This window comes from Salmo salar, chromosome 29 (genome assembly GCF_965601325.2).
Source record: "Salmo salar chromosome 29, fSalSal1, whole genome shotgun sequence".
Taxonomy (NCBI): domain Eukaryota; kingdom Metazoa; phylum Chordata; class Actinopteri; order Salmoniformes; family Salmonidae; genus Salmo; species Salmo salar.
Window position 1 is genome coordinate 39,729,578 of NC_138319.1, and position 72,089 is coordinate 39,801,666.

The 72,089-nt window shown below is 43.0% G+C and overlaps 2 protein-coding genes across 3 annotated transcripts; both read right to left on the reverse strand.

Moving 5' to 3' along the window:
- Nucleotides 1-17,914: 17,914 nt before the first annotated feature.
- On the reverse strand, nt 17,915-52,620 carry LOC106591739 (putative ubiquitin-conjugating enzyme E2 W-B). Of its 2 annotated transcripts, none has more exons than XM_045710733.2 (6): nt 52,440-52,620; nt 51,418-51,509; nt 33,356-33,458; nt 25,042-25,197; nt 22,112-22,187; nt 17,915-21,673 (listed from the first exon to the last, which is right to left on the reverse strand). In XM_045710733.2, exons 1-6 carry the CDS (start codon nt 52,470-52,472, stop codon nt 21,660-21,662), a joined length of 474 nt encoding a protein of 157 aa, XP_045566689.1. In that variant the 5' UTR covers nt 52,473-52,620; the 3' UTR covers nt 17,915-21,659. The 2 variants fall into 2 exon arrangements, with proteins under 2 accessions (XP_045566689.1, XP_045566690.1); XM_045710734.2 differs by lacking the exon at nt 52,440-52,620 and adding an exon at nt 51,719-52,183.
- Nucleotides 52,621-59,865: 7,245 nt separating this feature from the next.
- Nucleotides 59,866-62,964, reverse strand: LOC106590672 (elongin-C). Its single transcript, XM_014181829.3, has 4 exons — nt 62,664-62,964; nt 62,187-62,221; nt 61,130-61,273; nt 59,866-60,355 (listed from the first exon to the last, which is right to left on the reverse strand). Exons 2-4 carry the CDS (start codon nt 62,188-62,190, stop codon nt 60,165-60,167), a joined length of 339 nt encoding a protein of 112 aa, XP_014037304.1. The 5' UTR covers nt 62,191-62,221; nt 62,664-62,964; the 3' UTR covers nt 59,866-60,164.
- Between the last annotated feature and the right edge of the window lie 9,125 nt (nt 62,965-72,089).

Here is a 72,089-nt window from a genome sequence, read left to right on the forward strand (position 1 = left end):
AGAAATCTTCATCCAAATCGGGGTTAGGAATCGCTGTTCTGATGTCCAGAAGATCTTTTCGATAATAGGAGACAAGCTCTTAACCAAAATATTTTTTTTTATAAGTTAGTCAAAACTTCCAATTATTTCCAAGACGTCATAAATAAAACTTCAACTTCCTTGCCAGTTTCTGTTTGAGTTCTAAACTCATCTTTAGGTTCTAGACTCAACTTTAGGTTCTAGACTCATCTTTAGCTTCTAGACTGAGTTACATACTCGGAGTTCTGTACTCCAGTGGTTCTTATTATGATCTTCCATTCAACAAGAGTTTCCCATCATATAACATTCCTTCCATGCTTCCTCCACAGCTTGACTGACAGAAAGAGAGGAGAGTGGAGTGAGAAGAGAACAACGGAACAGAAAGAGAGAAAGACAGAAAAAGATTTTAATTCTGATTCAAAACACCATTATTAATTTTTTTGGGGGTGGGGGATGTTGATGTCATTATCTCACTTCGCTTTAGCAACTGTGGCCTTGTCATTCACGCTAATAAAGCTTATCTAAAGGTGAATTGATCTGAAAATCCCCTTGGAGAGAGTTATCTAGCTGGAAGTGAGAAGGGAAGAGTAGCAGCGGTGTGTCCTCCGTGTCTTAATAAGGTAAAATGGCCTGTACCCTCTCTGCATTCCAGCACTCGGGGAGAGATCATTAATCCAGAACCTCTGGCGCTTTTATGGAGGTTTTGAAATGCTGGAGAAGACTCTGCTGAAGGAGAAGAAGGGGAGTTGACGGAGATGGAGTGCAGGGAGACCTCACAAGGGCCAAGCTTACATCTGTTTAGAAAACACTCGCTTATGTCCTGACGTTAAGAATGCCCCGACCGACACATCTGGGTCACACACACACACACACACAAAACTGTTATATATATATATATACACACACACACACACACACACACCACACACACACACACACACACACACACCTGTTACATATATACAGTACGAGTCAAAAGTTTGGACACACCTACTCATTCAAGGGCTTTTCTTTATTTTTACTGTTTTATACATTGCAGAAAACATCAAAACTATGAAATAACACATATGGAATCATGTGGTAACCAAAAAAGTGTTACATCCAAATATATTTTTCTTCGACGTCGCCACCCTTTGATGTCAGCTTTTTGTTAAGTGTGTTATTTTATAGTTTTGATTTTTTTAAATAATGAAATCAATAGGTGTGTCCAAACTATCGACTGGTACTGTACACACACGCACACGCACAACTTATACACACACACACACACACACACACACACACACACACACACCACTACTGTTATACACACACACACACACACACAAAACATCACACACACTACTGTTATACACACACACACCGTGCTATGTGAGAAAATATCAAAATCTATTGTGTAGCCGAGGGGAACGAGATGCCCCCATCCACGATCACTTCATGGAGGAGATGTTGAAGGAGCAGTTGGACTTACTTCTATATCCACAGAGCTCACCCAGTCCTTACTTCTACATCCACAGAGCTCACTCAGTCCTTACTTCCAGATCCACAGAGCTCACCCAGTCCTTACCTCCAGATCCACAGAGCTCACCCAGTCCTTACCTCCAGATCCACAGAACTCACCCAGTCCTTACCTCCAGATCCACAGAGCTCACCCAGTCCTTACCTCCAGATCCACAGAGCTCACCCAGTCCTTACCTCCAGATCCACAGAGCTCACTCAGTCCTTACTTCTATATCCACAGAACTCACCCAGTCCTTACCTCCAGATCCACAGAGCTCACCCAGTCCTTACCTCCAGATCCACAGAACTCACTCAGTCCTTACTTCTATATCCACAGAGCTCACTCAGTCCTTACTTCTATATCCACAGAACTCACCCAGTCCTTACCTCCAGATCCACAGAGCTCACCCAGTCCTTACCTCCAGATCCACAGAGCTCACCCAGTCCTTACCTCCAGATCCACAGAACTCACCCAGTCCTTACCTCCAGATCCACAGAGCTCACCCAGTCCTTACCTCCAGATCCACAGAACTCACCCAGTCCTTACCTCCAGATCCACAGAACTCACCCAGTCCTTACCTCCAGATCCACAGAGCTCACCCAGTCCTTACCTCCAGATCCACAGAACTCACCCAGTCCTTACCTCCAGATCCACAGAGCTCACCCAGTCCTTACCTCCAGATCCACAGAGCTCACTCAGTCCTTACTTCTATATCCACAGAACTCACCCAGTCCTTACCTCCAGATCCACAGAGCTCACCCAGTCCTTACCTCCAGATCCACAGAACTCACTCAGTCCTTACTTCTATATCCACAGAGCTCACTCAGTCCTTACTTCTATATCCACAGAACTCACCCAGTCCTTACCTCCAGATCCACAGAGCTCACCCAGTCCTTACCTCCAGATCCACAGAGCTCACCCAGTCCTTACCTCCAGATCCACAGAACTCACCCAGTCCTTACCTCCAGATCCACAGAGCTCACCCAGTCCTTACCTCCAGATCCACAGAACTCACCCAGTCCTTACCTCCAGATCCACAGAACTCACCCAGTCCTTACCTCCAGATCCACAGAACTCACCCAGTCCTTACCTCCAGATCCAGAGCTCACCCAGTCCTTACCTCCAGATCCACAGAGCTCACCCAGTCCTTACCTCCAGATCCACAGAGCTCACTCAGTCCTTACTTCTATATCCACAGAACTCACCCAGTCCTTACCTCCAGATCCACAGAGCTCACCCAGTCCTTACCTCCAGATCCACAGAACTCACCCAGTCCTTACTTCTATATCCACAGAACTCACCCAGTCCTTACCTCCAGATCCACAGAGCTCACCCAGTCCTTACCTCCAGATCCACAGAGCTCACCCAGTCCTTACCTCCAGATCCACAGAGCTCACCCAGTCCTTACCTCCAGATCCACAGAACTCACCCAGTCCTTATCCTCCAGATCCACAGAACTCACCCAGTCCTTATCCTCCAGATCCACAGAACTCACCCAGTCCTTATCCTCCAGATCCACAGAACTCACCCAGTCCTTATCCTCCAGATCCACAGAACTCACCCAGTCCTTATCCTCCAGATCCACAGAACTCACCCAGTCCTTATCCTCCAGATCCACAGAACTCACCCAGTCCTTATCCTCCAGATCCACAGAACTCACCCAGTCCTTGGCTCCATTCCCCTGGGTAGTGCCCATCCAAGATCTACTTTGAGCTAGAGAATGAAGGAGGTTTTTTTTTTTCCAGGCAGAAGAAAAAAAGTCAACCTGGACCACGACTGTGCACCTAACATTCTCAGAAAAAAAAAATAATAATAATAGTAATACAGCAAAGAAAATCCTGAAAGAAAACAAGATACATCTCCAGACTTCGGACCAGAGTGTAGGAGGCAACGAAGGAGACTCCGAGTCACAGTCATTAAAACCACCCAGAACAGATCCGGCGGCTAACGTTGGCGTACAAGTGGTGGACAAAGAGGATGGGAGCGAGGACGAGAAATTGTTCTCAGACCCGGGTTTGATTTTTTAAAGAGAAACTATAACCGTTCACACGTGAGTCAATACAAGAAGATTGGACTGCTAGCGAGCAAGAGCTAGCAATGCTAACAGCGAGCTGATTGGATGCTGGCTACCTAGCGGTCACGTCCTGACCAGTATAAAGGGTTATTGGTTGTTGTAGTTTGGTCCGGACGTGGCAGGGGGTGTTTGTTTTATGTGGTTCGGGGTTTGTTGGGATATGTACTTATGTAAGAGGGGTGTTTGTTTTATGTGTTCCGTGGTTTTTGGGTATTCTATGTTTTGTATTTCTATGTTTTTCTATGTTGTGTAATTCTTTGTTGGCCTGGTATGGCTCTCAATCAGGAACAGCTGTACATCGTTGTTGCTGATTGGGAGTCATACTTAGGTAGCCCTTTTTTCACCTGTGTTTTGTGGGAAGTTGTTTTTTTTTGCATTGCTGTGTGTTTAGCCTGCAATACTGTGCGTTCGTTCGTTCGTTTTCTTATTTAAGTGTTCAATAAAAGTTTAATATGAGCACTGAAACCCGCTGCGCCTTGGTCTACTACATACGACGACCGTTACACTAGCCTAAAACTGATGATAGACAATGGTGTGTTTACGAGTCATGTATCTAACCTGTCTGGGAACGTGGGACGCCCTAGTCAACAGCCAGTGGAATACCTAAAAAATGCTATAACTTCAATTTCTCAAACATATGACTATTTTACACCATTTTATAGATACACCTCTCCTGAATCGAACCACGTTGTCCGATTTCAAAAAGGCTTTACAGCAAAAGCAAAACATTAGACTCACGCTGTGTTACATAGGCAAAGTGTTGAAGGTGATTCCACAAATCAGATTTCCACTTCCTGCATGGAATCTTCTCAGGTTTTGGCCTGCCATATGAGTTCTGTTATACTCACAGACACCATTCAAACAGTTTTAGAAACTTTAGAGTGTTCCAAACCTACTAATAATATGCATATTCTAGTTACTGGGCAGGAGTAGTAACCAGATTAAATCGGGTACGTTTTTTATCCGGCCGTGCAAATACTGCCCCCTATCCCCAACAGGCTAAAGGAAATATTGTATTTTTTACTCCATACTGTCACACCCTGACCTGAGAGAGTTGTTTTTCTCTGTTTGGTTAGGTCAGGGTGTGACATGGGGTGGGCATTCTATGTGTTGTATGTCTATGTTGTTTTTGTATTTCTTTGTTTTGGGCCGAGTATGGTTCCTAATCAGAGGCAGCTGTCTATCGTTGTCTCTGATTAGGAACCATACTTAGGCAGCCTGTTCCCCACCTGTGTTTGTGGGTTATTGTTATTTCTGTGTGTGTTACGCCACAGTTAAGTTACGTTTCTTGCTGTTTACCTGTTTATTGTTTTGGTTTCGGTTTCCTTCAATAAAGATGTGGAATTACCGGCACGCTGCGCCTTGGCTCATATATGACAGGGAATTTGAAGATTCAGAACGTGACACATACATTCTCCCTGACAACCAAAAGTACTCGTTACATTTCGAATGCTTAGCAGGACAGGAAACTGTCAAATTCATTTACATTTAAGTAATTTAGCAGACGCTCTTATCCAGAGCGACTTACAAATTGGTGGATTCACCTTATGATATCCAGTGGAACAACCACTTTACAATAGTGCATCTAAATCTTTAGGGGGGGGGGGGGGGTTAGAAGGATTACTTTATCCTATCCCAGGTATTCCTTAAAGAGGTGGGGTTTCAGGTGTCTCCGGAAGGTGGTGATTGACCCAAGCATTTATCAAGAAGACACGAGGTCATCCCTACTGCCTCTGGCCTGGGCGACTCACTAAACACAAATGCCTATTTTTTAAATAATGTCTGAGTGTTGGAGTGTGCCTCTGGCTATGCATACATTTTAAAAACAAGAAAATTGTGCCATCTGCTTTTCTTCATATAGGGAATTTTAAATGATTTCTACATTTACTTTTAATACTTAAGTATATTTAAAACCAAATACTTTTAGACTTTTACTCAAGTCGTATTTTACTGGGTGACTTTTACTTTTAGTTGAGTAAGGTTTTTATTAAAGTATCTTTACTTTTACTCAACTATGACCTTTGGGTATTTTTTCCACCACTGGCTGCTAGCTGCCTGGTTAGCCCAACACTGATCTGAACCACTGTCTACGAGTCTCTAACTAACTAAATCCGGGAATTTGACAAGGGAATAACTACTGAAACAAGGTATGAATGAGACAGATTCTACTGTTATTTTGTGGCGTTTATACTTTGCAGTTACGAATGAATGCCTAGTATAATGGTAAGTCAAGTCGGGGCGATGTAGCTAGCTGTTAGACGGACCTGAGTGATATTTGTTTTGGTAACGTTGTTGTCGTCAACACAGAGGGTCCTCCCTACCCGGCTGGGAAGATAGGCTTTCCCGCCGAGCAGTACTCATCCGGCTCACTTAAGGTCCTAGCAGAGACCTCGCTATTGGAAGGTCACAAATGCTTTTTATCTATTTTAATACCTGTTTAACTTTTGATTACTATATGGCTGCCATTCACTGTCTTCTGGCTGCCATTCACTGTCTTCTGGCTGTCATTCACTGCTATCTGTCTGCCATTCACTGCTATCTGTCTGTCATTCACTGCTATCTGTCTGCCATTCACTGCTATCTGTCTGCCATTCACTGTCTTCTGGCTGCCATTCACTGCTATCTGTCTGCCATTCACTGTCTTCTGGCTGCCATTCACTGCTATCTGTCTGCCATTCACTGCTATCTGTCTGCCATTCACTGTCTTCTGGCTGCCATTCACAGTCATCTGTCTGCCATTCACTGTCATCTGTCTGCCATTGACCTATCTGACTACAGCAAAAGGGATGTTTTTGAAACAAAATGGGTTTAGTAGAAGGATGACCAAGAAAATACTAATCGTTGATAATAATGACACACAATAGTCAAATATAAGAATAGCCTCTTGTACTGTTAATGGGGTACTCAACCCAACAAAAACAAGTCAAATAATAACCACAATGAAAAAGACCAATGCACAAATAGAGTTTCATCAAGAGACTCACTAAATCAGAACATGCTTAAATGAAAAAAAAGGAGCTTCAAATACTTGCTTTCATCCTGTTACAAATCGCGGCGTAGGAGAGGAGAGGCCACACTTCAGGCCAGGTTCGCTGTTAACACCTGTCTGAATTAAGAGATAAGGAGTGAAGACTGATCCGGACGTTAACTGAAACACAGGGAATCCTAATATGTAAAGGTGACATGAATGTACGTTTAAACACAAAACTTGACTGCGCGGGAACGAGCACAACGCCAACGCCAAAACCCATTTTGTAGGAAAATCAACACGTTAATGAAAGAGATTGAGAATAATTGATTTGAGAGATTCCCCACCAGTCTTGACTATACTCACTTTTTCTTCCCCGCATTAATTTTACTCTAGGATTTACTATTTCTTTACCTTCAGTAAAGATCAGACCAGAATTGAGAAATATGATATATAGGAACAATTGATCTTTCTGATCACTGTGATTTATATGTCCCTGTTGTAACGTCTGTCTTTGGAAGAAGAGGACCAAGGCGCAGTGTGGTGAGTGCTCATCATTTAATATATATTCTGAGAACACAATATACAAAGCGAAAATGACAGCCAAACAATTCTGTCAGGTCTACAGAACACCGAACAGAAATGAACCACCCACAAAACCCCAAAGGAAAAACAGGCTGCCTAAGTATGGCTCCCAATCAGAGACAACGATGTACAGCTGTCCCTGATTGAGAGCCATACCAGGCCAAAACAAAGAAATACAAAAACATAGAAAAAAGGACATAGAATGCCCCAAAACCCCAAAACACACAGAAAAACACCCCCTGCCACACCCTGACCAAACTACAATAACAAATAACCCCTTTTACTGGTCAGGACGTGAGACCTGTGTTTGAATAATAGACCGAGATCGACTCTCTGGAGGTTGAACTCAAGTATTCTGAATAACCCACAGACGAAAGAACAAATTAAACTTGAAATCAAAGCCTATCTGGAACAGAATGACGATGGTGAGGTGTCGCCGTCTCTGCTCTGGGATGCAAAGCGAGGGTGAAATTATCGCCTCTATATCTCATTTAAAGAAGTTTAGACAAGAAAAAAAAAACATAATAAATTGCAATCTCAGTTAGAACAATAACAAAGGGATCATAAGAACACTAAATCCCAATGTGAAACAAGAAATTAAAAAATAATGAAATGGATGGAATGTATTCACAAAAAAATAAAAAATACAGAAGCAGCTTCTATTCCTCAAACAAGGGTACTATGAACGCCCGATGAAGACCTAAGGGTGGAAACGTAACAATATAATCCCCTTGGAGCATGAACAGTAGTATACGGCTTTTTCCTTGTATTATTCAATACTGGTTCACCTTTATCTCCAGCAACAACAAAACTCTCTGGATGTGTGTGTGTGTTCTCCAGCTTTTGTACTGTCTATCAAAACTGTTATAGCCTATAAATTGAGAAAACAACAAGCAAATACGAAAATACTTCAACATAATGTAGTAGAGATACAACAGAGAAAACCTACACTCCCAACCACACTTACAATGACTTACAGATAGAAACACCATTGAGCTGAATTTATCCACCATCCCTGAAGAACAGAATGACATGTTAGTCTCTGAAATGACCACAGAGGAATTAAATACAGATATTACTAGACAAAATAGCATACAAATCACTGGGTACGGACAGTTTCACCTCTGAATGGTAGAAATCAATTTAGAGAGCAGATTATCCCAAGTTTACTTGCAGCCTATAATTGGTCCTTTCAGAAAGGTAAGATCACTTCCTCATCAAGAGAGGACATCATTTCAGAACGGTGAGATTCCTTCCTTGCAGAGAGAGGACATCATTTCAGAAAGGTGAGATTCCTTCCTTGTAGAGAGAGGACATCATTTCAGAAAGGTGAGATTCCTTCCTTGTAGAGAGAGGACATCATTTCAGAAAGGTGAGATTTCGTCCTTGCAGAGAGAGGACATCATTTCAGAAAGGTGAGATTCCTTCCTTGTAGAGAGCGGACATAATTTCAGAACGGTGAAATCCACTTCTTGTGGACAGAGGACATCATTTCAGTTACACAGAAATAATGGAAATATATATTTCTATATTGGCCACAATCTAGTCTAATCTCGGTCCTACATTTTGATGACAAACTTTATACATTTATTCTAGCCAGCAGAACAGTAAAGACCTTACCAGAGCTCATTCACTTAGACCAGCCAGGGTTAATCAGACAAAAGGCAGCATCAGGATAGTATAGATGAACACCTCTCATTACGAGACAAATCTAACAGAATAAGGTAGAATCCATTCTACTGGGCCTGGACGCCGAGAAGGTCTTCGATGCTGTCAGATGGGTCTCTCTCTGTGTAGGTTCTTCCAAAAGGCCCAACCCACTGCTGGTGTGCTTTCCAAACAGCTCTATTTTCATGTCATGTGACCACGGCACCACCTGGAGTTTGCTAAATGGCATTATCACTTGAAACCGGTGCTTTGGTAATGTGACATGAAAATAGAGGTCTTTGGCAATGCACACCAGCAGTGGGTTGGGCCTTTTTGAAATAACAATGTACGTGCAGAAAAATTTAGCCTGACAACCATAAATTATTTTCTTTTCACGTTTCAGGTAAGACCCAAATGCAGACTGTGTCGAAGTAACAATGTTTATTACAACAACAGGGGCAGGCAAATGACAGGTCAAGGCAGGCAGGGATTTCGATAATCCAGAGTAGTGGGGCAAAGGTAAAGGATGGCAGGCAGGCTCAGGGTCAGGTCAGGCAGAGATCCACCCCTGGTCCTGCTGCTCTACCGGCCCACGCCAGCAGTGACAGTTGGAACAACAAGCTAGGGACTATCTGAACATGACTATATAGCGATTTAATAGTTATGATTTACCTTTGAACAGGGCCAGACCCCAGTTACAGTAGGCAACCTGCCTAAATGATTACCGCCCCGTGGCACTCACGTCGGTAGCCATGAGGTGCTTTGAAAGGCTGGTCATGGCTCACATCAACACCATTATCCCAGACACCCTAGACCCACTGGAAAACAATAAAAGAGAACTGATGGATATATAGAACAGACCACACAACAATTCCTGACAATTGTTTTCTTTTTACACCGAAAATGTAATTTACACACACAATAAGTAAACCTGAATATTGCACCTTACCAAGGAGTTGTATACGCCAGGTAGGTACGTACATATCCCAACCAGAAGCCATGGATTACAGGCAACATCCGCATCGAGCAAAAGGCTAGAGCTGCCGCTTTCAAGGAGCGGGAGACTAATCCGGACCCTTATAAGAAATCCCGCTATGCCCTCAGATGAACCATCAAACAAGCAAAGCGTCAATACAGTATTATTGATGCTCATCGGATGTGGCAGGGCTTGAAAACTATTACGGTCTACAAAGGGAAACCTAGACGCGAGCTGCCCAGTGACACGAGCCTACCAGATGAGCTAAATGCCTTTTATGCTCGCTTCGAGGCAAGCAACACTGAAGCATGCACAAGAGCACCAGCTGTTCTGGATGACTGTGTGATAACGCTCTCGGTAGCCAACGTGAACAAAACCTTTAAACAGGTCAACATTGACAAAGCCGCAGGGCCAGACGGATTACCAGGACGTGTACTCAAAGCATGCGCGGACCAACTGGCAAGCGTCTTCACTGACATTTTCAACCTCTCCCTGACCGAGTCTGTAAAACCTACATGTTTCAAGCAGACCACCATAGTCCCTGTGCCCAAGGAAGCGAAGGTAACCTGCCTAAATGATTACCGCCCTGTGGCACTCACGTCTGTAGCCATGAAGTGCTTTGAAAGGCTGGTCATGGCTTATATCAACACCATTATCCCGGACACCCTAGACCCACTCCAATTCGCATACCGCCCCAACAGATCCACAGATGACGCAATCTGATTCGAACTCCACACTGCCCTTTCTCACCTGGACAAAAGGAACACCTATGTGAGAATGCTATTCATTGACTACAGCTCAGCAGCGTTCAACACCATAGTGCCCACGAAGCTCATCACTAAGCTAAGGACTCTGGGACTAAACACCTCCCTCTGCAACTGGATCATGGACGTCCTGACGGGCCGCCCCCAGGTGGTAAGAGTAGGCAACAACACGTCTGCCATGCTGATCCTTAACACTGGGGCCCCTCAGGGGTGTGTACTTAGTCCCCACCTGTATTCCCTGTTCACCCACGACTGCGTGGCCAAACACGACTCCAACACCATCATTAAGTTTCCTGACAACATAACAGCAGTAGGCCTGATCACCGACAACGATGAGACGGCCTATAGGGAGGAGGTCAGAGAACTGGCAGTGTGGTGCCAGGACAACAACCTCTGCCTCAACGTGATCAAGACAAAGGAGCTGATTGTGGACTACAGGAAAAGGTGGGCCGAACAGGCCCCCATTAACATCGACGGGGCTGAAGTGGAGGGGGTAGAGAGTTTCAAGTTCCTTGGTGTCCACATCACCAACGAACTATCGTTGTCCAAACAGTCGTGAAGAGGGCACGACAAAACCTTTTCCCCCTCAGGAGACTGAAAAGATTTGGCATTAGTCCACAGATCCTCAAAAGGTTCTACAGCTGCACCATCGAGAGCATCCTGACCAGTTGCATCACCACCTGGTATGGCAACAGCTCGGCATCTGACCGTAAGGCGCCACAGAGGGTAGTGCAAACGGCCCAGTACATCACTTCCACTTCCAGGACCTAAATAATAGGCGGTGTCAGAAAAAAGTCCATAAAATTGTCAGATTCCAAAGTCTCCCAAGTCATAGAATGTTTTCTCTGCTACCTCACGGCAAGCGGTACCGGAGCGCCAAGTGTAGGACCAAAAGGCTCCTCAACAGCTTCTACCCCCAAGCCATAAGACTGCTGAACAAGTCATAAAATCACCATCGGACAATTTACATTGACCTTTTGTACACTGCTGCTACTCACTGTTTATTATCTATGCATAGTCACTTCACCCCCACCTTCATGTACAGATTACCTCAACTAGCCTGTACCCCTGCACACTGACTCGGTACCGGTGCTCCCTGAATATAGCCTCGTTATTGTTATTGTTATTGTGTTACTTTTTATTACTACTTTTTATTTTATTCTACTCGGTAAATAGGTTCTTCTTGTTCAACAGCACTGTTGGTTAAGGGCTTGTAAGTAAAGCATTTCACGGTAAAGTCTACACTTCTTTGTATTCGGCGCATGTGACAAATAAAGTTCGATTTGATAAAAGCTTTGTGATTTTTTTTGTTGACACCTGTTTCTCCAGTGAAAATGGTTCAGTCTTGCCAGTAGATACCGCCCGATAAAGACAATTTAAAGCCAACTTATGCTTGATCCGTAAATGTGATCAGAGGCTCAGCATAGAGGGTGTGACACAATCGCAGAGCCTCCAGAGGCACGCAAAGCCGAAACTGGGCTAGTACCACGTTATTGTGCACCTCCAAAATGTTGTAACAATGCAGAGGGCTGCATAAAGCTCTGCATTGACATGATTGGTTGACGGTAGATAGGGGAGATCCTGAATAAACACAAACTCACTTCCTTGTCAACTTCCTTCACAAAAGCTCTGCACTGCTCCATGAAGTTCAAGTAGTATGAATGCCCTGACTTCTTCAGAGGCCGTATCAGTAAATGCTGCATTGGATTGACCACGTAGCACCTTTTATTCTTGAGCTGAAAATCTGGTTGAAGGTGCCATATTTTTATTTTATTTAACTAGGAAAGTCAGTTAAGAGCAAATTCTTATTTTACAATGACGGCCTAGGAACAGTGGGTTAACTGCCTTGTTCAGAGGCAGAACGACAGATTTGTGCCTTGTCAGCTCGGGGATTCGATCTAGCAACTTTTCGGTTACTGGCCCAACACTCTAACCACTAGGCTACGCTGCCGCCCCATATGGAGGTTATGACGCAACTGCGGAGCCTCCGCAGAGGACAAATTGAGCTCCGTGCCGCATCTCTGTGCGCTGCCCAAATTTTGTAACAATGCGGAGGGCTCCGTATAGCTCCATTTAGCTGTGCATTGACGTGATTGGTTGACGGTAGGTGGGGGGCCGTATTGCCTCTACAGTAAATGCAATAACAGCCTTTAAACAAGTGTAAAGGGCTCTGCATGGTCAATCTGTATCTCTAAAGAAGCCAGGGCAATTATACTTCTTCCACGTCGCTGAGCAGAGCAGAGCTGTTGTCAAGGAAGTGAGTTTGTGTTTATACTGGACCTCCCGCCCCCCCACCTATCGTCAACCAATCACGCCAATGCGGAACTATATGGATCCCTGAGAATTGTTACACAACTTGGGAGGCACATAGAGCACAGAGCTCAATTTGGCCTCGGTTTCGTCACGCCCTCTATCCGGAGTCTCCGATCACATTTTTCGGATCAAGAATAAATTGGCTCTAACACCGAGCTGTAGTAACATTAACAGCATTGAACCACTTATACTGATAGCCATGCTAGATTCACCTTTATGTGAGTGCTAGCAAGCATGCTAGGTACCGCTAGGTATCAACAGCCAATCCAGTAGGGTCTGGAAGCTATACTGAGCTTGGATTGGTTGAACACGACACAATGTCACAAAGTATTTGAATGAAGCAAATTCCAACATTAGTCCGTTGTCCATCAGAACCCCAGCCACTTTGCTACCATTCATTAAAAAGGAATGGGCTTCCGTTGTTTCAACGCCAACCAACATACTCTATCGCCCTTTTGTGTAAGACACCGTGTAGCCGGCGCGAGATATGGGTCGGAAAACTTACCTCCACTCAGGGATGGGGTATGCCACTCTACTCAATTTGACCTTTATCCACACTGCTCCATCGAGAAGATTCAATTATTGCTAGATTTCCCGGAAAACTGCTCTTTTCGTTGTCATGCTAGTTAGCAATAGCCACAGCGCAAGCCATTATGGAATGGCCATAGAGATAGATAGAGGACTCATCTTTGTAGCTGTGCCATTATAGTGTATGTGACAGCGTGGGCAGTGCCATTGAGGCTATCTCCATTTTGAAGTAGTCCATTTCTTCTTCACAATTGGCTGATCCCTCCTGATGACCAGATTGGCCATGGAGGGTCACCTGGAGGGATCAGGAGGGTCACCTGGAGGGATCACCCAATGAATTTCTAAGTCCCATCCAGTTGACCACATTAAAATGGAGGAAGCCCCATGACCCTGCCAATGCAAATACTGCCTTTTGGCCACTAGAGGCCAATATTCTTCTGTGTAGGAATGGAACATTATGTTGAACAACACAGGAGCTGATTGGCTGACACTGCCATTACAAAATAGCTAGCTAGCAGGACAAAAAAAGGCAGTTTTCCTGGGAAAACTAACAGTATTTCAATCTTGTAAATGTATTCGTGTGGATAAAGGTATCATTTGGAGCACACTGGCATATCCCATACCTGCATTAAGGTACGCTTTCCCGACCCATATCTTGCACAGGCTCCACAGTGACTATTGTAAGCATGATTGCACTCCAACCCCAGTGCAGCTCAGCGTTAACAAGCATAAAGGAAGGGTCGGCATCTTCTGGCAAGGTTCAGTCTTGCTTCCAGAGTAGTCTCTTTAGACAGCGAGCTGCCAGGGTCTGGTTTCGAAGACTAGTAGGTACACAGGACCAGCTGAGCAGAGACCTTCAACACAATCAATGTAGTCATCAAGTTTAATGAAATTATACATTTATAAAAATCGGTAGCAAAATACCAGCTGAGTGATTGATTATAATATTAAAGTGTTTTGGACTTATGATAATGTAAGCATTTATTTGAAATGATAAATTAAATGAGTTGTAGCTAGTGATGGAGCGAGAATGTTTACGTTACAAGTAAACTTGGAAATGTAAGATTTCACCATTTGGATTAAGTCAGTCACTACCCCAAAACCTTGAAGGACTCGATGCACTCATGTGTTGTTGACTTGGGTATTATGATCATAAAGACATTTTCTCCTTGGAAATTGAGGGCTTGAGAAGCAGCTAAATATTTAACTGGAGGCTGTCCTGGTCCAACTGACCTTTTCAACAAATAGAATTAAGCAATAATGCCCGAGGGGGTGTGGTACATGGCCAATATACCACGGCTAAGGGCTGTTCATATGCACGGCGCAGCACGGAGTGCCTGGATACAGGAGTGAGCTGTGGTATATTGGCCTTATACCACAAACCCCAGAGGTGCCTAAATGCTATTATAAACTGGTTACCAACGTAAATAGAACAGTAAAAATAAATGTTTTGTCATACCAGTGATATATACGGCTGTCAGCCAATCAGCATTCAGGGCTCGAACAACCCAGTTTACAATATACATCACATACACAATGCCACTACTAGTATTAGTAATATAATATACTAATAACCTGTAATATATCATCTCCCTGCCACTACTAGTATTAGTAATATAATATACTATTAACCTGTTATGGCTAGGGGGCAGTATTTTCACGGCTGGATAAAAAACGTACCCGATTTAATCTGGTTACTACTCCTGCCCAGTAACTAGAATATGCATATAATTATTGGCTTTGGATAGAAAACACTCCAAAGTTTCTAAAACTGTTTGAATGGTGTCTGTGAGTATAACAGAACTCAAATGGCAGGTCAAAACCTGAGAGATTCTTTTACAGGAAGTGGCCTGTCTGACCATTTCTTGAACTTCTTTGCCATCTCTATCTTTTACAAAGGATCTCTGCTCTAACGTGACACTTCCTACGTCTTCCATGGGCTCTCAGAGCCCGGGAAAAACCTGAATGTCGTCATCCCAGCCCCAGGCTGAAACACATTATCGCCTTTCTCAAGTGGCCGATCAAGGGACTGTGGGCTTAGGCGCGTGCCCTGGCCGCCCCCGTCTTAGTGATTTTTCCTCTGTTTGCCGAAAAGGAGATTCCCGGTCGGAATATTATCGCTTTTTTACGAGATAAATTGCATAAAAATTGATTTTAAACAGCGGTTGACATGCTTCGAAGTACGGTAATGGAATATTTAGAATTTTTTTGTCACGAATTGCGCCACGCGCACGACCCTTATTTACCCTTTCAGATAGTGTCTGGGACGCACGAACAAAACGCCGCTATTCGGATATAACGATGGATTATTTTGGACCAAACCAACATTTGTTATTGAAGTAGCAGTCCTGGGAGTGCATTCTGACGAAGACAACAAAAGGTAATCAAACTTTTATAATAGTAAATCTGATATTGGTGAGTGCTAAACTTGCCGGGTGTCTAAATAGCTAGCCCTGTGATGCCGGGCTATCTACTTAGAATATTGCAAAATGTGCTTTCACCAAAAAGCTATTTTAAAATCGGACTAATCGAGTGCATAGAGGAGTTCTGTATCTATAATTCTTAAAATAATTGTTATGCTTTTTGTGAACGTTTATCGTGAGTAATTTAGTAAATTGTTAGCAAATTCCCCGGAAGTTTGCGGGGGGTATGCTAGTTCTGAACGTCACATGCTAATGTAAAAAGCTGTTTTTTGATATAAATATGAACTTGATTGAACAAAACATGCATGTATTGTATAACATAATGTCCTAGGTGTGTCATCTGATGAAGATCATCAAAGGTTAGTGCTGCATTTAGCTGTCTTCTGGGTTTTTGTGACATTATATGCTAGCTTAAAATGGGTGTCTGATTATTTCTGGCTTGGTACTCTGCTGACATAATCTAATGTTTTGCTTTCGCTGTAAAGCCTTTTTGAAATCGGACAGTGTGGTTAGATAAAGGAGAGTCTTGTCTTTAAAATGCTGTGAAATAGTCATGTTTGAAAAATTGAAGTTTTTGTATTTTTGAGGAATTTGTAATTCGCGCCACGCCCATCATTGGATATTGGAGCAGGTGTTCCGCTAGCGGAACGTCTAGATGTATTGTAATATATCACCCTGCCACTACTAGTATTAGTAATATAATATACTATTAACCTGTAATAGATCACCCTGCCACTACTAGTATTAGTAATATAATAATATACTATTAACCTGTAATATATCATCACCCTGCCACTACTAGTATTAGTAATATAATATACTATTAACCTGTAATATATCATCACCCTGCCACTACTAGTATTAGTAATATAATATACTATTAACCTGTAATAGATCATCACCCTGCCACTACTAGAAATAATTGTAATAAAACACAGGCAATATATACATGTAACCCCCAAATACATAGGGTGCCATTTGGGATGCAACCTTCCTCCTACATATTGTACTAAGTTTGAGCAGACTCAGCCCCATAGGCTCTGGCGAAAAGTAGTGCACTCTTCAGGGATTAGGGTGACATTTATGGGTGTTTTCACACAATTTTTGTGAACTCAATGCGGCGGTTCCCTTAATTGTTTTTGCGAACACGATAAAGGAACTAGGACCCCTTCATGTTACTCTGACCACTGCAACACCGGTTCCCCTGGGTATAACCCCTCACATTGGTGCCACAAAAAAAAGAGACATGTTTTTTTGGGGATATTGATTAGCGATTGTCAAGGATGCACAGAAATGCCAAAATATGTGGTTTTATACTGACACGATGCTCAGATTAATAGTTTGCAATATGTTGATCTATAGGTTGAGAGAGCTTCATAAAACTGTTTATTGATTGTGTGGTTTGAATAGTGTGAGAAGAGAACAACATATTTGGTGAGAATTCACAACATAAGGTAAATAATCAAGGGCCTTTCTATCCGGAAGCCTTGCGACATTCCAACTCTTAACATTCCCCCCATTGAAGTTGGCATTTAAAAATGGTTAAGGTAAGGGTTAATATTTAGGGACGTCCCAAGGATCCCCAATAGCACTAACCCTAAAATTAAGACTAGCCCTTAAAAAGGGGCAGTAGCCTACCTGGGGTGTACAATTTTCACTTACAGCATTATTTAATCTGCAGTTATTTTACTAATTATTCTGTTACCAATAATATTTACATGTTAATATCATCTTCTGATTATAATATTTTAACTAAATACAATCTATTAGCTTCTAAAATGTAAGTAGGTATAGCTAGCTGTCCAATAACATGATCTGATGGAATGGCTTGTCCTGCGCACTGTAAACAACCCACAGTGCATTGAGTGAATTTTGGAAAAAGATCTTAGTTCCTTTTTAAACATAGCCATGTGAATGCAGAGATGCCTCGGACCATAAAATAGGTGTTGAGAGTTGAGTCCTCATCCAAAAGGCAAGGGCAGTGTGAATACAAAGCAAACAGTTCTTTCACTTTTTTTTTGGGGGGGGGGGGGTTCACTTTAAAAAAGGACAATATTTGAAACCACCCTAAGACACAATCGACTCCATTTAAATCAGCAATATGTGCGAGACAAGGATGAATTAAAAATTAATCTCTGCTTTTTATTATAGATTATTGAAATGAACAAGCTCCTCTGACATGGAGCTTGTTCATCCCGGAGAAAGAAAGAAAGAAAAAAATATTCTCAAAATATATTATAAATATAATACACCAAGCTTCATTAGTGCTGATCACTCACACAACAATCTGTAGGCCAAGGAATCCAAACCACATTAAAAAAAAAGGACAAATACAAGGAGAGAAAATGAGAGGGAGAAATCCAAACTCTTGTTTTACATATCCACTCATTGCTTTTAAAATATCCACTAATTTGTGGATACGGGCTTTTTGTCCCTGCATTAATACCATACCGTGACAGACAAAAATCAACCCAGTCCAGCAGCACAAACCTCTTCTACAGTGTCATTAAAAAAAATAAAAAAATAATCATTGGTTAAATAGTCTTTATATTCTAATATGGTTCCTAGATACCAGTGTGTCATGGTCATATAACCAGTCACTTCAGAAGGTTGATATTGTGAAGAAATAACTCCTCTATAGACTCAAAAGGAAAGGACAAGAAAATACAACACTAACAAAGCCAGCATGGGAAGGATTTCTGAATGAATTGCGACAGGAGACAGAACAGAACTATAGGAATAGAGTGATTGACGTCAGGAAACGACGAGAGCTGCTGCAACACACAGGCTGAATCCACAAAATGTAGTGCACTATGTAGGGAATAGGGTGCCATAGGGCTCTGGTCAAAAGTATTGCACTATATAGGGAATAGGGTGCCATAGGGCTCTGGTCTAAAGTAGTGCACTACATAGGGAATAGGGTGCCATAGGGCTCTGGTCAAAAAGTATTGCACTATATAGGGAATAGGGTGCCATAGGGCTCTGGTCTAAAGTAGTGCACTACATAGGGAATAGGGTGCCATAGGGCTCTGGTCAAAAGTATTGCACTACATAGGGAATAGGGTGCCATAGGGTTCTGGTCAAAAGTATTGCACTACATAGGGAATAGGGTGCCATAGGGCTCTGGTCTAAAGTAGTGCACTACATAGGGAATAGGGTACCACAGCAGCTGATTCCCTCCCATTGTAACCAATAATAACATAAGGTGTTATGTACATAGCAGAGGAGGCTGCTGGGAGCAACTATAGGAGGACAGGGTCATCGCTTGGTGTGTTTTATATCGTTTTAATTTAATCCATCCCAGCCTCCTATCGCTCCTCCCACCAACTTCCTGTGGTAGAGAGTTACACTGCAGGTGCATTTACACAGGCAGACCAGTTCTGGTTTTTTTACCACTAATTGTTATTTTGACCAATCAGATCAGATCCTTTGCCACTAAATGGTATTTTGACCAATCAGATCAGATCCTTTGCCACTAAATGGTATTTTGACCAATCAGATCAGATCCTTTGCCACTAAATGGTATTTTGACCAATCAGATCAGATCCTTTGCCACTAATTGTTATTTTGACCAATCAGATGTTGTGTGGATAATTGGGCTTGCCTGTATAAATGCAACCTATGAGTGTTGCGTGATAGTGATGAGAAATAGCTAGGTGATTCCCTACAGTTCAACTGCCAACCCTTCCGATCAACAGTAGTTGTGTTGATGAGAAACTACATCTAAAAAGGTATAAGGGTTCAATTCAGGATGTACACTGAAATGACAATTCTAAATTCCAATTCCATTCAATGCTGTTCAATTAGGATTTTTTTCAAATTTGGTTTACTTTCTGAATTGACTGGAATGAGAAATGGAATTGACCACAACCCTGAATCTAACCAACTGTAGAGTGCTATTTATCAGAAACACTAAAGAGGAAAATAATTAAAAAACGCTCCTATTATATAGTCACACAGCTACAACATGAGGAAAATAACTCCATTCCTTACTTCATCGCAATCTCCACGATTTCTAAAGACTTACAATATATATATATATACACACACACACACACACACACAATAGTTGCAGACATGTTATAGATTTCACAACATAACAAGTCTCTTTTGGTGAAAATATAGTTAAATTGCAAAATATCTTATAGGATTTTTTATTCTTCTGCAGAGGTGTTCTTGTATTGAAAAACAAACAAACACCTGAGTCAATCTATGACCAGGGAATCAGTCTCATCTTAACAACAGTAATCACATTATTCATGTCACTGTTACGACCACTAGGAGATTTTAAATTAAACAAGACATTGAAAACGTACAACCCCAAAATCATCCTTCCCCTTTAAAAAATAATAAAAGTGTCAGCTAGCTGGAAAACAAAACAACAAGACAAACATGGTAAAAATACATTTTTTTTCTTTTAGATAAAAGCAACTAAATCTCATCAAGACAAAATAAAAATGGACGACAACACAGACATTGGTTACATGGATGTAATGTTGTCTTACATCTCTGGGTTTTACAGAATGGACCTGCAAACACCAGTACATGAGTTCAGACCATATTATTGTGAAGAGGTACGTAAAGGCTGCGTTTACACACGCAGCCCAATTATGGGCAAAATATCCCATCCGATTGGTCAAAAGACCAATTAGTGGCAAAATATCCCATCCGATTGGTCAAAAGACCAATTATGGGCAAAATATCCCATCCGATTGGTCGAAAGACCAATTATGGGCAAAATATCCCATCCGATTGGTCGAAAGACCAATTATGGGCAAAATATCCCATCCGATTGGTTAAAAGACCAATTAGTGGCAAAACATCTGATCCGATTGGTCAAAAGACCAATTAGTGGCAAAATAAAACCAAAAACAGGTCAGAATTGGTCTGCCTGTGTAAACGCAGCCGAAAGAGTTATAACCATCATTCTTCTGTCAACCAGGTCAGTACCAATACTCTAGTCCAGCGTTTCCCAAATTCTGTCCTGCCCCCCCCCCTCCCCCCAAGGGGTGCACGTTTTGGTTATTGCCCCTTGATCAAAGCTTAATGATCAGTTGGATGATTTCAATCATCTGTGGTAGTGTTAGTGGGGGTGCAGGACCGAGTTTGGGAAACGCTGCTATAGTCAAAATAGACCAGACAACTACTGAAATCAAGTCAGTCCTTGAAAAGATGGAAGGCGAAGAGGAAGAGAACTGCACTACTCTTGATTAAACAGTGAAATCTAAAAGCAACTTCTAAACCCCTTCTATCAGCTGCAGAGAAGTGGTGTTTGTTTTGTGGTTTTACAGTAGAAGTTAACTGCACGTTTGGAATAATAACATTGAACTGTTGTAGCTCTACATATTGTCACAGTGCATTGAATATATCAGTCCAAAAATAATAAAAAGATGAAGCTCGGGGGTTAAGATGCTCAGATCCCTTCCAGATATCTTTGTTAGGGCCCAACCATGCATCCACTGTCGTATTGCACAGCACATAATGACAACCTTTTAAAATGTACCCAAACAAACACAAAAGGAAACAAGAATCATCTTAAAACAATAACGAAACCATTTCTCTCGCTGGCTACATAATGACCTTTTTTTGTTGTTGCAAAAACAATCCATTGTTGGTACACATGACGTTTCTTTATTATTATTATTATTATTATTATTTTTATTTTATTTTTTTTGTATATTACAACCCGGCTAAAAACATGCACCCAACTGCCCTCTGGGAAATGCAGTTCAAACAGAGTCTCCGGCGCATCACGGTGTCCATTGTTCAAGTCAAAAGGGCAGAGTTCAGTGACTGTATGATTCAAAAGTGCTTTATGCGGTTCAGTAGGGCTTCTTTCTTCTCAAACTATTACAACATGTATTAGCACGTATCATCTGGGGAAGAAAACACACTTTCACTATCAAATACACTGACATGATGACATGGATGTTGACCGTGCTTACGTACCGATTCATTCCATAATCTAGTCTGGATTTATGTACTTCCTCATTACCATCAACTAGACAGGATAACCATTCTAACGTCTGAGTGATGATGGAATGGTTTAACACTTTACAGGTGCTTATCTACAGGGGCGGCAGGGGCTACAGGGGCGGCAGGTAGCCTAGTGGTTACAGCGTTGGGCCAGTAACCTTTCGGTTACTAGATTGAATCCCTGATCTAACAAGGTAAAAAAAAATCTGTCGTTCTGCCCCTGAACAAGGCAGTTAAACCCACTGTTACCCCGGAAGGTCGTCATTGTAAATAAGAATTTGTTCTTAACTGATTTGCCAGGGTCAAATAAAATAAGAGGACGTAAGCCAACTACTCACCGTGATACCACCATTTTGTTTTCTTTGGGTTTTTGTTACACGTTCTTACGTAAAAGGAGTTATCGGGTGGCCGTCTCTGCAGGGAAACAGAGAGAGACAACCATCAGGGGAAGTGCTGGTATAAACACAGCATGTTGAGGCAACATCATTCAGAGTAGGGTAAATTAGAACTGGGGTTACTTTTGCATTTCCCTCACAAATGGTTAAGGTTAGGATTGGCGAAAGGGGAAGCTGAACCTAGATCTGTACAGGGGTGAAACTTTACCACAGAGCAAATCATTCTTTGCCCTACTATTAGAATTATTTTCGTCCACTGAGTTCAGATAGTGAACAACAGATGTGATGACTGTTTAACAACAGCAGGGGACTCTAGTGAGTTCAGATAGTGAACAGCAGCTGTGATGAATATTTAACAACAGCAGGGGGCTCCAGTGAGTTCAGATAGTGAACAACAGATGTGATGCATGTTTAACAACAGCAGGGGACTCTAGTGAGTTCAGACAGTAGTTCTCTCTCTATGGTAGATCTCTCTCTATATTCAGCTAGTAACGGTAGTTCTCTCTCTATATTCAGCTAGTAACGGTAGTTCTCTCTCTCTATATTCAGCTAGTAACGGTAGTTCTCTCTCTCTATTCAGCTAGTAACGGTAGTTCTCTCCCTCTATATTCAGCTAGTAACGGTAGTTCTCTCCCTCTATATTCAGCTAGTAACGGTAGTTCTCTCTCTATATATTCAGCTAGTAACGGTAGTTCTCTCTCTATATTCAGCTAGTAACGGTAGTTCTCTCTCTATATTCAGCTAGTAACGGTAGTTCTCTCTCTCTATATTCAGCTAGTAACGGTAGTTCTCTCTCTATATTCAGCTAGTAACGGTAGTTCTCTCTATATATTCAGCTAGTAACGGTAGTTCTCTCTATATATTCAGCTAGTAACGGTAGTTCTCTCTATATATTCAGCTAGTAACGGTAGTTCTCTCTATATATTCAGCTAGTAACGGTAGTTCTCTCTCTCTATATTCAGCTAGTAACGGTAGTTCTCTCTCTCTATATTCAGCTAGTAACGGTAGTTCTCTCTCTCTATATTCAGCTAGTAACGGTAGTTCTCTCTCTCTATATTCAGCTAGTAACGGTAGTTCTCTCTCTATATTCAGCTAGTAACGGTAGTTCTCTCTCTCTATATTCAGCTAGTAACGGTAGTTCTCTCTCCATATTCAGCTAGTAACGGTAGTCCTCTCTCCATATTCAGCTAGTAACGGTAGTTCTCTCCCTCTATATTCAGCTAGTAACGGTAGTTCTCTCTCTCTCTATATTCAGCTAGTAACGGTAGTTCTCTCTCTCTATATTCAGCTAGTAACGGTAGTTCTCTCTCTCTATATTCAGCTAGTAACGGTAGTTCTCTCTCTCTATATTCAGCTAGTAACGGTAGTTCTCTCTCTCTATATTCAGCTAGTAACGGTAGTTCTCTCTCTCTATATTCAGCTAGTAACGGTAGTCCTCTCTCTATATTCAGCTAGTAACGGTAGTCCTCTCTCTATATTCAGCTAGTAACGGTAGTCCTCTCTATTCAGCTAGTAACGGTAGTTCTCCCTCTATATTCAGCTAGTAACGGTAGTTCTCCCTCTATATTCAGCTAGTAACGGTAGTTCTCTCTCTATATTCAGCTAGTAACGGTAGTTCTCTCTCTCTATATTCAGCTAGTAATGGTAGTTCTCTCTCTCTCTATATATATTCAGCTAGTAACGGTAGTTCTCTCTCTCTCTCTATATATATTCAGCTAGTAACGGTAGTTCTCTCTATATTCAGCTAGTAATAGGATATATTTGGTTATTAATTTAGCAATGTAAGATAACTTTATTCTTTAGAATATAATTGCATTTAACTTGCATTAATTTGTTTCTAAAGTAGGACTGTCATTTGAATATTGTTGTTCCCCATCTCAAAATAGGACACTGCCCCTTTAAGAAAAACTTTCCAAAAGAGATATTGACATGTCTACAGTAGTTTAGCCAAGAGGAATGCTAGGAGTCTTTTTGCAGTCTGTCAACCGTAGCCACCAGCTAGCATATTGACATGTCTACAGTAGGCTAGCCAAGAGGATTGCTAGGAGCCACTAGCTAGCATATTGACATGTCTACAGTAGGCTAGCCAAGAGGAATGCTAGGAGCCACTAGCTAGCATATTGACATGTCTACAGTAGGCTAGCCAAGAGGAATGCTAGGAGCCACTAGCTAGCATATTGACATGTCTACAGTAGGCTAGCCAAGAGGAATGCTAGGAGCCACTAGCTAGCATATTGACATGTCTACAGTAGGCTAGCCAAGAGGAACGCTAGGAGCCACTAGCTAGCATATTGACATGTCTACAGTAGGCTAGCCAAGAGGAACGCTAGGAGCCACTAGCTAGCATATTGACATGTCTACAGTAGGCTAGCCAAGAGGAACGCTAGGGGCCACTAGCTAGCATATTGACATGTCTACAGTAGGCTAGCCAAGAGGAACGCTAGGAGCCACTAGCTAGCATATTGACATGTCTACAGTAGGCTAGCCAAGAGGAATGCTAGGAGCCACTAGCTAGCATATTGACATGTCTACAGTAGGCTAGCCAAGAGGAATGCTAGGAGCCACTAGCTAGCATATTGACATGTCTACAGTAGGCTAGCCAAGAGGAACGCTAGGAGCCACTAGCTAGCATATTGACATGTCTACAGTAGTTTAGCCAAGACGAATGCTAGGAGCCACTAGCTAGCATATTGACATGTCTACAGTAGAATGCACATCTCTCTCCTCCACTGTACGGACAGGGATTGGCTCGCTCACAGCGAAAGGCATACATTTTCATATGGTTTATTTATGGTCAATTGCCCATTACAGTTTGAATAAATAAAAAATAAAAAATTAAATTAAAAGTCACCTTATCAATCCATGGGTCTTACCTTTTCTTTGCAGCTGGACAGCATGCTGATAATGCTGAGACAGACTGATTGCACTGAGAGGGCTGGCGACCAGTCTTCAGTTAGAATGGATAGACAGATGTGACCGTTGCTATAAACGTGAGGATGTACAGGTATATTCTCTCCCGTGAACATTACCTTGAAATGGGAAAAAAATAAAAATAAAGATTAGACACATCAATGTTTATAGTTTTAGAGAGATCTATCGACTAACATCTGTACAACGGCCTGTTATGTTTTGACCTCAATTTTTTTTTTGGAAGGGGGGTAGAGAGCTGAATTAGGAGAGTAGTCAGCCGGAATGGGTTTAGATTTTCACATTAATAGCAGAAAATAATGAGCCTTGGACTGTAAGCTTGGGCTTAGCTCTATACAGCAACATGAGGCTGGGGGATTAGGAGAAGAGTGCCTCACATGAGGGGAGGAATGACAGGAAAGGGGAGAGAGAGAGAGAGAGAGAGGGGAGAGAGAGAGAAAGAGAGAGAGGGGGAAAGAGAGAGAGAGAGAGGGGGAAAGAGAGAGGGAGAGAGAGCTGCACACTTCATTAGGGAGGATAACTACGGTGGAAGGGAAGACATGACAGCTCTCTCTCTAAACTCACCAGCAACCAGAGGAGAGCAGAGGACTCTACAGTGTTGCTGTACATAGCGTGCATTAAGGGAGAACTTTGCCAACATCTTGTTTAAGTACAGTGATGGGCAAATCTCTAGTCCTTCTCAAAAATACTTATTTTAAGAGCCACCCATACACACACTTTGATACATCCACTCACAACACCCAAACAATTACAAACACACCCAATTCACCCACGCACATACTTAAAAAACAGTAGTTATCTATGGTGTTGTTGTGCTGGGGTATGAGGTGGTAGTTAACTGGTGTGTTGTTGTGCTGGGGTATGAGGTGGTAGTTAACTGGTGTGTTGTTGTGCTGGGGTATGAGGTGGTAGATAACTGTGGTGTGTTGTGCTGGGGTATGAGGTGGTAGTTAACTGGTGTGTTGTTGTGCTGGGGTATGAGGTGGTAGATAACTGTGGTGTGTTGTGCTGGGGTATGAGGTGGTAGTTAACTGTGGTGTGTTGTTGTGCTGGGGTATGAGGTGGTAGTTAACTGGTGTGTTGTTGTGCTGGGGTATGAGGTGGTAGATAACTGTGGTGTGTTGTGCTGGGGTATGAGGTGGTAGTTAACTGTGGTGTGTTGTTGTGCTGGGGTATGAGGTGGTAGTTAACTGGTGTGTTGTTGTGCTGGGGTATGAGGTGGTAGTTAACTGTGGTGGTGTTGTTGTGCTGGGGTATGAGGTGGTAGTTATCTGGTGTGTTGCTGTGCTGGGGTATGAGGTGGTAGTTAACTGTGGTGTGTTGTGCTGGGGTATGAGGTGGTAGTTAACTGTGGTGTGTTGTTGTGCTGGGGTATGAGGTGGTAGTTAACTGGTGTGTTGTTGTGCTGGGGTATGAGGTGGTAGTTAACTGTGGTGTGTTGTTGTGCTGGGGTATGAGGTGGTAGTTAACTGTGGTGTGTTGTTGTGCTGGGGTATGAGGTGGTAGTTAACTGTGGTGTGTTGTTGTGCTGGGGTATGAGGTGGTAGTTAACTGTGGTGTGTTGTTGTGCTGGGGTATGAGGTGGTAGTTAACTGTGGTGTGTTGTTGTGCTGGGGTATAAGGTGGTAGTTAACTGGTGTGTTGCTGTGCTGGGGTATGAGGTGGTAGTTAACTGGTGTGTTGTTGTGCTGGGGTATGAGGTGGTAGTTAACTTTGGTGTGTTGTTGTGCTGGGGTATGACGTGGTAGTTATCTGGTGTGTTGTTGTGCTGGGGTATGAGGTGGTAGTTAACTGGTGTGTTGTTGTTCTGGGGTATGAGATGGTAGTTAACTGGTGTGTTGCTGTACTGGGGTATGAGGTGGTAGTTAACTGTGGTGGTGTTGTGCTGGGGTATGAGGTGGTAGTTAACTGGTGTGTTGTTGTGCAGGGGTAAGAGGTGGTAGATAACAATGGTGTGTTGTGCTGGGGTATGAGGTGGTAGTTATCTGGTGTGTTGTTGTGCTGGGGTATGAGGTGGTAGTTAACTGTGGTGGTGTTGTTGTGCTGGGGTATGAGGTGGTAGTTATCTGGTGTGTTGTTGTGCTGGGGTATGAGGTGGTAGTTAACTGGTGTGTTGTTGTGCTGGGTTATGAGGTGGTAGTTAAATGTGGTGTTGTTGTGCTGGGGTATGTGGTGGTAGTTAACTGTGGTGTGTTGTTGTGCTGGGGTATGAGGTGGTAGTTAACTGGTGTGTTGTTGTGCTGGGGTATGAGGTGGTAGTTAACTGTGGTGTGTTGTTGTGCTGGGGTATGAGGTGGTAGTTAACTGTGGTGTGTTGTGCTGGGGTATGAGGTGGTAGTTAACTGTGGTGTGTTGTTGTGCTGGGGTATGAGGTGGTAGCTAACTGTGGTGTGTTGTTGTGCTGGGGTATGAGGTGGTAGTTATCTGGTGAGTTGTTGTGCTGGGGTATGAGGTGGTAGTTAACTGGTGTGTTGTTGTTGTGCTGGGGTATGAGGTGGTAGTTAACTGGTGTGTTGTTGTGCTGGGGTATGAGGTGGTAGTTAACTGTGGTGTGTTGTTGTGCTGGGGTATGAGGTGGTAGTTAACTGTGGTGTGTTGTGCTGGGGTATGAGGTGGTAGTTAACTGTGGTGTGTTGTTGTGCTGGGGTATGAGGTGGTAGCTAACTGGTGTGTTGTTGTGCTGGGGTATGAGGTGGTAGTTAACTGTGGTGTGTTGTTGTGCTGGGGTATGAGGTGGTAGTTAACTGTGGTGTGTTGTGCTGGGGTATGAGGTGGTAGTTAACTGTGGTGTGTTGTTGTGCTGGGGTATGAGGTGGTAGCTAACTGTGGTGTGTTGTTGTGCTGGGGTATGAGGTGGTAGTTATCTGGTGAGTTGTTGTGCTGGGGTATGAGGTGGTAGTTAACTGGTGTGTTGTTGTTGTGCTGGGGTATGAGGTGGTAGTTAACTGGTGTGTTGTTGTTGTGCTGGGGTATGTGGTGGTAGTTAACTGTGGTGTGTTGTTGTGCTGGGGTATGAGGTGGTAGTTAACTGGTGTGTTGTTGTGCTGGGGTATGAGGTGGTAGTTAACTGGTGTGTTGTTGTGCTGGGGTATGAGGTGGTAGTTAACTGTGGTGTGTTGTTGTGCTGGGGTATGAGGTGGTAGTTAACTGTGGTGTGTTGTGCTGGGGTATGAGGTGGTAGTTAACTGTGGTGTGTTGTTGTGCTGGGGTATGAGGTGGTAGCTAACTGTGGTGTGTTGTTGTGCTGGGGTATGAGGTGGTAGTTATCTGGTGAGTTGTTGTGCTGGGGTATGAGGTGGTAGTTAACTGGTGTGTTGTTGTGCTGGGGTATGAGGTGGTAGTTAACTGTGGTGTGTTGTTGTGCTGGGGTATGAGGTGGTAGTTAACTGTGGTGTGTTGTTGTGCTGGGGTATGATGTGGTAGTTAACTGTGGTGTGTTGTTGTGCTGGGGTATGAGGTGGTAGTTAACTGTGGTGTGTTGTTGTGCTGGGGTATGAGGTGGTAGTTAACTGTGGTGTGTTGTGCTGGGGTATGAGGTGGTAGTTAACTGTGGTGTGTTGTTGTGCTGGGGTATGAGGTGGTAGTTAACTGGTGTTGTTGTGCTGGGGTATGAGGTGGTAGTTAACTTTGGTGTGTTGTTGTGCTGGGGTATGAGGTGGTAGTTAACTGGTGTTGTTGTGCTGGGGTATGAGGTGGTAGTTAACTGGTGTGTTGTTGTGCTGGGGTATGTGGTGGTAGTTAACTGTGGTGTGTTGTTGTGCTGGGGTATGAGGTGGTAGTTAACTGTGGTGGTGTTGTTGCGCTGGGGTATGAGGTGGTAGTTAACTGGTGTGTTGCTGCGCTGGGGTATGAGGTGGTAGTTAGCTGGTGTGTTGTTGTGCTGGGGTATGAGGTGGTAGTTAACTGTGGTGTGTTGTTGTGCTGGGGTATGAGGTGGTAGATAACTGTGGTGTGTTGTTGTGCTGGGGTATGAGGTGGTAGTTAACTGTGGTGGTAGTAGTAGCCTGACTGTAGATCTAATATTCTCTCTCTATTTATAGGCCGATATGTAAAAATAAGATTGTCACGTTAAGCTAATCCTCTCAAACGTGGCCCGTGGGCTTTAACACACTGGCGTAGAGAGAGAGAGACAGCTAGAGAGGAGAGAGACAGCTAGAGAGGAGAGAGAGAGAGACAGCTAGAGAGGAGAGAGAGAGAGACAGCTAGAGAGGAGAGAGAGAGAGACAGCTAGAAGAGAGAGAGAGACAGCTAGAGAGAGAGACAGCTAGAGAGAGAGAGACAGCTAGAGAGAGAGAGACAGCTAGAGAGAGAGAGACAGCTAGAGAGAGAGAGACAGCTAGAGAGAGAGAGACAGCTAGAGAGAGAGAGACAGCTAGAGAGAGAGAGACAGCTAGAGAGAGAGACAGCTAGAGAGAGAGACAGCTAGAGAGGAGAGAGAGAGACAGCTAAAGAGGAGAGAGAGAGACAGCTAAAGAGGAGAGAGAGAGACAGCTAGAGAGGAGAGAGAGAGACAGCTAGAGAGGAGAGAGAGAGACAGCGAGAGAGAGACAGCTAGAGAGAGACAGCTAGAGAGAGAGAGACAGCTAGAGAGGGAGACACAGCTCGAGAGAGATATAGACATATCGAGAAAGATCTGTCTCCACTGTGTCCTAGGTCAGGATCCAAATTATGAGCCACCAAGCCAATGTGTCAATCATATTGTGTTGGCATCCAGGCACAGAAGCATCATGGCATCAGCACTAAGCAGCGTGGCAGAGGAACCATCCAATCTAATCAGTATGTTTATGGTGTCAGACATCAGGGTCGTATTCACTAGATACCAAACAGAAAAAAATGGACCGAAAAGGGGAGGGACTACCCAAACTTGTCGAATGAGGAACCCTATTTATTAGTTGTAAAACTTTTTCTCGGGTTTTGTACGGTATGCACTAATGAATATAAGCCAGGAGAGTGAGTTCCAGAATAAATTAGTATGAATATGATCCAGGGGAGTGAGTTCTAGAATAAATTAGTATGAATATGATCCAGGGGAGTGAGTTCTAGAATAAATTAGTATTAACATGATCCAGGGGAGTGAGTTCTAGAATAAATTAATATGAATATGATCCAGGGGAGTGAGTTCTAGAATAAATTAGTATGAATATGATCCTGAGTAGTGAGTTCTAGAATAAATTAGTATCAACATGATCCAGGGGAGTGAGTTCTATAATAAATTAATATGAATATGATCCAGGGGAGTGAGTTCTAGAATAAATTAATATGAATATGATCCAGGGGAGTGAGTTCTAGAATAAATTAGTATGACTATGATCCAGGGGAGTGAGTTCTAGAATAAATTAATATGAGCCATGGGAGTGAGTTCTAGAATAAATTAGTATAAATATGATCCAGGGGAGTGAGTTCTAGAATAAATTAGTATAAATATGATCCAGGGGAGTGAGTTCTAGAATAAATTAGTATGACTATGATCCAGGGGAGTGAGTTCTAGAATAAATTAATATGATCCATGGGAGTGAGTTCTAGAATAAATTAGTATAAATATGATCCAGGGGAGTGAGTTCTAGAATAAATTAGTATAAATATGATCCAGGGGAGTGAGTTCTAGAATAAATTAGTATAAATATGATCCAGGGGAGTGAGTTCTAGAATAAATTAACATGATCCAGGGGAGCGAGTTCTAGAATAAATTAATATGAATATTAGAGGTCGACCGATTAATCGGAATGGCCGATTAATTAGGGCCGATTTCAAGTTTTCATAACAATCGGTAATCGGTATTTTTGGCCACCGATTTGCAGATTTTTATTTTTTACTCGTTTATTTAACTAGGCAAGTCAGATTAAGAACACATTCTTATTTTCAATGACGGCCTAGGAACGGGGGTTAACTGTTATTTCAGGGGGGATTTGGGGATTCGTTTTTGCAACTTTCCGGTTACTAGTCCAACGCTCTAACTACCTGCCTTACATTGCACTCCACGAGGAGCCTGCATGGCAGGCTGACTACCTGTTACGCGAGGGCAGCAAGAAGCCAAGGTAAGTTGCTAGCTAGCATTAAACTTATTTTATAAAAAAACGATCAATCTTAACATAATCACTAGTTAACTACACAAGGTTGATGATATTACTATGTTATCTAACGTGTCCTGCGTTGTATATAATCGATGCAGTGCCTGTTAATTTCTCATCGAATCACAGCCTACGTTGCCAAACGGGTGATGATTTAACAAGCGCATTTGCGAAAAAAGCACTGTCGTTGCACCAATGTACCATAAACATCAATGCCTTTCTTTAAAATCAATACACAAGTATATATTTTTAAACCTGCATATTTAGTTAATATTGCCTGCTAACATGAATTTGTGTCACTTCTCTAGCGTTCCGTGTAAGCAGTCAGGGTATATACAGCAGTTTGGGCCGCCTGGCTCATTGCGGACTGTGTAAAGTCCATTTATTCCTAACAAAGGCCATAATTAATTTGCCAGAATTTTACGTAATTATGACATAACATTGAAGGTTGTGCAATGTAACAGGAATATTTAGACTTAGGGATGCCACCCGTTAGATAAAATACGGAACGGTTCCGTATTTCACTGACAGGAAAAACGTTTTGTTTTCGAGATGATAGTTTCCGGATTCGACCATATTAATGACCTAAGGCTCGTGTTTCTGTGTGTTATTATGTTATAATTAAGTCTATGATTTGACAGAGCAGTCTGAGCGGTGGTTGGCAGCAGCAGGCTCGTAAGCGTTCATTCAAACAGCACTTTCGTGCGTTTGCCAGCAGCCCTTCGCAATGCATTGCGCTGCTTATGACTTCAAGCCTGTCAACTCCCAAGATGAGGCTGGTGTAACCGATGTGAAATGGCTAGCTGGTTATCGGGTGCACGCTAATAGCGTTTCAAACATCACTCGCTCTGAGACTTGGAGTAGTTGTTCCCCTTGCTCTGCATGGGTAACGCTGCTTCGAGGGTGGCTGTTGTCGATGTGTTCCTGGTTCGAGCCCAGGTAGGAGCGAGGAGAGGGACGGAAGCTATACTGTTACACTGGCAATACTAAAGTGCCTATAAGAACATCCAATAGTCAAAGGTATATGAAATACAAATCGTATAGAGAGAAATAGTCCTATAATTCCTATAATAACTACAACCTAAAACTTCTTACCTGGGAATATTGAAGACTCATGTTAAAAGGAACCACCAGCTTTCATATGTTCTCAAGTTCTGAGCAAGGAACTTAAAACGTTAGCTTTTTTACATGGCACATATTGCACTTTTACTTTCTTCTCCAACACTTTGTTTTTGCATTATTTAAACCAAATTGAACATGTTTCATTATTTATTTGAGGCTAAATTGATTTTATTGATGTATTATATTAAGTTAAAATAAGTGTTCATTCAGTATTGTTGTAATTGTCATTATTACAAATAAATCCCCCAAAATAAAAATTAATCGTCCGATTAATCGGTATCGGCTTTTTTGGTCCTCCAATATTCGTTATCGATGTTGAAAAATCATAATCGGTCAACCTCTAATAGCAAGACTGGTATCCAGGCTATATCAAGACTGGTACCCAGGCTATATCAAGACTGGTATCCAGGCTATATCAAGACTGGTATCCAGGCTATATCAAGACTGGTACCCAGGCTATATCAAGACTGGTACCCAGGCTATATCAAGACTGGTACCCAGGCTATATCAAGACTGGTACCCAGGCTATATCAAGACTGGTACCCAGGCTATATCAAGAACCTTGTTATAGTTTTTTGTTATTTTATAGTGCTCCTTGTGTGCACATTCGGTAATACCGTATACCCCAGTATGGTACAGAAATGGTATAATGGTGTGAACATCTGGCGGCAGGTCGCCTAGTGGTTAGAGCGTTGGGCCAGTAACCGAAAGGTAAAAATCTGTTGTTCCGCCCCTGAACAAGGCAGTTAACCCACTGTTTCCTGGTAGGCCGTCATTGTAAATAAGAATATGTTCTTAACTGACTTGCCTAGTTAAATAAAGGTTAAATAAAATATCACCGAACCCTAACATCCACTCTCTTCAATCAGTTGGACAAATGACCTGTTACTAAGCAACATACCCACTCAGCCAAATGACCTGTTACTAAGCAACATACCCACTCAACCAGCCTACTGACAGAGCATGAATGGATCTTGTGTCATTGAGTGTCCTAGCTAACTGATTCAACAGATATATACATGACTATTTATCAATGAGGAAGGGCAAGGCTGGCTAGCTATCTACTTACCTGAGGTGAATCGAAAGGATACCGACTACTGAATTTGAAAAGCAGCTGAAATTTCTCTCCTTCGTAGAGCGTGCCCGTGGCTCCTTCCATATCTACAATCCATCTGGATGAAAAAGACAGAAGATACCATATTAAAATATGAAATACACACACACACACACACACACACACACACACACACACACACAGTACTAGTCAAAAGTTTGGACACACCTGGATTGGGACTACCAGCTCTCTGTAGCGTAGAGGGCAACCAGCGGGTACATCTACCCTATACCATGTTGAGAGGATGCCAAGAGTGTGCTAAGCTGTCATCTACGCTACTTGGAAGAACCTCAAATATATTTTGATTTGTTTAACACTTTTTTGGTTACTCATCCCACAAATATCCCACACCCCATTTAGGCCCCCTCAGATAACATTTACGTCATTTAGCAGACGCTCTTATCCAGAGCGACTTAAGACCTATGCCCCTTCCTGCCCACCCCATGCCCCCCACTCCCGGGAAAAAGGGCCTCAACATGAAAGTCACACACATACGCCCAGGCCGTGAGCAGGGAAACAGGCTCAACCCCTACGCTTACACTAGCCCAAGGCAATGGCATGTACCAGATGCTCAGCAGGCTCTGCTCACACTTACTGGCCTGAGGCCAAACCACACGACCAACAACAACAGACACTCTATGGAACACAAAGCCTTCACTATCTCATCCTGGAATATCCAAGGCCTGAGGTCATCTGCCTTTGGCCTAAAGAGCAGGAACCTGGACTTCATCAAAGAAATCGGAAATACAGACATTGTCATCCTACAAGAAACCTGGTATAGAGGAGACGGACCCACTGGTTGTCCTCTAGGTTACAGAGATCTGGTAGTCCCATCCACCACACTACCAGGTGGGTGGTATAGAGGAGACGGACCCACTGGTTGTCCTCTAGGTTACAGAGAGCTGGTAGTCCCATCCACCACACTACCAGGTGGGTGGTATAGAGGAGACGGACCCACTGGTTGTCCTCTAGGTTACAGAGAGCTGGTAGTCCCATCCACCACACTACCAGGTGGTATAGAGGAGACGGACCCACTGGTTGTCCTTTAGGTTACAGAGAGCTGGTAGTCCCATCCACCACACTACCAGGTGGTATAGAGGAGACGGACCCACTGGTTGTCCTTTAGGTTACAGAGAGCTGGTAGTCCCATCCACCACACTACCAGGTGGTATAGAGGAGACGGACCCACTGGTTGTCCTCTAGGTTACAGAGAGCTGGTAGTCCCATCCACCACACTACCAGGTGGGTGGTATAGAGGAGACGGACCCACTGGTTGCCCTCTAGGTTACAGAGAGCTGGTAGTCCCATCCACCACACTACCAGGTGGGTGGTATAGAGGAGACGGACCCACTGGTTGCCCTCTAGGTTACAGAGAGCTGGTAGTCCCATCCACCACACTACCAGGTGGGTGGTATAGAGGAGACGGACCCACTGGTTGTCCTCTAGGTTACAGAGAGCTGGTAGTCCCATCCACCACACTACCAGGTGGGTGGTATAGAGGAGACAGACCCACTGGTTGTCCTCTAGGTTACAGAGAGCTGGTAGTCCCATCCACCACACTACCAGGTGGGTGGTATAGAGGAGACGGACCCACTGGTTGCCCTCTAGGTTACAGAGAGCTGGTAGTCCCATCCACCACACTACCAGGTGGGTGGTATAGAGGAGACGGACCCACTGGTTGCCCTCTAGGTTACAGAGAGCTGGTAGTCCCATCCACCACACTACCAGGTGGGTGGTATAGAGGAGACGGACCCACTGGTTGTCCTCTAGGTTACAGAGAGCTGGTAGTCCCATCCACCACACTACCAGGTGGGTGGTATAGAGGAGACAGACCCACTGGTTGTCCTCTAGGTTACAGAGAGCTGGTAGTCCCATCCACCACACTACCAGGTGGGTGGTATAGAGGAGACGGACCCACTGGTTGTCCTCTAGGTTACAGAGAGCTGGTAGTCCCATCCACCACACTACCAGGTGGTATAGAGGAGACGGACCCACTGGTTGTCCTCTAAGTTACAGAGAGCTGGTAGTCCCATCCAAACTACCAGGTGGGTGGTATAGAGGAGACGGACCCACTGGTTGTCCTCTAAGTTACAGAGAGCTGGTAGTCCCATCCAAACTACCAGGTGGGTGGTATAGAGGAGACAGACCCACTGGTTGTCCTCTAAGTTACAGAGAGCTGGTAGACCCATCCACTGAATGAATAGGTGCAAAACAGAGAAGAGACTCATGGGGTATGCCAATTTGGTATAGAGCAGACCTAACTCTCTCTATTAAATTAACCAAAACAGGAACACTTTACATTTGGCTAGAAATTCAAAATGAAATGATCTCAACAGAGAAAAATGTCCTCCTGTGTGCTACCTATATCCCCCCACTAGAATCCCCATACTTTAATGAAGACAGCTTCTCCATCCTAGAGGGGGAAATCAATCATTACCAGGCCCAGGGACATGTACTAGTCTGTGGCGACCTAAATGCCAGAACTGGACAAGAACCTGACACCCTCAGCACACAGGGGGACAAACACCTACCTGGAGGTGACAGCATTCCCTCCCCCATATGCCCCCCTAGACACAACTACGACAACGTAACCAACAAAAACAGGTCACAACTCCTGCAGCTCTGTTGCATGCTGGGTCTGTACATACAGTGCCTTGCGAAAGTATTCGGCCCCCTTGAACTTTTCGACCTTTTGCCACATTTCAGGCTTCAAACATAAAGATATAAAACTGTAATTTTTTGTGAAGAATCAACAACAAGTGGGACACAATCATGAAGTGGAACGAAATTTATAGAATATTTTAAACTTTTTTAACAAATAAAAACCAGAAAAATTGGGCGTGTAAAATTATTCAGCCCCTTTACTTTCAGTGCAGCAAACTCTCTCCAGAAGTTCAGTGAGGATCTCTGATCCAATGTTGACCTAAATGACTAATGATGATAAATATTTACATTTACATTACATTTACATTTAAATAGATAATACATAAATAGAATCCACCTGTGTGTAATCAAGTCTCCGTATAAATGCACCTGCTCTGTGATAGTCTCAGAGGTCCGTTTAAAGCACAGAGAGCATCATGAAGAACAAGGAACACACCAGGCAGGTCCAAGATACTGTTGTGGAGAAGTTTAAAGCTGGATTTGGATACAAAAAGATTTCCCAAGCTTTAAACATCCCAAGGAGCACTTTGCAAGCGATAATATTGAAATGGAAGGAGTATCAGACCACTGCAAATCTACGAAGACCCGGCCGTCCCTCTAAACTTTCAGCTCATACAAGGAGAAGACTGATCAGAGATGCAGCCAAGAGGCCCATGATCACTCTGGATGAACTGCAGAGATCTACAGCTGAGGTGGGAGACTCTGTCCATAGGACAACAATCAGTCGTATACTGCACAAATCTGGCCTTTATGGAAGAGTGGCAAGAAGAAAGCCATTTCTTAAAGATATCCATAAAAAGTGTTGTTTAAAGTTTGCCACTAGCCACCTGGGAGACACACCAAACATGTGGAAGAAGGTGCTCTGGTCAGATGAAACCAAAATCAAACTTTTTGGCAACAATGCAATTAGACCCAATCAAATCATGAGAAATCAAAAAGATAATTACTTGACACATTGGAAAGAATTAACAAAAAAACTAACTAGAATGCTATTTGTCCCTAAACAGAGAGTACACCGTGGCAGAATACCTGACCACTGTGACTGACCCAAACTTAAGGAAAGCTTTGACTATGTACAGACTCAGTGAGCATAGCCTTGATATTGAGGAAGGCCGCCGTAGGCAGACCTGGCTCTCAAGAGAAGACAGGCTATGTGCAACACTGCCCACAAAATGAGGTGGAAACTAAGCTGCACTTCCTAACCTCCTGCCAAATGTATGACCATATTAGAGACACATATTTCCCTCAGATTACACAGATACACAAAACACTAGAAAACAAATCCAATTTTGATAAACTCCCATATCTATTGAGTGAAATACCACAGCGTGGCATCACAGCAGCAAGATTTGTGACCTGTTGCCACAACAAAACACCATTGTATATACAACCCATATTTATTTTCCCTTTTGTACTTTAACTATTTGCACATAATATGACATTTGAAATGTATTTATTCTTTTGGAACTTTTGTGAGTAAGTTTTACGGTTACTTTTATTGACCTTTTCACTTTTGTATATTATCTACTTCACTTGCTTTGGCAATGTTAACATATGTTTCCCATGCCAATAAAGTACTTGAATTGAAATATATATATATATATATATATATATATATATATATATATATATATATATATATATATATATATATATAAATGAGAGAGAGAGAGAGAGAGAGAGAGAGAGAGACAGAGAGAGACACACACACAGAGAGAGAGAGACAGAGAGAGAGAGAGAGAGACACACACAGAGAGAGAGAGAGAGAGACACACAGAGAGAGACACACACAGAGAGAGAGAGAGAGACACACACAGAGAGAGAGAGAGAGAGAGAGAGAGATTGAGAGAGAGAGAGAGAGAGAGAGACACACAGAGAGAGAGACACACACACAGAGAGAGAGAGACACAGAGAGAGAGAGACACACAGAGAGAGAGAGACACACAGAGAGAGAGAGACACACAGAGAGAGAGAGACACACAGAGAGAGAGAGACACACAGAGAGAGAGAGACACACAGAGAGAGAGACACACAGAGAGAGAGACACACAGAGAGAGAGACACACAGAGAGACACACAGAGAGAGAGACACACAGAGAGAGAGACACAGAGAGAGAGACACAGAGAGAGAGACACAGAGAGAGAGCGAGAGAGAGATGCTCAACATGAGCTCCTGATATACAGTGAGGGAAAAAAGTATTTGATCCCCTGCTGATTTTGTATGTTTGCCCACTGACAAAGAAATGATCAGTCTATAATTTTAATGGTAGGTTTATTTGAACAGTGAGAGACAGAATAACAATAAAAAAATCCAGAAAAATGCATGTCAAAAATGTTATAAATTGATTTGCATTTTAATGAGGGAGACTCAGGACAGGGCAGAGACTCAGGACAGGGCAGAGACTCAGGACAGGGCAGAGACTCAGGACAGGGCAGAGACTCAGGACAGGGCAGAGACTCAGGACAGGGCAGAGACTCAGGACAGGGCAGAGACTCAGGACAGGGCAGAGACTCAGGACAGGGCAGAGACTCAGGACAGGGCAGAGACTCAGGACAGGGCAGAGACTCAGGACAGGGCAGAGACTCAGGACAGGGCAGAGACTCAGGGGGAATGCTAATAAAGTATAAATCTAAACTAATTCATTCAATCGAATTGATCAAAACAGGAGAATTCTTTATCTGGTTAAAAATCAACAAGGAGGCTTTATCTTAACAGATAAAAACGTCTTCCTCTGTGCCACATACATTCCCCCCTCAGAGTCACCCTGCTTCAATGAAGAGAGTTTCTCCATTCTAGAGGGGGGAGATGAGTCACTTTCAGGCCCAGGGTAACGTCCTGGTCTGTGGAGACCTGAATGCTAGAACAGCAGAAGAACAAGACACTATTAACAGTCATGAGGATAAACACCTACCAGGAAGCAACAACCTTTCCCTCCCCACATACCCCCACAGAAACAACTAGGACAAAGTGAAAAACAAAAATGGAGTTTAGCTCGTGAAGCTCTGTTGAACACTGGGTCTGTACATAGTCAATGGTAGGCTGAGAGGGGACTCTTTTGGTAGGTACACCTACAGCTCATCCCTTGGCAGTAGTACTGTAGACTACTTCCTAAACCCAGTGTCTCTCAATACCAATCTATAAAAATGGAGACAAATTTGACCCAAATAATTACAGAGGAATTTGCGTTAACATCAACTTGGGGGAAAATTCTCTGCAGTATTATAAATAGCAGACAACACCATTTCCTTGACGAACACAAGCAAACAGACTTCTTCTCTCAGGGACAGGGAGTGAAGCAGGGCTGCCCAATAAGTCCAACACTATTTAACATCTACATTAATGAGACGGACAGGACAGGACAGACAGGACAGACAGACAGAAGCTCCTCTAGTGGGAGCAGCAAACACACACATTAGAAACTTTCAGCTGTTTTAACGGTTCAAGCTAGGCCTCTTCGTTCCAGTGAAGGGAAAATCTTAAACGCTACAGCATACAATGACATTCCAGACAATTCTGTCATTCCAACTTCATGGCAACAGTTTGGGGAAGGCCCTTTCCTGTTTCAGCATGACAATGCCCCAGTGCACAAAGCGAGGTCCATAATGAAATAGTTTGAAAAGATCGGTGTGAAAGAACTTGCCATTGGGATGAATTTTTCTTGTTGTTGTTCTCACCTTTATTTAACCACTAATTGGAACGGTGACTGCGAGCCAGGCCTAATCGGAAGTCCCCGCACCAACTAGTGGAAAGCCTTCCCAGAAGAGTGGAGCAGCTAAAGGGGGGACCAACTCCATATTAATACCCATGATTTTGGAATAAGACGTTCGATGAACAGGTGTCCACATACTTTTGGTCATGTAGTATAAGTTTACATTACCAAAGCAAGTGAAGAAAAAAAAAACCTACCTCTTCCCCTACTGTATTTATTTATTTTGCTCCTTTTTGCACCCCATTATTTCTATTTCTTCCACTACAAATCTACCATTCCAGTGTTTTACTTGCTATATTGCATTTACTTTGCCACCATGGCCTTTTTGCCTTTACCTCCCTTATCTCACCTCATTTGCTCACATTGTATATAGACTTATTTTTCTACTGTATTATTGACTGTATGTTTGTTTTACTCCATGTGTAACGCTGTGTTGTTGTATGTTGTCGAACTGCTTTGCTTTATCTTGGCCAGGTCGCAATTGTAAATGAGAACTTGTTCTCAACTTGCCTACCTGGTTAAATAAAGGACTTGTTCTCAACTGGCCTACCTGGTTAAATAAAGGATTTGTTCTCAACTTGCCTACCTGGTTAAATAAAGGTGAAATAAAAAAATATATAAAAAATAAAAATGTACAGTAAACAAGGCACTCAAAAGTTTCAAAATGATAAAGACATTTCAAATGTTATATTATCAGCTATTATCATAGCTTTGTGTTCACAGGAGCTTTGTTATTCGCTATGGTAACGCTACATCAATAACATGGAAACAATATGGCGGCTATAGAAAGGGGATGAACCAATGATGAACTAGTGTTGCACGGTATACCGAAACCTCAGTACTTTTTCTATACTAGAACATGAAAAAACGGCTCTGTTCTAGAATTCATGTTACTTTCAGTGCTTCTGTCAAATGTGTCTCACATCATACATGGATTAAGAGGATCACGTCTGTCAGGTAATTTGTCTGAATTTCAGTAGTAAGCTAGCCAGGCTACTTGAGCATGCAGCTGACACAGCGAGCCAATTTTGAGATGCAAGCAAGAGAGTAAATGTAGACAGCAAGGCTTCCAATGAAAACATACCTCCATCTTGTTGACAGAAATTGGCTCCAGAAGCAAACTATGAGAATACTTTGCTTAAAGAGCAGATGAGGCCCAAACCACCGAAACTGCTACAAAGCAGTGCAGTGTGAGGGAGGTTTAGTTCCAAAAGAAGACATGAAAAAAAACGACTTTACATTTGCAATGTAATGTTATACTACTAGCAACTAAATTTGAATAATTTTTTTGTTTAATACGGGGTAGGGTTAAGCTACATTAATACAGGGGGGGTAGGGTTAAACTACTTTAATACGGGGGGGGGCTAGGATAAACTAGTTTAATACAGGGGCCTAGGATAAACTAGTTTAATACAGGGGGCCTAGGATAAACTAGTTTAATACAGGGAGCTAGGATAAACTAGTTTAATACAGGGGGCTAGGATAAACTAGTTTAATACAGGGGGCTAGGATAAACTAGTTTAATACAGGGGGCTAGGATAAACAAGTTTAATACAGGGGGCTAGGATAAACTAGTTTAATACAGGGGGCTAGGATAAACTAGTTTAATACAGGGGGCTAGGATAAACTAGTTTAATACAGGGGGCTAGGATAAACTAGTTTAATACAGGGGGAAGGATAAACTTATTTAATACAGGGAGCTAGGATAAACTAGTTTAATACAGGGGGCTAGGATAAACTAGTTTAATACAGGGGGAAAGGATAAACTAGTTTAATACAGGGGGCTAGGATAAACTAATTTAATACAGGGGGGAAGGATAAACTAGTTTAATACAGGGGGCTAGGATAAACTAGTTTAATACAGGGGGCTAGGATAAACTAGTTTAATACAGGGGGCTAGGATAAACTAGTTAATACAGGGGGCTAGGATAAACTAGTTTAATACAGGGGGCTAGGATAAACTAGTTTAATACAGGGGGCTAGGATAAACTAGTTTAATACAGGGGGCTAGGATAAACTAGTTTAATACAGGGGGCCAGGATAAACTAGTTAATACAGGGGGCTAGGATAAACTAGTTAATACAGGGGGCTAGGATAAACTAGTTTAATACAGGGGGCTAGGATAAACTAGTTTAATACAGGGGGCTAGGATAAACTAGTTTAATACAGGGGGCTAAGATAAACTAGTTTAATACAGGGGGAAAGGATAAACTAGTTTAATACAGGGGGCTAAGATAAACTAGTTTAATACAGGGGGCTAAGATAAACTAGTTTAATACAGGGGCTAAGATAAACTAGTTTAATACAGGGGGCTAAGATAAACTAGTTTAATACAGGGGGCTAGGATAAACTAGTTTAATACAGGGGGCCAGGATAAACTAGTTAATACAGGGGGCTAGGATAAACTAGTTAATACAGGGGGCTAGGATAAACTAGTTTAATACAGGGGGCTAGGATAAACTAGTTTAATACAGGGGGCTAGGATAAACTAGTTTAATACAGGGGGAAGGATAAACTAATTTAATACAGGGAGCTAGGATAAACTAATTTAATACAGGGGGGCTAGGATAAACTAGTTTAATACAGGGGGCTAGGATAAACTAGTTTAATACAGGGGGCTGGGATAAACTAGTTTAATACAGGGGGCTGGGATAAACTAGTTTAATACAGGGGGGCTAGGATAAACTAGTTTAATACAGGGGGCTAGGATAAACTAGTTTAATACAGGGGGGCTAGGATAAACTAGTTTAATACAGGGGGGCTAGGATAAACTAGTTTAATACAGGGGGCTAGGATAAACTAGTTTAATACAGGGGGCTAGGATAAACTAGTTTAATACAGGGGGCTAGGATAAACTAGTTTAATACAGGGGGCAAGGATAAACTAGTTTAATACAGGGGCTAAGATAAACTAGTTTAATACAGGGGGAAAGGATAAACTAGTTTAATACAGGGGGGAAGGATAAACTAGTTTAATACAGGGGGCTAGGATAAACTAGTTTAATACAGGGGGAAGGATAAACTAGTTTAATACAGGGAGCTAGGATAAACTAGTTTAATACAGGGGGCTAGGATAAATTAGTTTAATACAGGGGGGCTAGGATAAACTAGTTTAATACAGGGGGGCTAGGATAAACTAGTTTAATACAGGGGGCTAGGATAAACTAGTTTAATACAGGGGGAAGGATAAACTAGTTTAATACAGGGGGCTAGGATAAACTAGTTTAATACAGGGGAATAAACGTCATCCTGACCATACCCACCACAAGGGGCGTTTCCTTGTTTACATTGGCCCAAGGAGCACGCACTCCGGCGACGGCATGACACTGTGGTGACATCACGACACTGTGGTATCTATGCTAATATCATACAGCTGTGTCAAAACAGGGGACACTGATACTCTCAGACAGAGAGTACTCTCTCTCTCACACACACACACACACACACACACACACACACACACACACACACACACACACACACACACACACAGTTCCATAAACAACAGCTACTAAACATGAACACATGCTACCGTATCTCTGTATTCACTCCATCACACAGACGCCATTGATTTTTACTTTGGTGCTGCTTCTCATTGAGAAAGATTATATCAGAAGCCAATGTTTTGTAACAGACAGGAATGGATGGCTTTTTACTGGGAAGGACATCAAATGGAACTAAAACAAAAAAGGTATGCCGCTAACCAAACCATCGTCTGTCTGTCTGTCTGTCTGTCTGTCTGTCTGTCTGTCTGTCTGTCTGTCTGTCTGTATGTCTGTCTGTCTGTCGTAACAGATATTCACAGACTGAGAGACAGAATAAAGCACCTCGGCAACGGGAAAACGGTTCTGCAACAAAAAAAACGAGAGCTTCTATTGGTCAAATTCAGTTCCTTCCCGATTTCGTTCCGTTTGCTTCCGTTTTGTTTTTATCAGCGGAGGCTGCTGAGGGGGAGGACGGCTCATAGTAATGGCTGGAATGGAGTCAATGGAACGGCATCAACCACATGGAAACTCCCGAGTGGCGCAGCGGTCTAAGGCACTGCATCACAGTGCTAGAAGCGTCACTACAGACCCGGGTTCGATCACAAACGGCCGCGATCGGGAGTTCCATTGGGCGGCGCACAATTGCCCCAGCATCGTCCGGGTTAGGAGACGGGTTCGGCCAGAGGGGAGTGCTTTACAAGTAGGCCGTCATTGTAAATAAGAAATAGTTCTTTAACTGACTTGATTAGTTAAATAAAAGGTTAAATACATGTTAAAAACAAAAGACTCTGTTCCAGCCATTACTATGGAGCCATCCTCCCTTTCAGCAGCCTCCACTGTAGTAGTAGATACACCTCAGAGGAGAGTTTCAGTCGAAACTCCTTCAGCTCATTCTCATTCTGTAAACACGTCAACAATAACAACTTTTTTTCCCTCAAAAACGTTAGGGGACGCGGACACTGCCTGTCCAAATCAGCGTTCTAATCTTTACTAGATTGTAGAATTCTATACTAGCACTCAACGGACTAACATTCGTTTGACATTGTTTTATTAACCTTTCGACTTGGTCAGAAACACAAGGGGGACAGAATCAAAACCAGTTCTGTGATTTTAAAATGTGAAATATATGAAATCTGGTTGACTGAAAAGCCTTATCTTACTTTGAAGCAACAATAACATTACATTTGGCATATATAAAAAGCTAAAATGTAGTCTGTACATGAAAATACACACAAAGGTATATGTGAAAGTAGTTTAATAAGGAAATAACCAATTTTCTTTGGTTGAACTTATCATGGAATTGCTCATTTAAGCTTCAAGCACAAATATATCAGTCCATCTGCTGAACCATAGTAACCTAAAATAATTCAATATCGTTCAATATCGTTACACTACCCTCACATTACACTGTCACGCTACCCTCACACTATACTACCCTCACGCTACACTGTCACAATCACACTACACTGTTAAGCTACCCTCAGACTACACTGTTACAGTACCCTCACGCTACACTGTCACACTACCGTCACGCTACACTGTCACGCTACACTGTTACGCTACCCTCACGCTACACTGTTAAGCTACCCTGTTCGACTACCCTCATACAAAACTGGTAGCCTACACTACCCTCACGCCACACTGTCACGCTACCCTCACGCCACACTGTCACGCTACCCTCACGCCACACTGTCACGCTACCCTCACGCCACACTGTTACGCTACACTGTTACGCTACCCTCACGCCACACTGTCACGCTACCCTCACGCCACACTGTCACGCTACCCTCACACCACACTGTCACGCTACCCTCACACCACACTGTCACGCTACCCTCACACCACACTGTCACGCTACCCTCACACCACACTGTCACGCTACCCTCACGCCACACTGTCACGCTACCCTCACGCCACACTGTCACGCTACCCTCACACCACACTGTCACGCTACCCTCACACCACACTGTCACGCTACCCTCACACCACACTGTCACGCTACCCTCACACCACACTGTCACGCTACCCTCACACCACACTGTCACGCTACCCTCACACCACACTGTCACGCTACCCTCACACCACACTGTCACGCTACCCTCACACCACACTGTCACGCTACCCTCACACCACACTGTCACGCTACCCTCACACCACACTGTCACGCTACCCTCACACCACACTGTCACGCTACCCTCACACCACACTGTCACGCTACCCTCACACCACACTGTTACGCTACCCTCACACCACACTGTTACGCTACCCTCACACCACACTGTTACGCTACCCTCACACTACACTGTTACGCTACCCTCACACTACACTGCCCTCACGCTACACTGTCACACTACACTGTTACGCTACCCTCACACTACACTGTTACGCTACCCTCACACTACACTGTTACACTACCCTGTTCGACTACCCTCATACAAAACTGTTACCCTACACTACCCTCACACTACACTGTTACACTACCCTCAAACTATACTACCCTCACACTACACTGTTACACTCCCTTCAGACTACACTGTCACACTACCCTCACACCACCCTGTCACACTGCCCTCACACTACAATGTTACATTACCCTCACACTACAAATCAAATCAAAGTTTATTTGTCACGTGCGCTGAATACAACAGGTGTAGTAGATCTTACAGTGAAATGCTTACTTACAGGCTCTAACCAAGTGCAAAAAAGGTATTAGGTGAACAACAGGTAAATAAAGAAATAAAAACAACAGTAAAAAGACAGGCTATATTCAGTAGAGAGGCTATATACAGTAGAGAGGCTATATACAGTAGAGAGGCTATATACAGTAGCGAGGCTATATTCAGTAGAGAGGCTATATACAGTAGAGAGGCTATATACAGTAGAGAGGCTATATACAGTAGAGAGGCTATATACAGTAGAGAGGCTATATACAGTAGCGAGGCTATATTCAGTAGAGAGGCTATATACAGTAGAGAGGCTATATACAGTAGAGAGGCTATATACAGTAGCGAGGCTATATTCAGTAGCGAGGCTATATACAGTAGTGAGGCTATAAAAGTAGCGAGGCTACATACAGACACCGGTTAGTCAGGCTGATTGAGGTAGTATGTACATGTAGATATGGTTAAAGTGACTATGCATATATGATGAACAGAGAGTAGCAGCAGCGTAAAAGAGGGGTTGGCGGGTGGTGGGACACAATGCAGATAGCCCGGTTAGCCAATGTGTGGGAGCACTGGTTGGTCGGGACAATTGAGGACGTATGTACATGAATGTATAGTTAAAGTGACTGTAAATATATGATAAACAGAGAGTATCAGCAGCATAAAAGAGGGGTTGGGAGGGGGGGGGGGGGGGGCAGACAATGCAAATAGTCCGGGTAGCCATTTGATTACCTGTTCAGGAGTCTTATGGCTTGTGGGTAAAAACTGTTGAGAAGCCTTTTTGTCCTAGACTTGGCATGCGGTAGTAGAGAGAACCATCTATGACTGGGGTCTTTGTCACACTACACTGTTATACTAAGCTAACTACACTCACACTAGTTAGTAGGTCTACACCAGTTGTTTACAAAGCATGTGACGAATCAAATTGATTTGAAGAACCCGTGCTAACAAGCTAACGTTGGCTAGCTACTTCCAGACAAATGCGAGAACACCTCACCTCAGACCGTTGTCTCGTCCTAGCAGAGCTGGCCGTTTTCATGTTATCTTTAGGTATAAATCACTAACTGTGTTACTGGCAACAGATTGCCAGAGTGAATTATTCACGAACGCAACCTAAACGCATCGGTACAAACTATCTAACCACCTGTACCCGGCGTAGCTATGAGGTATAGGTCCATACTGACGACCCTGAGGACTGACCAGGTAGTTGGTGTGCGTGTTGGTGTTCTTCACAATGAGAAACGCTATAGAAATGTGTAACAAAACAAGACATGAATACCCACATGAATACCCGCAAGCTGTATGCTGATGTATACTACTGGATGTATACTACCAATATATACTACTGGATGTATACTACTGGATGTATACTACCAATATATACTACTGGATGTATACTACTGGATGTATACTACCAATATATACTACTGGATATATACTACCAATATATACTACTGGATATATACTACTGGATGTATACTACCGATATTTACTACGGGATGTATACTACCAATATATACTACTGGATGTATACTACTGGATGTATACTACCAATATATACTACTGGATGTATACAACTGATGTATAGTACCAATATATACTACTGGATGTATACCGCTGTATGTATACTACCAATATATACTACTGGATGTAGACTACTGATGTATACTACCAATATATACCACTGGATGTATACTACCAATATATACTACCAATATATACTACCGGATGTATACTACCGGATGTATACTACAAATATATACTACTGGATGTATACTACTGGATGTATACTACCAATATATACTACTGGATGTATACTACTGGATGTATACTACCAATATATACTACTGGATGTATACTACCAATATATACTACTGGATATATACTACTGGATGTATACTACCGATATATACTACGGGATGTATACTACCAATATATACTACTGGATGTGTACTACTGGATGTATACTACCAATATATACTACTGGATGTATACAACTGATGTATACTACCAATATATACTACCAATATATACTACTGGATGTATACCACTGGATGTATACTACCAATATATACTACTGGATGTAGACTACTGATGTATACTACCAATATATACTACTGGATGTATACCACTGGATGTATACTACCAATATATACTACTGGATATATACTACCAATATATACTACCGGATGTATACTACTGGATGTATACTACCAATATATACTACTGGATATATACTACTGGATGTATACTACCGATATATACTACCAATATATACCACTGGATGTATACTACTGAATGTATACTACCAATATATACTACTGGATGTAGACTACTGATGTATACTACCAATATATACTACTGGATGTATACCACTGAATGTATACTACCAATATATACGACCAATATATACTACCGGATGTATACTACCGGATATATACTACCGGATGTATACTACCGGATGTATACTACTGGATGTATACTACCGATATATACTACGGGATGTATACTACCAATATATACTACTGGATGTATACTACTGGATGTATAATACCAATATATACTACTGGATGTATACAACTGATGTATACTACCAATACATACTACTGGATGTATACCACTGGATGTATACTACTGGATGTATAATACCAATATATACTACTGGATGTATACAACTGATGTATACTACCAATATATACTACTGGATGTAGACTACTGATGTATACTACCATTATATACTACTGGATGTATACCACTGGATGTATACTACCAATATATACTACCGGATATATACTACCAGATATATACTACTGGATGTATACTACCGGATGTATGCTACTGGATGTATACTACCAATATATACTACTGGATGTATACTACCGGATGTATACTACCGGATGTATACTACTGGATGTATACTACCAATATATACTACTGGATGTATACTACTGGATGTATACTACCAATATATACTACTGGATGTATACTACAGATGTAGTATACATCCAGCTCTCCTGCTATCTCTCTCAGAATGACCTTCTTGATCCAAATCAGTCAGGTTTCAAGACTGGTCATTCAACTGAGACTGCTCTTCTCTGTGTCACGGAGGCTCTCCGCACTGCTAAAGCTAACTCTCATCCTTCTAGACCTATCGGCTGCCTTTGATACTGTGAACCATCAGATCCTCCTCTCCACCCTCTCCGAGTTGGGCATCTCCGGCGCGGCCCATGCTTGGATTGCGTCCTACCTGACAGGTCGCTCCTACCAGGTGGCGTGGTGAGAATCTGTCTCCGCACCACGTGCTCTCACCACTGGTGTCCCCCAGGGCTCTGTTCTAGGCCCTCTCCTATTCTCACTATACACCAAGTCACTTGGCTCTGTCATATCCTCACATGGTCTCTCCTATCATTGCTACGCAGACGACACACAATTAATCTTCTCCTTTCCCCCTTCTGATAACCAGGTGGCGAATCGCATCTCTGCATGTCTGGCAGACATATCAGTGTGGATGACGGATCACCACCTCAAGCTGAACCTCGGCAAGACGGAGCTGCTCTTCCTCCCGGGGTAGGACTGCCCGTTCCATGATCTCGCCATCACGGTTGACAACTCCATTGTGTCCTCCTCCCAGAGTGCTAAGAACCTTGGCGTGACCCTGGACAACACCCTGTCGTTCTCTACTAACATCAAGGCGGTGACCCGATCCTGTAGGTTCATGCTCTACAACATTCGCAGAGTACGACCCTGCCTCACACAGGAAGCAGCGCAGGTCCTAATCCAGGCACTTGTCATCTCCCGTCTGGGTTACTGCAACTCGCTGTTGGCTGGGCTCCCTGCCTGTGCCATTAAACCCCTACAACTCATCCAGAACGCCGCAGCCCGTCTGGTGTTCAACCTTCCCAAGGTCTCTCACATCACCCCGCTCCTCCGCTCTCTCCACTGGCTTCCAGTTGAAGCTCGCATCCGCTACAAGACCATGGTGCTTGCCTACGGAGCTGTGAGGGGAACGGCACCTCCGTACCTTCAGGCCCTACACCCAAACAAGGGCACTGCGTTCATCCACCTCTGGCCTGCTCGCCTCCCTACCTCTGAGGAAGTACAGTTCCCGCTCAGCCCAGTCAAAACTGTTCTCTGCTCTGGCACCCCAATGGTGGAACAAGCTCCCTCACGACGCCAGGACAGCGGAGTCAATCACCACCTTCCGGAGACACCTGAAACCCCACCTCTTTAAGGAATACCTGGGATAGGATAAAGTAATCCTTCTACCCCCCCCCCCCTTAAAAGATTTAGATGCACTATTGTAAAGTGGTTGTTCCACTGGATATCATAAGGTGAATGCACCAATTTGTAAGTCGCTCTGGATAAGAGCGTCTGCTAAATGACTTAAATGTAATGTAAATGTGAGATGTATACCACTGGATGTATACTACCGGATGTATACTACCGGATGTATACTACCGGATGTATACCACCGGATGTATACCACCGGATGTATACCACCGGATGTATACCACCGGATGTATACCACCGGATGTATACTACCGGATGTATACTACCAATATATACTACCGGATGTATACTACCAATATATACTACTGGATGTATACTACTGGATGTATACCACTGGATGTATACTACCGATATATACTAATGGATGTATCCTACCGGATGTATACTACTGGATGTATAGTACCAATATATACTACTGGATGTATACTACCTGATGTATACTACCTGATGTATACTACCGGATGTATACTACTGGATGTATACTACTGATGTATACTACCGATATATACTACTGGATGTATACTACCAATATATACTACTGGATGTATACTACCAATATATACTACCGATATATACTACTGGATGTATACTACCAATATATACTACTGGATGTATACTACCTGATGTATACTACTGGATGTATACTACCGGATGTATACTACTGATGTATACTACCGATGTATACTACCAATATATACTACCGGATGTATACTACCGGATGTAAACTACCTGATGTATACTACCGGATGTAAACTACCTGATGTATACTACCGGATGTATACTACCAGATGTATACTACCGGATGTATACTACCGATATATACTACCGATGTATACTTCTGATGTATACTACCGGATGTATACTACCAGATGCATACTACCGGATGTATACTACCAATATATAGTACTGGATGTATACTACCGGATGTATACTACCGATATATACTACTGAATGTATGCTACTGGATGTATGCTACTGGATGTATACTACTGGATGTATACTACCAATATATACTACCAGATGTATACTACCAATATATACTACCAGATGTATATTACCAATACATACTACTGAATATATACTACCGATATATAGTACTGATGTATACTACCGATATATACTACTGGATATATACTACTGGGTGTATACTACTGGATGTATACTACTGGATGTATACTACTGATGTATACTACTGATGTATACTCACTGTGTGATGGTGTTCTGTACACTTTTCTCATTAAGCGTCATTCCAGGGGGCGGATCATTTTGCAAAGCCATTAGTTCCTTTTGTAGTCTTTTCTGTAAGGATAGAAAACACACGTTTCAGCTGTAGCTGGAATACAATAGAGGTGTCATTTTAGTTGGAAACATGATGCAACCGATCTGAGATACAATCCCCAAAGATGTCAGTACTTCCCTTGTTAGACAATTAACTAGACAGACTAACAGCTAGCTGGATATCTCGTAATATCGTCTTAACTTGAAGATGAAATGAAAAGTACGCTAACCTTGCTTTAAGCTCCTTGTGTTAGCTCGGTGGTTAACACTACACAGCTGGTATAAGACTACGCAGTGTTTACCATCTGCTTGATAGCATTTTGACTGCTGCTCGGTTGGATATTAACACGTAGGGTTTCAGCTGGATAGGGTTTCGGGAATGCAGAACTAACATCGTTAACTAGCTAATCCACTTAATGAATATCAGACAAGTTTACCCACCAAGCCAGACAGACACCACTACACACAATGACGTATCTAGACAAACCACCCTAACGTTAAGTCTGCTATCCAGTTAGCTAGTTCTGCTACTGGCTGGCATGTCACAACACTCATAACTACATTTGTTTGCTAACTAGCTGGCTTTTTTTTTTACGGTAATCTTGCAAATTGACAGTCCCCCAACTGAGCACATAACGTTAAGCTAGATAGCGACGTTGCTAACGTCGTTAGCAACATCCCTTGTCGCTAGTTAAAAGCACTGTCAGTGCAGTGGTTGCTAACAAAAACGGTTGCTATTGGAGGATGAGCTAAACTAGCTAGGTGCAGCCGTCGAAGCGACACAGTAAACAACAAATCACTACACGTACTAATTTAAAACAACAACAACAAAAATAAAATAAAAAATGTGTTAACTGACTTGAAATGAACAGATGAGAGAAAGAAAAGAAAGGGGAGGAAAAAAAGAGAGATATCCCGAAGAAAGTCGATGTCAGTCAGTAGAAGTCTTACCTGCATCGACGCCATGATGGAAACCCCCTGCATCAGGGCAAAGCCTGGCACAGCGGTCCCGGCGTCACCATAGGTACCATCACATGGGATGGGGGGAAGTGTGTTGACAAAACTCAACTAGAAGAAAGAAGTGCACTGATTGCGGTAAAAGCGCACTGAAAAAAATGTTGTGACAACAATATTGCCCTTCCCAGTACTGTGCCTGGAGGACAGGAAAAATATAACTAGAGATGCTTGAATGAATCAAGAGCAACCGCATGTAATCGAAAATGTGAATTTGGGGTGTCACAGAGGAATTTAGAGACAGCCCTCACCGTGTTGGGGGGAAAAAAAAGCTAACTGAAGGCCAATGACCTCTAGTAGTGTCAGTGAAATAAAAGGCCCTTTCAAACTGTATCTAAGATTCCACAGATTTCCCTGGAGATAATCATAACCAATTTTATGTGTGGAACAGTGAAGAGCATTGATGGTTGTAACAACAGGCTGTTGAATGCCAGCCTACCAACACGATAATCATACCTCAGTCAGCACACACAGAGAAATGATTTAGCACAATTTACCAGATATGCTTATTTTTCATTCTGAACATAGATTTTTCTGGATGAACCAGTGTGTTCGCTGTGAATATTTTCTTCACTTCACGGTGCCCTTTGTGCTGTTGTCTGTGCCCAACAATGTTTGTACCATGTTTTGTGCTTCTACCATGTTGTGCTGCTGCCATGTTGTTGTCATGTTGTGTTGCTACCATGCTGTGTTGTCATGTTGTGTTGTTACCATGTTGTTGTCATGTTGTGTTGCTACCATGCTATGTTGTCGTCTTAGGTCTTTCTTTATGTAGTGTTGTCTCTCTTGTCGTGATGTGTATTTTGTCCTATATTTTTATTTTATTTATTTGTATTTTTAATCCCAGCCCCAAACCCCGCAGGAGGCGTTTCACCTTTTGGTAGACCGTCATTGTAAATAAAATTGTATTCTTAACTGACTTGCCTTGTTAAATAAAGGTTCAACTAAATTAAAATAAAACGGTCAGTCCCTTTGCCTTTAGAAAGTATTCTTACCCCTTTACTTATTCCACATTTTGCCATGTTACAGCCAATTCAAAATTGATTAAATAGACACACAATACCCCATAATCACAAAGTGAACACGTTTTCGACATTTCAGAACATTTTTGGAAAATGAAATAGAGAAATATCTAATTTACATACAGTACCAGTCAAAAGTTTGGACGCACCTACTCATTCAAGGGTTTTTTGTTATTTTTTTTACAATTTTCTACATTATAGAATAATAGCGAAGACATCAAAACTATGAAATAACACATATGGAATCATGTTGTAACCAAAAAAAGTGTTAAACAAATCAAAATATATTTTATATTAGAGATTCTTCAAAGTAGCCACCCTTTGCCTTGATGACCGTTTTGCATACTCTTGGCAGTCTCTCAACCAGCTTCATGAAGTAGTCACCTGGAATGCATTTCAATTAACAGGTGTGCCTTGTTAAAAGTTCATTTGTGGAATTTCTTTCCTTCTTATTGCATTTGAGCCAATCAGTTGTGTTGTGACAAGGTAGGGCTGGTATACAGAAGATATCCCTATTTGGTAAAAACACAAATATACATTATGGCAAGAACTGCTCAAATAAGCACAGAGAAACGACAGTCTATCATTACTTTAAGACATGAAGGTCCATAAATATGGAACATTTCAAGAACTTTTAAAGTTTGTTTAAGTGCAGTCGCAAAAACCATCAAACGCTATGATGAACATGTCTCTCATGAGGACCGCCACAGGAAAGGAAGACCCAGAGTTACCTCAGATGCAGAGGATAAGTTCATTGGAGTTGCCAGCCTCAGAAATTGCAGGCCAAATAAATGCTTCACAGACACATCTCAACTTCAACTGTTCAGAGGAGACTGTGTGAATCAGGCCTTCATGTTCGAATTGCTGTAAAGAAACCACTACTAAAGGACACCAAAAATAAGAAGAGACTAAGGCCAAGAAACACGAGCAATGGACATTAGACCGGTGGAAATCTGTCCTTTGGTCTGATGAGTCCAAATTTGAGATTTTTGGTTCCACTGCCGTGTCTTTGTGAGACGCAGAGTAGGTGAACGGATGATCTCCACTTGTGTGGTTCCCACTGTGAAGCATGGAGGAGGAGGTGTGAGGGTGCTTTGCTAGTGACACTGTCTGTGATGTATTTAGAATTCAAGGCACACTTAACCAGCCTGGCTACCACAGCATTCTGCAGTGATATGCCATCCCATCTGGTTTGCGCTTAGTGGGACTATCATTTGTTTTTCAACAGGACAATGACCCAACACACCTCCAGGCTGTGTAAGTACTATTTGACCAAGAAGGAGAGCGATGGAGTGCTGCATCAGATAACCTGTGCTTCACAATCACCCGACCTCAACCCAATTGAGATGGTTTGGGATGAGTTGGACCGCAGAATGAAGGAAAAGCAGCCAACAAGTATTCAGCATATGTGGGAACTCCTTCAAGACTGTTGGAGAAGCATTCCAGGAGAAGCTGGTGGAGAGAATGCCAAGAGTGTGTAAAGCTGTCATCAAGGCAAATGGTGGCTACTTTGAAGAATCTAAAATATTGAATAAATTTTGATTTGTTTAACACTTTTTTCATTATTACATGATTCCATATGTGTTATTTCATAGTTTTGATGTGTTCACTATTATTCTACAATGTAGAAAATAGTAAAAAATAAAGAAAAACCCTTGGATGAATAGGTGTGTCCAAACTTTTCACTGGTACTGTAAGTATCCACACCCCTGTGTCAATACTTTGTAGAAGCACCTTTGGCATGGATTACAGCTGTAAGAGCTTTCCACACCTGTATTGTGCAACCTTTGCCCATTATTTTATGAAAATTCTTCAAGCTCTGTCAAATTGGTTGTTGATTTTTGCTAGACAATAGTTTTCAGGTCTTGCCATAGATATTCAAGTAGATTTAAGTCAAAACTGTAACTCGGCCACTGAGGAACGTTCTTCCTTGTAAGCAACTCTGGTGTAGATTTGGCCTTGTGTTTTAGGTTATTGTCCTGCTGAAAGGTGAAAAGCAGACTGAACCAGGTTTTTCTCTGGGATTTTGCCTGTGCTTTGTGGCGGATGAATCAGAATTAGTTGGTTAACATAGATAATTAAGATGTTTTATTTGTATAACATGTTTATGTGAGATACTTGTCATTAGAATGTATCCCTTTGGACTCTGGTGTTGGAAGCCTGACTTCTTCCCTTAGCTGGGGCTCAGTCACTTGGGGCCCAGAGCGGAGAGAGGTCAGGCTTGTCTTTCACATGTCCCTGTTGCTATGCAGAATATCAGAAAGGGAAGAGGACAGAATGGAACATTGTCTACATATGTGTGTGTGTTTTACTGAGGATGGGCCTCTATGAGATAGCACTGACAGAGGAGATTTACGATGTCTTTGGGTAATAAAGCCTAAAAGAGCATTCCAGAGGACATGAGCTAATGGTTCTGTTCTATACCGTACCAGGAAGAGACGGTTCCAGTTTGGAGTAGGAGGACCAATGAAAACTGTTGACACAGCAGTTGCTGTCTGCTATGTTTTATAGATATCTTTCATACAAAACTTAACCTTGTGACCCATTCTATGTATCTGTGGTTCGTCATGTACGTTGAGAGGGGTGTATCTTGGCTATAAAAGAACTTTGTACTTTTGTGTTGACACTTTCATTGATTAATTAGAGATGGCGCATCATTGAAAGTCAAAGTGCCTTTGCGAAACTCTTAATTATTAAAGATGTAGTTTGAGTATAACTCGGACTGGTGTGTGAAGTTTGTAACTCTCCTCATTTGGTAATGCAGAAATTAGCTCCATTTCGTTAATTTTTTATGCTCGTAAAACTCTCCAGTCCTTAAAAGGGATCCCTAGGAGGTTAATGATTAAAAACATACCCATAACATGATGCAGCCACCACTATTCTTGAAAATATGGAGAGTGGTACTCAGTGATGTGTTGGATTTGCCACAAACATAAAAATGTGTTTTAACTTCTTTGGGATAGGGGGCAGTATTTTCACGGCCGGATAAAAAACATACCCGATTTAATCTGGTGACTACTCCTGCCCAGAAACTAGAATATGCATATAATTAGTAGATTTGGATAGAAAACACTCTAAAGTTTCTAAAACTGTTTGAATTGTGTCTGTGAGTATAACAGAACTCATATGGCAGGCCAAAACCTGAGAAGATTCCATACAGGAAGTGCCCTGTCTGACAATTTGTTGTCCTTATGTTGCATCTCTATCAGAAATACAGCATCTGTGCTGTAACGTGACATTTTCTAAGGCTTCCATTGGCTCTCTAAAGCCGCCAGAAAGTGGAATGGGGTATCTGCTGTCTCTGGGCGAAGAACAGCAGGAGAGTTTGTAAGTGGTCAGCCTGGGGACAGTGACACTGGAGATGCGCAGTCACGAGACTACTAAATTTTTTTCTTTCAGCCTTTGAATGAATACAACGTTGCCCGGTTGGAATATTATCGCTATTTTACGAGAAAAATAGCATAAAAATTGATTTTAAACAGCGTTTGACATGCTTCTAAGTACGGTAATGGAATATTTTGAATTTTTTTGTCCCGAAATTCGCTAGCGCGTCACCCTTCGGATAGTGACCTGAACGCACGAACATAACGGAGCTATTTGAATATAACTATGGATTATTTGAAACCAAAACAACATTTGTTGTTGAAGTAGAAGTCCTGGGAGTGCATTCTGACGAAGAACAGCAAAGGTAATCCAATTTTTCTAATAGTAATTCTGAGTTTAGGTTGTCCCAAACTTGGTGGGTGTCAAAATAGCTAGCCGTGATGGCCGAGCTATGTACTCAGAATATTGCAAAATGTGCTTTCGCCGAAAAGCTATTTTAAAATCTGACACCGCGATTGCATAAAGGAGTTCTGTATCTATAATTCTTAAAATAATTATGTATTTTGTGAACGTTTATCATGAGTAATTTAGTAAATTCACCGGAAGTTTTCGGTGGGTATGCTAGTTCTGAACATCACATGCTAATGTAAAAAGCTGATTTTTGATATAAATATGAACTTGATTGAACAAAACATGCATGTATTGTATAACATAATGTCCTAGGAGTGTCATCTGATGAAGATCATCAAAGGTTAGTGCTGCATTTAGCTGTGGTTTGAGTTTATGTGACATTATATGCTAGCTTGGAAAATGGCTGTGTGATTATTTGTGTCTATGTACTCTCCTAACATAATCTAATGTTTTGCTTTCGCTGTAAAGCCTTTTTGAAATCGGACAACGTGGTTAGATTAACGAGAGTCTTATCTTTAAAATGGTGTAAAATAGTTGATTGTTTGAGAAAATGTAATTGTGGTATTTTAGTTGGTTTTGTATTTCGCGCCGTGCGATGCCATTGGCTGTTGGCTAGGGGTTCCGCAGGCGTAACGGGGTTCCGCTAGCGGAACGTCTGTCCTCAACAGATTTTAAAGGCAAAAAGGTAGTTGCTTTGCCAATTCTTTGGCAGTATTACTGTAGTGACTTGTTGCAAACAGGATGCATGTTTTGAAATATTTTTTTTTATTCTGTACAGGTGTCCTCCTTTTCCCTCTGTCAACTAAGTTAGTATTGTGGAGTAGCTACTCAGTTATCTCCTATCACATCCATTAAACTCTGTAACAGTTTTAAAGTCACCATTGGCCTTATGGTGAAATCCCAGAATGCTTTCCTTCCTCTATGGCAACGGAGTTAGAAAGGACGCCTGTATCTTTCTAGTGACCTGGTGTATTGATACACCCATCCAAAGTGTAATTAATAACTTCACCATAATCAAAGGGAGATTTAATGTGTACTTTTTTTTTTTTTTTACCCATCTACCAATAGGTGCCCTTCTTTGCGAGACATTGGAAAACCTCCCTGGTCTTTGTGGTTGAATCTGTTTTTGAAATTCACGGCACGACTGAGGGACCTTACAGATAATTACACGTGTGGGATACAGATATGAGGTAGTCATTCAAAACTCATGTTAAACAATATTATTATACAATAAGATTATGTCAATGCAACTTTAAGGGACTTGTTAAGCACATTTTTTACTCCTGAACTTATTTAGGTTTACCATAACAAAGGAGTTGAATACTTATTAACTCGAGACATTTCATTTATAATTAATTAGTCAAATTTATTCCAAATCAAATCCAATTTTATAGGTCGCATACACATATTTAGCAGGATGTTATTGTGGGTGTAGAAAAATGCTTGTGTTCCACTTTGACATTATGGGGGTGATGTGTGTAGGCCAGTGACCAAAAATAAAATCTAAATTTAATCTATTTTATATTCAGGATGTTACACAACATAATGTGGAAAAGGTCTAGGAGTGGGAATAATTTCTTAAGGCATTCTATGCCAGCAGTGTTGTTGCAGAGACAACCTGATAATGTGACTCCCAACGACCTTTTAAAGGTCACAAGCACAGCCTCTCCTCTGATGAGAAAGAGCCAGGAGCACTGATCAGATGTTTAAGAGGCTTCAGTGAAATTAGTGCAGGGATATAACACTCCCCCTTTCTCCTATGAGGGAGAACATTACTACAATGTTGAACAAGTGTCTTCTCCTATGAAGGCTGGTGAGAGGAGGCATAGGAGGACCGGCTCATTGCAATGGATGTAATGGAATATATGGATCGGTGTCAAAGACATTAAACACACAGAAATTCCGTTCCATAAATTCCATACCAGTAATTTCAATGAGCCCATCCTCCTCTAACCAGCCCCCACTGGTCTTCTCTGTGATGTAGTAAAGAGATGTGATCCATTGGCATTATATTATTTTGTCAACGGATTCATCCGACGTAAAGGTAGCTGACTTTATTAGTCTGCCTCGATGAAGTTTTATGTTGGCAGATACTCATTGACCTGTATTTATCTAGTTGCCTCAGAGAAGCAGTGCTGATCTAGGATCAGGTCCACCCCGCCCATGGTATTTTATTATCTAAAATGCAAAAACGGAGTCTACACTTTACTGGAGCCGTGTGACGACATCATGAACCCGTCTATGGATTGGCAGGCTAATCCAGTTACCGTCACGCCAGTATAACCCTATGAACACATTATCAGGAACAGATATCTGAACTCCCAGAGGTTGATGGCCCAGGGGAACAAAACCATATTAGGTAAGACGATTCTGCCAGGCTTTTGTCCACTAGAACCTAAATGGAAATATATGAACTGAAACAAGGGGGATGGGGGGGGGGAAGGACTACCCGAGCATGTCCTATAAGAAACTTGTTTCCATTGCAAAACATTTTGACATGGTTTGCTAGTGTGCACTAATGAATATAAACCAGGATAACAGACCTTTAATATCTATTCTGATTCAATGTAAAGCTGTAAACACTAAAACATAAAAGGGAGCCAATCGGCACCAAAACACTCAACTTTATTGTTGTGGGGAGGTAAAGGAATGATTGGATACGACGGGGGGGGGGGGTAGCCACTTCTGTCACATTCTGGAGCAGCCAAATCAGTTTATTAGATTAAGATTCAAGTCTTCACTACCAGAATGTGGACAAAGCCTGGTGCAAAAACATTTTCACACAGCATACTGACATAACTTACTCATCATTCACTTTGTTTTATATCTGAAGCAACATGGCAAACAAGTTAAATAGTCAAAAAAAATAAAAATGTTTTACGCTGCTACATTTCTTTTGAAGTTTTTAACAATCCAAGAAGTTTGCAGCCATGAGTAGTTCCAGGGCAATCTCAGGGGCGATGGGGAATTCTGGTATTTCTGTGGAACTGTTGGTATAGCGGACCTTGTAGGTGAAGTACATGCACACCTTGGACAGGACATGGGAGGGGATCTCTCTGAAGTTCACTTCGTTGGTTTCATTCTCTGCAAACTGACCTGGGGAAAAAAAAATGGAGAAGTGACACATTAGGATGATGTAAATCCAAACACATTGTCCTGAATGTCTGCTTACCTGGCCCACTCAACCAATTAGAATGAGTTTAGATCGGTTTCTCATCTAGCTCCTGTTTTTGTCGTGTGAGACAGCTTGATGTACATCCCCCTGGATAGGACACTAGTCTATAACAGGGCCTTACCCGTAATCTATCTCCTTAATGCTGAGTGCCAAGCAGAGACGCACCGGTTCCCATTTTAAAAGACTTTGGTATGACTCGGCCAGGGATTAAACTCCCAACCTTCCAATCTCAGAGCAGACACTAACCACTAGGCCACTGAGTTGGTAGACCAGCACCAGGCACAATCTTTGCTAAATCAAACACTGCTTACCTGGTCGACTCAACATGGCCTTGATGGTCCCTGAAGCCAAGGGCTTACCTGGTCCACTCAACATGGTGTTGATGGTCCCTGAAGCCAAGGGCTTACCTGGTCCACTCAACATGGTGTTGATGGTCCCTGAAGCCAAGGGCTTACCTGGTCCACTCAACATGGTGTTGATGGTCCCTGAAGCCAAGGGCTTACCTGGTCCACTCAACATGGTGTTGATGGTCCCTGAAGCCAAGGGCTTACCTGGTCCACTCAACATGGTGTTGATGGTCCCTGAAGCCAAGGGCTTACCTGGTCCACTCAACATGGTGTTGATGGTCCCTGAAGCCAAGGGCTTACCTGGTCCACTCAACATGGTGTTGATGGTCCCTGAAGCCAAGGGCTTACCTGGTCCACTCAACATGGCTTTGATGGTCCCTGAAGTCAAGGCGTGCTCCCTCTTCACTATGAACTCATGGCCATCAGAAGAGATCAGCTTCACATACATGGCATCTGGGCCCTCACAGCCACCGTAGGTCTTCTCTTCACCATCTAATGAGGGGCAGAGGCAAAAGTAAGACTGCTGAAACTGGGGTGACAGCGTAGCCTAGTGGTTAGAGCGTTGGACTAGTAACCGAAAGGTTGCAAGATCGAATCCCCGAGCTGACAAGGTAAAGAAAATCTGTCATTCTGCCCCTGAACAACTCATTGTAATAAGAATGTGTTCTTAACTGACATGCCTAGTTAAAAAAAAGTTTAAAAAGAAACTCATTGTAATTTATTATATTGACCAGACACTCAAGGGGCCGCGCCAATGGAAAGACAATTCTAAAAGAAGGGAAGGCAAGATCAAATCAAATTTGATTAGTCATATGCGCCAAATACAACAGTGAAATGCTTACTTACAAGCCCTTAACCAACAACGCTGTTTAAAAAACAAATAAGAAATAGTTCGAACATATAATTAAACAGCAGCAGTAAAATAAAAATAGCGAGAGGGTCATGCAAATAATCTGGGTAGCCATTTGATTAGATATTCAGGAGTTTTATGGCTTGGGGGTAGAAGCTGTCCAATAGAACTCTATTGGACCTAGACCTGGCGCTCCGGTACAGCTTGCAGTGCGGTAGCAGACAGAACAGTATCTGACTAGGGTGGCTGAAGTCTGACAATTCTTAGGGACATCCTCTGACAACACCTGGTAGAGGTCCTGGATGGCCGGGATGTAAAGAGTCCCACATATCAGTACAACTTTTATTTGAGCAAATAGACACTCCTTGACCTCCATACAAAAAAAATAAAAAATAAAAAAAGATACCCTTAGCTGCTGGAGAAGAGATTTTGGGCCCAGTTATCCCTCTCGCCATGAACTCTTTGCTAGTAATTATTTTCTCCACATGTTGCCATGTTTCATTCATTATCTAAAACTATAAACATTGAACATGTCAACTGAACAATTCCACTCACCCATTTTGTCTTCCAAATTCGAAAAACTCTTGTCCCTGAAACAGACGACTTATGTTAAAGTCACTATGGCCACACTTCCAAATTGTCTAATTGCAGGTGGCTAGCTAAATACCGTTAGCTGGCTAATTAACAAACAATGTAGCATTTAATTTTGCAGCGAAACGCGTTACATATATAAAAAATATATATATATATATATATTTTACATGGCATCCCTCAAATACTTGGAAACCCCGAATCAGAGACGCGCCCATGATCTAGCCCCTACCCTAAAAGAACAGCTGAAGCACCAAGCTATCAGAAGGTAGCTATGTTAGCTAGCTGGCAGCTAAAGTAGCTATGTTAGCTAGCTAGCTAACCAGTCGTTGCCTTCCAGTTGGACAAACAATCAAGGTACCAAAAAATACAGTTATATAATCCGATGAAAAATACATCTTACAATATAGTGTCATTAAAAAAAATCATTATGTTCATTACCACACAATAGTTGAGGTTTCGGCTAGCAAGATATTTTGACACAGGAAACGGTTCAGCTAAATAGTGTTGCGCGTCTGTAATCCAATCCGTAGGACACCGCACAATAGGTCATACAAGTTCCCGCTTACATTAGTTCCTGTCTGACATTTGTCAAAGGTTGACATAAGTAAATCTAATCTGGTGGTGGAATTTATCAAATATTTTCAAGGTTTATTAGAGGTGCATTTAACAAAACAAAACAATTATAGGGTTTCCTAACTTTTTCACCTTCATTTTCAAGATATCTGTTGAATGGTTTTGCAATGTAGAATGGGGCGACACCGCAGCTCTGTGGAAAAAAAGAAGTATTACAACAACGTCATAGAACAACAACAATAGCAGCAACAATGCAAAGGAAATAGTATAATAATGTTTCGCTATAGTAGATGTTTCCATACGGTTAGAAGAATTATCCTTCATTGGGCCATCGATATGATTTATCCAAGTTTGTTTAATTTCAACATCCCCTATTATGTCATAATTTTACTAAACTGCTGCATTGCATAATAGGATTGTTAAACCTACTGTCTCTCCAGGGGGCGCCTTAGACTGCTGCTCCATTCAGAAGGCTTGGTGTCGATCCTAAATGGCACCCTATTCCCTACACAGAGCACTATTCCCTATGGGTCCTGGTCAAAAGTAGTGCACCATAAAGGGAATAGGGTGCCATTTTAGGACGTAACTTTGGTCTGGCTAGGCTAACACGCTAATGTAGCTCTGGCACTGCTGTTCAGGCCTGTCAGCCCTAGTCCTGACAGTGGACAGCAACTGCTGGCGGACAGACACACCCCCCCCCCCACAACCCCCTGCCCTATCAATATAGGCCTGAGAGAGAGAGAGAGAGAGAGAGAGAGAGAGAGAGAGAGAGAGAGAGAGAAAGAGAGAAAGAGAGAGAGAAAGAGAGAAAGAGAGAGAGAGAGAGAGAGAGAGAGAGAGAGAGAGAGAGAGAGAGTAGAGACAGAGTGAGCGTGATAGTGTGTGTTACAGGTGGATAGGTTGGCAGGGATATGCTGAGCGTGTCAAACAGGAAAGTGTGACCTTAGTCATGATGAGTGTGGATCACCCATACTAGCCAAGTCAGCGACCTGACTTTAGTAAGTGCGACATACATGTGTGAAAGACAGAGCGAGAGTGTGTGTGTGTGTGTGTGTGTGTGTTTTTGTGTGTGTATCACTGTCCTCACTCGTGTGTGTGTGTGTGTTCTACTTTGTAGAATATGCTTCATACTGTATCTTATTCCCTCATCATATTATTACGGTTTGATCATGTCTCATGTACAGCTTAGCATGGTTCTCAGTTAGAGCCTGAATGGATCATCTGATAGGTGAGAGGACATGTTATACTACTAACACATTATACTACTAACACATTATACTACTAACACATTATATTAACACATTATACTACTAACGCATTATACTACTAACACATTATACTACTAACACATTATACTAACACATTATACTACTAACACATTATATTAACGCATTATACTACTAACACATTATACTACTAACACATTATACTACTAACATATTATACTACTAACACATTAAACTAACACATTATACTACTAACACATTATACTACTAACACATTATACTACTAACATATTATACTACTAACACATTAAACTAACACATTATACTACTAACACATTATACTACTAACACATTATACTACTAACACATTATACTACTAACACATACTACTAACACATTAAACTAGCACATACTACTAACACATTATACTACTAACACATTATACTACTAACACATTAAACTAACACAAACACGTTATACTACTAACACGTTATACTACTAACACATTATACTACTAACACATTATACTACTAACACATTAAACTAACGCATTATACTACTAACACGTTATACTACTAACACGTTATACTACTAACACGTTATACTACTAACACATTGTCACGTGTGTGTGTAGGAACGGACCAAGGCGCAGCGTGCGTATCGTTCCACATCTTTATTATATAGTGAACCTCCGGACTGTGAAACGTCGCCGGAAGCTCCGGACTGGGAACGTCGCCGGAAGCTCCGGAAGCTCCGGACTGGGAACGTCGCCGGAAGCTCCGGAAGCTCCGGACTGGGAACGTCGCCGGAAGCTCCGGAAGCTCCGGACTGGGAACTGTCGCCGGAAGCTCTGGAACGGGAAGGCGAACTGGAGGCCTGATACGTGGGGCCGGCACAGGTGGCGCCAGACTGGAAACACGCACCTCAGGGCGAGTGCGGAGAACAGGCACAGGACGCACCGGACTGGGCAGGCGCACTGGAGGTCTAGTGCATGGAGCCGGGACAGGTGGCACCAGACTGGTGCGAGGAGCAGGCACAGGATATACTGGACCGTGGAGGCGTATTTTTTTACATTTATTTTTATTTCACCTTTATTTAACCAGGTAGGCAAGTTGAGAACAAGTTCTCATTTACAATTGCGACCTGGCCAAGATAAAGCAAAGCAGTTCGACAACATACAACAACACAGCGTTACACATGGAGTAAAACAAACATACAGTCAATAATACAGCAGAAAAATAAGTCTATATACAATGTGAGCAAATGAGGTGAGATAAGGGAGGTAAAGGCAAAAAAGGCCATGGTGGCAAAGTAAATACAATATAGCAAGTAAAACACTGGAATGGTAGATTTGTAGTAGAAGAAAGTGCAAAGTAGAAATAGAAATAATGGGGTGCAAAGGAGCAAAATGAATAAAATAAACAAATACAGTAGGGGAAGAGGTAGTTGTTTGGGCTAAATTAGAGATGGGCTATGTACAGGTGCGTATAATTCCACATATTTATTATATAGTGAAACTTAACCTAACAAACAATAAGGTGCTACATGCACTAACTCAAAATAATCTCCCACAAACACAGGTGGGAAAAACAACTACTTAAATATGATCCCCAATTAGAGACAACGATGACCAGCTGGGCTCTAATTGTGGATCGTACAAAAAAAAAAAACATAGAAAAAAGAAACTAGAACCAAACAACATAGAAATAAAGAACCTACATAAACGCCTCCAGTCACGCCCCGACCGACTCCACCATACAAAATAAGAGCTCTCTATGGTCAGGACGTGACACATTATACTAACACAGTATACTAACTGATTATACTACTAACACATTATACTACTAACACATTATACTACTAACACATTATACTAACTGATTATACTACTAACACATTATACTACTAACACATTATACTACTAACACAGTATACTAACTGATTATACTACTAACACATTATACTACTAACACATTATATTAACACATTATACTACTAACACATTATACTACAAACACATTATACTACTAACACAGTATACTAACTGATTATACTACTAACACATTATACTAACACATTATACTACTAACACATCATACTAACACATTATACTACTAACGCATTATACTACTAACACATTATACTACTAACACATTATACTACTAACACATTATACTACTAACACATTATACTACTAACACATTATACTACTAACATATTAGACTACTAACACATTATACTACTAACACATTATACTACTAACACATTATACTAACTGATTATACTACTAACACATTATACGACAAACGCATTATACTACTAACACATTATACTAACTGATTATACTACTAACACATTATACTAACTGATTATACTAACACATTATACTACTAACACATTATATTAACACATTATACTACTAACACATTATACTACTAACACATTACACTACTAACACATTATATTAACACATTATACTACTAACTGTCAGCCGAAGTCGACGCCCCTCCTTGCTCGGCGGTCAACGTCACCGGTCTTCTACCCATCATCCATCAGTTTTTCATTTTCCATTGGTTTTGTCTTGTCTTCCTACACACCTGTTTCCAATCCAATTAATTATGTTGTGTATTTAACCCTCTGTTTCCCCTCATGTCCTTGTCGGTGATTGTTTTTTATGTTATGTTACGTGGGTTTGAGTATCGGGTTGCGACTTGGAATTTTAAATTGGTTTTGGAGTTGGTTTTGTTATTAAATACTCCATGGTAACCAACTTTGTTTCTCCTGCGCCTGACTTCCCTGCCGCCTACATACAAGAACATGACAGAATCACCGACCAGCTTATTGAAGTCAGCAGGAGAAGATACCCCGGACAGAGAGGTGGAGGAGTGCATCCAGGCGAAGAGAAGCTACTCCATCTATGCGCCGCCATTGGATCGCGTTGTTCAGAATCTGGACCGCTGGGAGAGACAGTGAATTCATCCAGCGCCTCCACCAGCCCAGCTTCTATCCGAAGCGCCCCGTGCATTCCGGAACCCGGTGGCATCAGTCTAACATTGCCTCAGGGTTACTACGGGAGTGCTGCCAACTGCCGGGGCTTCCTGCTCCAATTAGAACTTTATCTGGCCACGGTCCATCCAGTTCCAACTGACCGTGAGAAGAGTTTCGCCCTCGTCTCGTGCCTCACCGGGAAAGCCCTGGAATGGGCCAGCGCTGTGTGCGGAGAGGGAGATGCTGCGTTGGACCATTATGAGGAGTTCACCCGCCGTTTTCTGGCAGTTTTTGACTACCCACCCGAGGGCAGAGCGGCGGGTGAGCGCCTCTATCCTCTGAGGCAGGAGACGAGGAGTGTCCAGAATTTCGCCCAGGAGTTCAGGACCCTGGCAGCCGGTACGGGATGGAATCACAGGGCCCTGATCGACCATTACCGCTGCAGTCTGTGTGAGGACGTCCGTCGGGAGCTGGCCTGCAGAGACACCACCCTCACCTGAGACACCACCCTCACCTGTTTGGCCCTGTCCGGGGGTTTCATCGGATGGGGCCACAGTGTCTCATGACCCCTCCTGTCTCAGCCTCCAGTATTTATGCTGCAGTAGTTTATGTGTCGGGGGGCTAGGGTCAGTCTGTCACATCTGGAGTATTTCTCTTGTCTTTTCCGGTGTCCTGTGTGAATTTAAATATGCTCTCTCTAATTCTCTCTTTCTTTCTTTCTCTCTCTCGGAGGACCTGAGCCCTAGGACCATGCCTCAGGACTACCTGGCTTGATGACTCCTTGGTGTCCCCAGTTCACCTGGCCGTGCTGCTGCTCCAGTTCCAACTGTTCTGCCTGCGGCTATAGAACCCTGACCTGTTCACTGGACGTGCTACCTGTCCCAGACCTGCTGGAACCCTGACCTGTTCACTGGACGTGCTACCTGTCCCAGACCTGCTGTTTTCAACTCTCTAGAGACAGCAGGAGCAGTAGAGATACTCTCAAAGATCGGCTATGAAAAAGCCAACTGACACTTACTCTTGTGTTACTAACTTGTTGCACCCTCGACAACTACTATGATTATTATTATTTGACCATGCTGGTCATTTATGAACATTTGAACATCTTGGCCATGTGCTGTTAAAATCTCCACCTGGCACAGCCAGAAGAGGACTGGCCACCCCTCATAGCCTGGTTCCTCTCTAGGTTTCTTCCAAGGTTTTGGCCTTTCTAGGGAGTTTTTCCTAGCCACCATGCTTCTACACCTGCATTGCTTGCTATTTGGGGTTTTAGGCTGGGTTTCTGTACAGCACTTTGAGATATCAGCTGATGTAAGAAGGGCTATATAAATACATTTGATTTGATTTGACCAGCTGGTGGATCTGTCCATCCGGCTGGACAACCTGCTGGCTGCTCGCGGACGTCTAGATCGGGGTCTGGTGGTTCTATCCTCCTGCACCCCCTCTCCTCTTCCCATGGAATTAGGAGAGAGGGTGCACAGGGAGACTGGAGGGGGTTCCCACTCGTGCACCATGGGTGGCCGCAGAAGACACACTGCTGGTCGGTGCCGGGTGGGTTCCTCTGGGAATCGAGGTAACAGGCAGAGCGCTGTGTCGCCACCCCAGGTGAGTAGGCACCATTCTCATCCAGAGCCCTCTGTGGCACATATATTTGTGTCTGTTACTTTTCCAGATTTTTCCCCATGTTCCCAGCATGAGGCACTAGTAGATTCAGGCTCGGCTGGGAATTTCATTGATCAAGCTCTTGCTCGTAGTTTAGGGATCCCCATTGTACCCGTAGATGTGCCTTTCCCCGTTCACTCCTTAAATAGTCGACCATTAGGGTCAGGGTTGATTAAGGGAGGCCACAGCTCCTATGAGTATGGTGACGCAGGGGGGTCACAAGGAAAAAATGTGTCTTTTCCTTATTGACACTCCTGCGTATCCTGTGGTGCTGGGTCTACCCTGGTTAACTAGTCATAACCCCACTTTTTCTTGGCCACAGAGGGCTCTCACGGGGTGGTCGAGAGAGTGCTCAGGTAGGTGTTTAGGGGTTTCCATTGGTGCTACTATGGTGGAAAGTCCAGACCAGGTCTCCACCGTGCGCATTCCCCCCGACTATGCCGATTTGGCTCTCGCCTTCTGTAAAAGGAAGGCGACTCAATTACCACCCCATCGACGGGGGGATTGTGCAATAAATCTCATGGTAGACGCTGCACTTCCCAAGAGTCACGTGTATCCCCTGTCGCAATCGGAGACGGTGGCTATGGATACATATCTCCGAATCCCTGCGTCAGGGGTACATTAGGTCCTCAATTTCACCCGTCTCCTCGAGTTTCTTTTTTGTGAAGAAGAAGGTTGGAAGTCTGCGCCTGTGCATTGATTATCGAGGTTTAAATAAAATCACGGTGGGATACAGTTACCAAATACCTCTGATCGCCACGGCGATTGAGTTAATGCACGGGGCGCGCTTCTTCACTAAACTGGATCTCAGGAGTGCGTACAATCTGGTGCGTATCTGAGAGGGGGACGAGTGGAAGACAGCATTTAGTACCACCTCAGGGCATTATGAGTACCTCGTCATGCCGTATGGGTTGAAAAATGCTCCATCAGTCTTCCAATCTTTTGTAGACAAGATTTTCAGGGACCTGCATGGGCAGGGTGTAGTGGTATATATCGATGACATTCTGATATACTCCGCTACACGCGCTGAGCATGTGTCCCTGGTGCGCAGAGTTCTTGGTCGCCTGTTGGAGCATGACCTGTACGTCAAGGCTGAGAAATGCCTGTTTTTTCAACAGTCCGTCTTCTTCTTAGGGTATCGCACATCTACGTCAGGAGTGGAGATGGAGAGTGACCGCATTGCAGCCGTGCGTAATTGGCCGACTCCAACCACGGTGAAGGAGGTGCAGCGATTTTTAGGGTTTGCCAACAACTACCGGAGGTTTATCCGGGGTTTTGGTCAGGTAGCTGCTCCCATTACCTCACTATTGAAAGGGGGTCCAGTGCATTTGCAGTGGTCGGCTGGGTTGGACCGTGCTTTTAAGAAACTGAATGCTCTTTTTACGTCGGTTCATGTGTTGGCTCATCCGGTTCCGTCTTTGCAATTCATAGTGGAGGTGGACGCGTCTGAGGCTGGGATAGGAGCTGTGCTCTCTCAGCGCTCGGGTTTGCCATCTAAGCTCTGCCCCTGTGCCTTCTTTCCAAGAAGCTCAGCCCGGTGGAGCGAAACTATGATGTGGGGGACCGGGAGCTGTTGGCTGTCGTCAAGGCTTTGAAGGTGTGGAGACATTGGCTTGAGGGGGCTAAACACCCTTTTCTCATCTGGACTGACCACCGCAATCTGGAGTACATCCGGGAGGCGAGGCGACTGAATCCTCGCCAGGCAAGGTGGGCCATGTTTTTCACCCGTTTTGTGTTTACCCTCTCTTACAGACCAGGTTCCCAGAACGTTAAGGCAGACTCATTGTCCCGGCTGTATGACACAGAGGAGCGGTCCATGGATCCCACTCCCATAATTCCAGCTTCTTACTTGGTGGCGCCGGTAGTGTGGGAGCTGGACGCAGACATTTAACGGGCATCACGTGCAGAGCCTGTTCCCCCTGAGTATCCAGCTGGGCATCGGTACGTTCCGTCTGCTGTCCACGACCGATTGATCTACTGGGCCCACACGTCACCCTCCTCTGGTCATCCTGGGATTGATCGGACGATGCGCTGTCTTAGTGGGAGGTACTGGTGGCCCACTTTAGCTAAAGACGTGAGGGTTTATGTTTCCTCCTGCTCAGTGTGCGCTCAGTGTAAGGCTCCTAGACACCTACCCAGAGGTAAGTTACAACCCTTACCCGTTCCACAACGGCTGTGGTCGCACTTGTCGGTGGATTTTATAACTGATCTTCCACCTTTACAAGTTAACACCATGATCCTGGTCGTTGTGGATCGTTTTTCTAAGTCCTGTCATCTCCTCCCTTTGCCCGGTCTCCCTACGGCCCTACAGACGGCAGAGGCTCTGTTTACCCACGTCTTCTGGTACTACGGGTGCCTGAGGATATAGTGTCTGATCGGGGTCCCCAGTTCACTTCTAGGGTCTGGAGGGCGTTCATGGAACATCTGGGGGTCTCCGTCAGTCTTACCTCGGGTTTTCACCCTGAGAATAACGGGCAGGTGGAGAGAGTTAACCAGGATGTGGGTAGGTTTCTGAGGTCTTATTGCCAGGACGGGCCGGGGGAGTGGGCGGCGTTTGTGCCCTGGGCAGAGATGGCTCAGAACTCGCTCCGCCACTCCTCCACTAACCTCTCCCCCTTCCAGTGCATACCTGCGGTGGACGACTGGTTCCGGCGCGCGGAGGGAATCTGGGACGCTGCTCATGTCCGCCTTCAGCGCACCGTGCGGCGCCAGAAAGTGGGCGCAGACCGCCGCCGCAGTGAGGCCCCGGGGTCTGGCTCTCGACCAGAAACCTGCTCTGCCGGAAGCTGGGTCCGCGGTTTGTGGGGCCGTTTAAAGTCCTGAGGAGGATAAACGAGGTATGTTATAGGTTAAAGCTCCCTTCCTATTACCGCATTAACCCCTCGTTCCATGTGTCTCTCCTCAGGCCGGTGGTGGCTGGTCCGCTCCAGGAGGCTGAGGTGCGGGAGGTTCCTCCGCCCCCTCTGGACATCGAGGGGCCCCCGGCGACTTCCGTTCGATCCATCCTGGATTCGAGACGTCGGGCGAGGGGTCTTCAGTACCTCGTGGACTGGGAGGGGTACGGTCCGGAGGAGAGATGCTGGGTTCCGGTGGAGGATGTGTTAGATCCTTCCCTGCTTAGAGAGTTCCATCGTCTCCATCCGGATCGCCCTGCACCTCGTCCTCCGCGCGTCGGGGGGGGGGGGGGGGGGGGTACTGTCACGACTTCTGCCGAAGTCAATGCGCCTCTTTGCTCGGCGGTCGACGTCACCGGTCTTCTAGCCTACTCCATGTTAACCAACTTGGTTTCTCCTGCGCCTGACTTCCCTGCTACCTACATACAAGAACATGACACTAACGCATTATACTACTAACACATTATACTGCTAACGCATTATACTAACACATTATACTACTAACACATTATACTACTTAC

Coding starts and splice junctions, on each gene's coding strand:
- LOC106591739 (XM_045710733.2), bottom strand. CDS start 52,472: ATGCAGGGGGTTTCCATCATGGCGTCGATGCAG. Junction 51,510..52,439: donor CCATCATGGCGTCGATGCAG/GTAAGACTTCTA, acceptor CTATCCTTACAG/AAAAGACTACAAAAGGAACT. Junction 22,188..25,041: donor TGTCCAGCTGCAAAGAAAAG/GTAAGACCCATG, acceptor GTTTCCCTGCAG/AGACGGCCACCCGATAACTC.
- LOC106590672 (XM_014181829.3), bottom strand. Junction 60,356..61,129: donor AGCCATGTTGAGTGGACCAG/GTAAGCCCTTGG, acceptor TTTTTTCCCCAG/GTCAGTTTGCAGAGAATGAA.